This window comes from Bidens hawaiensis, unplaced genomic scaffold (assembly GCF_021521415.1).
Source record: "Bidens hawaiensis isolate Kalapana, Puna unplaced genomic scaffold, B.hawaiensis_p1.1 tig00026063_1, whole genome shotgun sequence".
Classification (NCBI taxonomy): domain Eukaryota; kingdom Viridiplantae; phylum Streptophyta; class Magnoliopsida; order Asterales; family Asteraceae; genus Bidens; species Bidens hawaiensis.
The window spans coordinates 1-72,089 of record NW_027505063.1 but is presented as its reverse complement, the minus strand read 5'-3'; the positions used below and the strand labels follow the sequence as shown (position 1 = coordinate 72,089).

General features: G+C 34.0%; 5 protein-coding genes and 1 pseudogene across 5 annotated transcripts; 3 read left to right on the top strand and 3 right to left on the bottom strand.

The window, feature by feature from the left end:
• The first annotated feature begins 15,531 nt into the window (after nt 1-15,531).
• Nucleotides 15,532-17,761, top strand: LOC143610396 (uncharacterized). Its single transcript, XM_077084888.1, has 4 exons — nt 15,532-15,865; nt 15,959-16,438; nt 16,760-16,909; nt 17,601-17,761. The coding sequence occupies exons 1-4, from the start codon at nt 15,532-15,534 to the stop codon at nt 17,759-17,761; spliced, it is 1,125 nt and encodes a 374-aa protein (XP_076941003.1).
• A 1,500-nt stretch (nt 17,762-19,261) lies between these two features.
• LOC143610391 (uncharacterized) lies at nt 19,262-20,603 on the top strand. The gene is made up of 2 exons (XM_077084885.1): nt 19,262-19,694; nt 19,847-20,603. The coding sequence occupies exons 1-2, from the start codon at nt 19,347-19,349 to the stop codon at nt 20,597-20,599; spliced, it is 1,101 nt and encodes a 366-aa protein (XP_076941000.1). The 5' UTR covers nt 19,262-19,346; the 3' UTR covers nt 20,600-20,603.
• A 13,437-nt stretch (nt 20,604-34,040) lies between these two features.
• Nucleotides 34,041-35,580, bottom strand: LOC143610384 (protein ROH1D-like; annotated as a pseudogene).
• An 8,870-nt stretch (nt 35,581-44,450) lies between these two features.
• On the bottom strand, nt 44,451-49,593 carry LOC143610394 (uncharacterized). Its single transcript, XM_077084887.1, has 2 exons — nt 48,569-49,593; nt 44,451-44,562 (listed from the first exon to the last, which is right to left on the bottom strand). The coding sequence occupies exons 1-2, from the start codon at nt 49,591-49,593 to the stop codon at nt 44,451-44,453; spliced, it is 1,137 nt and encodes a 378-aa protein (XP_076941002.1).
• Nucleotides 49,594-55,239: 5,646 nt separating this feature from the next.
• Nucleotides 55,240-59,085, bottom strand: LOC143610393 (vacuolar iron transporter homolog 2-like). Its single transcript, XM_077084886.1, has 3 exons — nt 58,612-59,085; nt 56,058-56,067; nt 55,240-55,379 (listed from the first exon to the last, which is right to left on the bottom strand). The coding sequence occupies exons 1-3, from the start codon at nt 59,083-59,085 to the stop codon at nt 55,240-55,242; spliced, it is 624 nt and encodes a 207-aa protein (XP_076941001.1).
• A 12,446-nt stretch (nt 59,086-71,531) lies between these two features.
• LOC143610389 (transcription factor VIP1-like) lies at nt 71,532-72,085 on the top strand (the record flags this gene model as incomplete). The annotated part of the gene is made up of 1 exon (XM_077084883.1): nt 71,532-72,085. A coding segment is annotated over exon 1 (483 nt), but the record flags the coding sequence as incomplete, so codon positions are not given.
• Between the last annotated feature and the right edge of the window lie 4 nt (nt 72,086-72,089).

Here is a 72,089-nt window from a genome sequence, read left to right as displayed (position 1 = left end):
AAGTTAATATTTGCTATTTCTCTCTTGTTTTTTTATAAATTATTTTGGTACGGACGTCTAGGGGCGGACCTATTCCCACAAAATAAGGGGCAACTGCCCTACATAATTTTTCTAATGTTATGTATACTTGAAAATCCTAATCGTCTATTTGTCCCCATAAAATTATGATTAATCATCCCAATCACCTCTCATTAAATGAAATATTGAGTTTGCCACTGCGTATGACAGTTTTGTTTGCTTTTTTTTTCTTTTTAAATTTTGAATGAATAGCAAAAATACGTAAGCGAATGTAAATTATTTTTCTAGGTCGCAAAAAAAGGTATATAATACTCGCAATATATAAAAATAATATGTGATCATTATATATTTTTTAACTGACATATTAATCTAACTAGGGGAAAGTTAATGTATGTGTTAATTATGAGAATCAAGTATAATAATTATATAATTACATCGTAGAGTAATTATGTAATTACTCTACTTGTATATATAATTACTCTCACTGATTCTCACAATTAATACGTTAATTTCATTTGTGTTTGATCCAAACCCAATCTAACTAATTAACCGGACATGCATATATTTTTTGAGTTTTTTTTTTAACCCATTGCAGCGTGTAGATTTAGAAATTACATATGCTAGTCTTTGCCTATGTCGTATCTTAAAATTAAAGCATTAATGCACAATTACTGAAATAGTGCATTAACTTATTATCTTGTAATACAACTAACAAGTTTATTTTTTTGTCAATAGTTTATGAATATAAAGTTTTTCTTTTGTTTATTTCGTTTGCTACCTTCTCTCTCTTGAATATTTAATATAGAGAGGAACACACGTACGAGAAAACACTCATATATATGCTTTCGTGTTTCTCATGAATTCTATTTCAAATGTTGAATTACACTCAGATTTGTTATTTTCATTAGACAGCAAGATATATTTCGAATTTTTGATTCACTCAACCACGTTTCGTAATTGTTGCAAACCACATGCGAAAAAATCTAATACTGGTTAAACTAGCATATACAGCATCATCTCTACTTTAGAAACAACTTTTTGACAAGCATATGGAGCCCCTTTGTATAATACGGTGTGATAACTCTAATAAACTAGACATCAGAATGGACGAAGTACCTCTGGGGTGGATCGAGATAGGTTTAGCCCCGCCGGCCCTGTAGAATTTTCGTCCCAAACAAGGTAGCTTCCCTCTTATATTAAACATCTCATTATATTAAAAATGAATCTCGTAAAATATGTGATATGAAATCCTATAAAATAGGGATATACTAAAAATTAATATCCTATTTTATTTTAAAAAAAGATATTATTTATAATTAAGAAATAATTTTATAATAAAGAAAATAAACAGGTAACGAGTATCACCAAACCCAGATAGCTTTTAAACTGGATTATAACATATCATGTATTTGTGAAACCATTTTATCATCAAAACTCAAGTATATTAATTATTAACTTTCTTACAATAAATAAAATTAAAATCCATATATACATATATTAATATTAAAAACGAATAATGTAAAACAACCGCCGTGGGGGATAAAATCTAGTGTGTGTGTGTGTATGTATACATACATACATACATACATATATATGTATGTGTGTATGAGAGTGAAAAACATGATGGCTCCACCAAAACCCCCCTCCCGCCCCTGTTAATGCCCATAGCGTGTAGTCTAACATAACTTTCCTTGTCCAAATAATGATGACAAAACATAATCTTGTATAGTTATTTTTTTTAACGGTATTTTGGATTACTGACGGGCACACCTGATCATCTCTATTTATCGAGTACGGAATCGTGTGGTGCTAGGTCAGTACGTCCCTCAATATAAGCATGCACATTAGTCCGCTCTATCAGTAGACATCCCAGAAGAAAACTTATCATAGGTCAGAAATGTCATTACCCAACCTAGACGGCTGAACACCTATTTTATAACACGTGGGCTCTAACTTGGCAATCATCCATGCCTAAACTATAAATCACTTTTGAGTAATGTTGTGAACGTGGGTTACAAAAGCTTGATTCGAAACTAACCAAATTCACTAATATACACTTTAGAGTGAGAGCCTTCCTCCTACCTTCATACATAAACCAACTAAACATTTAGTTTTAATTTTTCTTCACAATAAATGAAACTATCTTCTTAAATTTGTATATGAAGCCTTTTAATTTTAAGCATACACTCATCACCTGCTTCATGCATGGACTAAAATGTGGAATCAAAACAAATTAAATTAGATTTCTCTCTGTGATATATATATATATAAAGCTCTCTCTTTAAATTTGCGTAGTAAGCAACATTTTACAAAGGGTTTCCAGGGCGGAGATTCATTGGCCATCCGGTCATCGAAATTCGTCTATTTTTTATACATCAAAACCAGATTTAATTAAGTAAAACATTGTAACAACCTTCTGACTAAGATGTTTAGGTTCCGTCACTAGTTTCTCCTCCTTGCCCTTATTTATATGAATGTGGGGTGAGAAAATTATAATTCCCGCTCGTTTCACTCAACTTTTGGTATCGTTGTGGTTATCTCCCGTGACGTTAAAGTTGTTCAAATAGCTCATTAGTCGAAGCTCGCTCAAAAAGAGATCGAGCAAGACCGGATTAAATTCCGAGTAGTCTGGAGTAGAGTTAGAACCAAGATAAGCTTGATGATAACTCTTGAATAATTTTAATTTTAGTTTTGTTTTAATGTAGCCTAAATATTAAAAACCCAATATCCACATGATCTCGGAAAATCTGCTTGACCCAAAACGTCTACCGCGTATTTTGTAGCATATACTTATATTTCAAATTGGAAAATGAGACGTTTTCTATATCCTTTTGGGCCTTATCTTTCCTTTCACATTCATTTATCTATTAATTAGTTTAATATTTACGGTAGATATATCTTGAACATTGACCACCCATTTCACTACTTGTATTCTTTAGCTTGTGCTTCGTGGTGGGTTGTAAAAGGAATTGACGATGATCTATTTATTATCAGGTATATCAATTAATCAATGTTGAATATCTTGCTTTTAATGTAAATAAATTATGCAAGCTATACAATTGACTAAACATGTCTAGAGTTAAAAGTTGGTTTTAATCATAAAAGCTAAAAAAAAAAAATTAATAAAATCAAACATATAAAAAAATTAAAAAAACAGTTATATAATAAGAAAAAATATTTAATAAACTAATAACTTTATTAAAGTTTATGGTATAAATTGAAGTTGTTTAAAGAAAAAAAATTATTAAAGTTTAGAAGACGTATGATAGCTCTATTAAATTTTAGGAAAAAACGTACATTTAAAAGAGAAAGAAAGAGATCCAATCTCAAGACGCCACATGGCGTTATCATAATTTAGAACTATTCACCATTTGAATTGTTATAGAGTTATCGTACTAGAAAATATTTGACGAAAACAACAATAATTTGCAAAAATATTAATATAAGATTAGGAATACGTTTATTACACGGGTTAAATAACTAAAATATTAGGCTCTATGCAGAGGCATGCTCTCTTACACACCCTAAACCTGGTTTGAATTCTAGAAAGTACAAGAATATATTTTATTTTATCTTAATAATAAAAATCTTAAACGATAGTAATGAATATTTAGAAGTTACAAAATGATATCTATATCTATATCTATATCTTACATATAAAGCATACTAGGATGACAAAATGGTAATTGATCACTTTTTTTTCTTTTTCTGGAGACGCTGTTAAAATTGAATATTGTTCCCTGTCTCCGCCGTTGTCATCGACTTTCTGACAACTACCACTGGAACTGCCCTTATCCCTTCGCAACGCACTCTCGCATTAACGACACGATCTTTCGTTTACCATTGACATTCATTCACAAGTGACCGCCTTGGCTACAAGATTCTAATTATAAACAAACGCTGAGATTGATTATAACCCAACCAATCGTCAATCACCGGCTCCAAAATTGCTGACACAAGGGCCACCCCCAGTTACCGCTTTATCATCACCAATAGCTTTACGGATTTACATCCTTCAATTGAAAGACCCCCGTTTGAGAAACGTCTGCGGTCTGCGTTTCTCAAACCCTAATCAGATCACTCCCATTCAAACCACCGTAGCCCCCACCCTCCGGCAGCGTCAAGAACCACATTCAAATTCATCATTCACGTTAACCTAGGTGTGTAATTTTGTCATTTAATGTATAATCTTATGATTATGGGGTTGATTATAGGTCTAGAGTTTTTGGCTTTAAGTTATTGATCAAAGATATTTTTGTGAAATTTGGGCACCGATGATGAGTATGATGGTTTCAATAGTTTTTAGTTTTAGGTTGCATTAATCTTATATAGCACATGTATGCACAAATGTGATATTTATTGCCAAATAATTTACAATGATATTATAAATTAGTATAATTGAGAACTTTGGTGTCACAAAGGTTTTTAAGGCTATGACTTTGACTATTTATATAATTACTTTCAAGATTTATTCAAGTTGTTGAGTTGGTTTGATGGTTAATGGAATACTTCATAATTCTTGATTTACTGACCCCTTAGGGGTGTTTTTATAATTTAGAGAGTGATTCAGGGTGTTGTGAGTGAAGAGTGTTTATATTTTAGAAAAAGTAGTGATTTTTCTGTGTATTTGAAAAGTTACTGTTCATCCCCTATAATTTTTTAATATTTTGAAAGTGGTTGTGAGTGAAGAAAAGAGAAAAGGTAATGATAAAAGATATAAAAAGTATTATTTAATTGAAATGGAAAGAGAAAATAAAATGAGTTTTAGTATAATTTTTAGTTTGGAGATAGAGGATGGGATAAGAACGCTCTAACCAACCCAAGTTAAAGTCCCTATTGTAGCAACTTTTTTTTTCCATCAATGTATTGCTTTTTGTATTATGTTCTCTTAAATTATGTTTTATTTGTTTATTTCTTTTAAATATGACGAAATTATTTTTTAGGTTTAGTTCTCGTACATGTAATAAACCTAATTGATATTGATATAATTTATATCGAGTCGACATAACGCCAATGTTTTTGTTTTAATGATGTTAACTTTAGGGAACTAATTTTTGGATTTAGTTCCGAAACGTAGCAAACATAGCTACCGACCAAGCTAAATGCAACGACTGTGTTTTATAGATTGAATAAACCGTAGTTTTAAGTATGTAAAAAATTTTTATCATATGCTATACAAGTATTAATATTGTTCTAGGTGTTTACTAATTTGTGTTTTCGGTTTAATATATGTATGGGTACAAACCTAGCTAATACCAATAGAATTCGTGTCCATTGCCGGAACGTAGCGGGTTATTCCCTAGTTTACATGTAAATGACAAGCTAAAGCCAAAATAATTCGTAAATTTTATATGTTGTCGGATTTTTTTATACATCGATTGTTGTGCAAACGCCATAGTATGCCACTAAATGCACGTTCCTGTTGTGGATCGATTGAAAATTCAAATGGCCTAAGAAAAATAGAGAGAACGATAGAACAAGTATAAACTTGAATAAAACTTCTACTTAAATTAATAAAGAAATAAAGCCCATTAAATAGGCAATAGATGCAACAAATCCAACTAACTCTTAGTGAGGAACATGGGATAAAACTAAACAACATGGATAGGAAGCATCCCCACTATCCTTTATTATCGCACACAATTAAACAAATAAAACAAACATAAAACGGCTTTACGACCCAGCAACCATGCATGCCGACCTGCATGCCCGACCCGGCCCATATCAGTTCCCCAATATATCCTATTATCATTTATAAATAGATGATTGGAAACTATTGTTGGTTTTGTAATTGGACTTGTTTTAAGTGTGTATATGAAGATTCAAAGGTGACAATGTGGCTGGTCGTAATGTTTTATTGAACAAATAAATATTTATTTGTACACTATAGGGTTCCAATGATCTTCATACACACCCTAATCACCTTACCATCCCACTAAAATAAGAATGATATTTATATTTTCTTGTTAATAAGCTCTAACACTAATTAGAATTTACATATCTTGTACTATAATTATATTATAATTATATAATTCCTAACAAGTGAGACGGATAGCAATATTAAAAGAATTGCGTTGGTTGTGGCCAGTAAATATAGATAGGTTACTTTGACTGAATCAAGTAAATCTTTCATGTTCATTCTCGTGTTTATTTTCTTTTAATTGATCGTGTGTGTGTTTGATAATCGAATCCCTAACAACTATAGATATTAAGAATTTTAAAAATTACACTTTAAACACGTTAATATGGATAATGTGCATGGAATCAAAGTAACAAATTTATACTAAACTCTTCAAAAATTGAATGGACGTGCTTGCAATATGTGCGTACTCAAGTAACTAAATACCTATACACGGCATTACACATACATGTTCATGTTAAAAAAAGCTAGTAATGTCGGCATATGCAATCATGCACACTTATAACCGAGAGGTTGAGCATTCGATCATATCATTATAACCTTGTTTGTTACACAAAAATGTTCTTTTGTAAAATTCATTTTCCATTGTGCCTAGTAACTACGTGCTAGTGTGCTACTACCAAAGCTGCCAAATAATGCATATTCGTTGTTGAAACTATACGCAACCAGGGTTTATAAAAACTAATTCCAATTATAAAGTACATCATAGATTCAAAAAATTTGTTGGTAGATATATCCTTTCTCATGGACAAAACAAACAATTCTCAGTGTCTTTTATTCATTGTTCATGTTTTGAAGGAGACATCCTTATGGTTAAACGGTGTATCTCACAACAAAAAGGATTGAGGGTTCAAATCATGCCCTATACTTCTATAACCAGCTAGTTAAGTTGTGTACCTTATAACCAAAAGAATAGGGTTCAAATTTTGCAAGTCTTAAGTCATGATGTATCTATTCTTGAAAATCTAAAAGAATTGTTTGAATATATATTTGTCTCGTAATTATGACTGAAATAATATCTATTTTATTTTTTATTGATTAATTGAAATAAAGCATACCTGAAACGTCACATTGAATATGAATCCATTGAATCCAACAAATAGCTACATGACAATATATATAAATAAAAACATTATTATATGGCTAGATGGCATAGTCTCATATTCTCACCGGTCCATTTCACAACTATTAATAAGTCATTTATTGTTTCTAGATGAGATGTTTAAGTTTGATTTTATTTGTTATGTGAACTAACATAACTTTCCTTGTTCAAACACAAATATAATGTATTCGTATATGTAGGTCCTCTAGATGGATTTCAAGACTTGACTTGGATCAATCTGTGTTGTTGGTTAGCGGAAATCACCAATGACACTCTGATCTTAGATCTTAGTTTGTTTATGTAAAAGAGAGAAAAAGAGAAGTGAAGAGAGAAACTACATTTATTTCCAAAAGTTGTGTTGAATGAAAGGGTTGTGTTGTTGGAGTTGAGTTGAAGTTGAGTTATGGAGAAATGGGTAAGTGACTCTTTATATAGGGTCCCCATTTCTCCAAAGTTTACATAATAAACCTACGAAATAAATGTACCGAGTACGTAATACACCGACTAAAAGCAAATTAGAACGACATACACAATCCTAAAAACAATATAGAATATTGGCCCTATAATCTCCCTCTAGGATTGAGTATGTCAAGGAACATTCGTCAAGTTCTTTGCTTCGTCTTTATTTCTTGAAACTAGTACTTGTCTTGATCCAGGATCTTGAACCAGATTGGATCTTGGACAAATCTTTATTTTCCATTGTTATCTTATTTTCTGGGAAGGATAGGCAACATCAAATTTTAGAAACGTCAGATGCGGGAGGCTCGACATCTAATTTTGTCTTGTTGACTTTCTTGAGCCGACTGGTTTCTTTCCTTGTCTTAAGATACAATCAGTTCATTTTTAGATTCAACCACCAACTTTCACGTTCTCGTTTTCTTTTAAGCATTTCAGCATATGCAACTCCAAGCATACTTGATCTTGATCCACCTGTCCATGTATAACTGCACAAAACTTAGAACGAATAAGATTCGTTCATAGACCCCCTAAAGGGTCAAGGAAGAATTCGTTCACAGGCCCTCCCAATTTCAGTCCCTCAACTTGTAAGTGGTTTATTTAAGTCCTAGGTTTCCAACAAACTTTGCATGAACGACCTTAACAACAAAACACATGATTTTGACTAAAACAAAGTTTAATAAAATATGTACGAACATAATAAAAACTTAAAATCTTTTTGGCATTTTCGTACTTAAAATATATATACATAATATTTTGAAGTTGAAACTAAAATAAAACAGAAGAAAATAAAAATAAAAGATAGGAGTAAAGATAAAATTAATATTATATATCAATAATATTTACAAAATTTTCTAACGATATTAATATTTTTGTGAGAAAGATCACAACATGGAATCACATTATCTGTTAACGTTCTAGATCACACTTCTATTTTGACATTATTATGCCAAGAACCCAAAGTCAATTGTAGATATAATTTGTCCACTTTAAACTTAACAAGTATTTGGGTGTCAATTTGATATGTTAAGGTATGTGTTAGGCACAATGCTTGTGTGGTCCCCATTTAATCTGACATGTTACAGACTCCATACCTCGGGCTTAATTTGCTTTCACATGTCACCTCAACTTGACTTAAACCTTTCTTATTTGATCACAGTACAATTATTACACTTTGGACACTTTTTCTTTATACACTTGACTTTTTGTACAATTGACTCGATCTAGAAAGATTAAAATAAAGCAGAAGTTCAGGCCATAATAATCAGGTCGGGTAATACCATATTATCGCGCAGAGAAAGTCCAAGGCTTGAACAAAATAAAGAAAATAAAACAAAGTAGAAGATTCAGGGCCTTAACATTCAGGTCGGATAATACTATATTATCGCGCAGGAGAAAGTCCAAGGCTTGAATCAAAATAAATGAAGAAATAAAGCAGAAGTTAAAATTCCTATAACTGACTTTCCTTGACTCTTTTTCTTGATTTTTCTTTTTCTTTTTTGACTCCTTTTGTTTTCCTTTTCTTTTCTTATCTTTTTCTTTTGTACAATTGACTCGATCTAGAAAGATTAAAATAAAGCAGAAGTTCAGGCCATAACAATCAGGTCGGGTAATACCATATTATCGCGCAGAGAAAGTCCAAGGCTTGAACAAAATAAAGAAAATAAAACAAAGCAGAAGATTCAGGGCCTTAACATTCAGGTCGGATAATACTATATTATCGCGCAGGAGAAAGTCCAGTTGGCCATTTACTTTTATAGAATATTTGATTAATAACCTTACTATATATTGTCCAGTCAAGACAAATCATGGGTTGAAAATGCCATCTCTATATACAATAATAGCTGATGGTTATCCTTTCTGTCCAAAATGCAGACTTGTCTCTTAAATCATTGTTTACAACACCAGGCACTTCCAAAACAAGTCACATAAATGACAATAAGAGCGATGCAGTCAATTCCACATTCTCTGACAGTAGGGGTAATGAAGATATCGGGTCAAGCAGAACTGCAGCACATCAGTTTAATCACCAGTGGGATAATAGCCAGTCAAAAGATTTTGATGGTTTGTTCCTCACCTATTGTTATTATTTGATTTGATATCCATTTGAGCTGCTAAACAGGTTATAAGTATAACCCGTATGTAGGTGAAACACAAGGCCATTCTGTACGAGGTACAGGCTTTGAAGATTATTCAGATTTTTTTGAAGATGAAGAAGTAGGAGGCCCATTCGAGCCCAAACAACCTGAATTTTCAAATGAAGCAGCAGAAACGAGTCATCATGATCATCCTTCTGGTTTGAAAGACAACACAACCTGCCAGTTTGAAAAGGAAGTTACTCGATTGAAGGTGTCAAAAGCTGATGACGATTTCGATACAGGTAATGAGAATTCGTAACCGAAGTTCCTGTTCATAGATTTTTATAACCGAACAATAACCAAACTGTCACTTTTTAATGGGTTCGGGTATTTTTCTACTTATGGTTTGGGAATGATCATCTATTTTACTCTTTCCTAAATATATAATAATAATAATAATAATAATAATAATAATAATAATAATAATCAAGAAGTTAATGTATTCTAACATAATATTTAGGTGATGTATTCAAATTGTAAATGTAGGGCATGCATGATTACAGAGGCAATACTCAATGTTCTAGCAAGTGATGTGACCAGCACATAGATTATGTTGAAGTAGATAGGGAATTTGTGTCTAGCCGAAAATGTCAAATAACTGTTTGATTTGTATATTTGACTATATGTAGCAAAAACTGACCCTATATTTCCTAGTTTGTACTGTTAGGGCACATTTTGAGTTGCCTTACTTTTAAACTATGGTTTTTTATTATGAACAGCGAAATGAGTTAGTCAGGTTGGGTTGTGTACTGGCCTGGACAAAACGACCAGCTTTACATAGCTTGTCAAAACAAGTTGGGTCAGACCTGGTTCTCTGATTTGATTTTACTCGAGTCTCTACCAACATTTGACATGTGGTTAAAATGGGTTTCTATATTAGTATGTGGGTTTTAAACAGCAATGGTTTTGACGGTCACTGATCATTCGTGATGGTTTTACCGTTCATGAATGCCTACTAAACTCATGACATGATGGTCACGCCATATTATACAACCATATATGTGTTCATATGTTCATACATTTGATGTTCATGGCATACATGTATTATTAAACAAAATATATTTATATTTACTATTACTAATGAACGGATATTAAATAATGAAATGAAGAAGTTACTTTTACCAATATTTAACAAATCAAGGATTCCAACTAATTGCTACAAAACATGCATATTGTTGTCAGACATGTTAAGCAGCACTGAAAGCATAACTTACACCTAAAGCGTAACTATCTTCAGACGTGTAACTCTTCAGACGTGTAACTATCTTCAGACGTGTTACCGGCATGGCGGCACGTGCCACGTTTGAAGTTGGTTAATGCGTTCGATACTGGTAAAAATATTTTAGTAAATATTATCTTCATCATCATCATTGTACTTAGTATATTCCACCAATAGCAAAGCTATGGTAGGGTCTGAGGAGGGTAAGATGTAGGCAGCCTTACCTCTACCCCATAGGGATAGAGAGGCTGCTTCCGGTGAAACCCCCGGCTCGATAGTAGTTTTGCATCAAGCCTTGGACATAAGGCATATAGCACTCAATCATCGGGACACCGGCTGATCGGTGCATGTACCCTTATCTTTCTGCTATCAACGCCACTACATGATGCCTGATTAACCGTCCGTCACTTTTAACGTTATTTTCACGAGATTAGTAAAATAACGTCAAAATTAGTGCAATTTCACTTTTGCCCACCCGAGGGTTCACACATATATACATCATATGTGCGCACCGCAAGCAGGTCTAAAATATTTTAGTAAACAAAGTGTAAAATATTAATTCAGTAAACAAAGTATAAAATATTAATTTAATAAGTTAATTTTAAAGAAATAAATAAATATGTATATATGTTTTAGAAGGGAAATATGTAAAGAAAAATAAAATTGTAAGGATATCAGAATAAGCTAATAGCTTTTTAATCTTTTGGGTTTCTTTCATTAAATCAGCCATTAATTTCTTGATAACTAATTAATTTTAGTCATTTACTTGGGAAGGTTCTATTGCTAGTTTAAACACCATCAGTAGTTACTCTTTCTTTAAATCTTTTGGGTTTCTTTCATTAAATCATCCATCAGTTTTATGTAAATTAATAAGCATTATTCATTTACTAGATGCTCTATATATACATAATACATACCATGCACATAGTGTCACATGTAATTCACTAAACCGTACATATTACAACCATGGTTTCAATTAGGGTTCTTCCCACCACACTACTTCTACTAACAAGCCTTGTTACTCTCCAAGTCTGTTCAACGGCTCGTAAAATGCATCACGATGAAGGCCTTGTTGATAGGCTTCAAGGCGAAAAAGATAGTGTCGGGCAAGTGGATTGTTGGGATGCATTGCTAGAGGTGAAATCATGCACGAATGAGATTATACTTTTCTTTGTCAATGGAGAGAGTTACTTGTCGATCGATTGTTGTAGAGCCATTCGCACAGTAACTTACGGGTGCTAGCCTTCGATGCTTACTTCTCTTGGTTTCACTTCTGAGGAAGGTGATATTCTTCAAGGTTATTGTGGCGGTGAACCTTTGCCACAACCGGTCATGATCGAGGGTTCTAGTGCTTGACAATATGCAAAAACATGAGTTTTGATGCTAAAAGTTAATAAAGAAATTCAAGCTTTTAAATTATGAAATGTTAAATTTCGTTTTCTTGTTGAGTTTTTACTTTTAGATATTAAAAATGCGGTAACAAGCCGGTCACAATTTGGTTGCAAACAAATATTGGTTGCAAAACAACTGATTTGTTACTGATATTCTTGTAGTGCATGCTAAAAGAACCGTTATCATATATCACTACAAGTCAACACCTTAAAGATTTATAGCAGTTTCTTCGTTATCAAATCTTCCCTTTTAAGTGTTGTGGCTGTAAAAACTTCCTTTTACTAAAAGATAATATACCTAAATGCATTAGCTTCTATTTATGATTTTTAAACTACTTTATAAGCCAATCAAGTGTGCGTCTCACATCTTTTGTATAAAGTTAAATAAAAATGTCTAAAAAGATAATTAACTTCAAAATTATGAAATTACAAATACTTTTTGGATTGATATATCTGGCAACATGACTCGTGAAAAAGTAAGGTCGTCCTTTTAAGATATCACATGTTTTTATTAGATATGGTGTAAGTTATAACATTTCTGAGATGCATCATTTAATAATTTTGAAGTTGGTACAACCGTAAAATATGGTGTTCATGACAAATGGCATGCGAGTGGTACTCATATAATTATCAAAGATTTACGCTTGGAGATTAGTATATTACCCGAAAATGAGTGAAAGATGGTATAAAATTTCATTTTTGTGACTTTTTCTTCTTTAAAAGTACGTTTGCCCGTATTGCTTATGTGTTGGCTCGATAAGTATGGACAACAAGAATGATCTCAACGGGGAGAACTCACTACTAGAAAACTGATTGGGTTGTGACGCCGAATTGCGTCGGAAAAGCGTGAGAAACGACCGATTCCGATGCAGTTATGACGCGAAGTGCGTGTCAGAAAAACCCTCGTCGGAAATTCCTTTATGACACGTTTCCGACACAAATTAAGACACATTTGACGCATAATTGTGTCGCAATATTCCGACACTTTTTAACAACTTTTATTAATTATAATTACTGTATTTTTAATACCTTTTAGTAATTATAATTACCGTATATGTATAAATACGGTATTAATTTTTAATTTTCCTACGCAATTCTGACGCGTATAAAAATTGATTTTCGACTCAATTCCGACACCACTTTAAATTATTCTCCGACACAAATCCGACGCAAGTATAAAATTCATTCTGACGCAAGTTTGATACACGCATAATTTGTTTTTCGACAGAATTCCGACACACATAAATTGCATTTTGATCCATTTATTATGCCAAAAATACATAAAAACCCATAATACCTGTAAAAATGACCACAATTTCACATGCAAAACAACTTTTACCATTTTAAAATGCAAAATACAGTCAAAGTCATAGTCATAAACATTCATAAGCAAACCACAAAACCAGTTTAAACGACCACCAATCCACTACAAATTGAAATGTTTAAAATACTAGATATAAAACTACTATTGAGGATCGGAAGGTTGCCAGTTTCCGATGGCCTCTGCTACACCTCTTTGTATCGCTTCGTCCATTTTTTGTTGCATTTCTTGTCGCAATTTTTCTTCCATCTCTTCCCGTGTTTTCCTTTCAACTTTCATTTGAACTTCCATATTATGAATTTACATATTTTTAAATAATGTATAATAATTAGTAAACAACACATAATTATAAAAATAATGATAACAGTAATAACAACATACCTTTTCTTGTAATTATTGCTCGGTAGATGATAGTACTATAGGTATTGACAGTGGTGGATCCAGAAGTTTTTGTCAGTAGGGGAAAAATTATGTTAGTTAAGATGCATAGGTCAAAATAAGTCTGGTTATTAGGGTTCGGGTATAAACAATTCATTTATTTACTTAATGATATTCCAAATTATTAATACCTATTACCTAATGATATGATGGATTTATGACATTTCCTATCAAACTTAAACGTGCATAAATTTTTTATCATCACAACAATAACCACAAACATGAAGAAAAAAAAAAACACTTATAAACAAAGAAAAATAGAAAACACTTGTAAACCATAAATATGATGAAAAAACACTTCCGAACAAAAGAAATTAGCAAATAAAGAACACGATCAAGTATTCCAATAACATTATATATTATCTCCTTAATGTAATTTACTTATGAATTACCATTATATCTAACATGGAAGGTTAAATTACTAAGTTGTTTAAATCTCAAATCAATACAAGGTCTATTTTGTTCTTTTAGTTGAACAAAAAGAGGTTATTTAAACCTTGTATTTAATCTTTAAATGACCATGTGTTTTTATTTCCCAATGCAATGTCATCTTCTCCAACCATTTCTTCAGAGCTTTCATGGCTTCTTTGCAAAACAAAACCACTCAGTCTCTTTTTATTTTTTTCTCTTTTTATTGGTTTCCTTCTCATATAAGGTGCCTCGTAGATATTTGAGAAGGGGTCTGCTAAAAAATATAAAAAATTTTCTACTGTTGAGACGAATCTCTGTGGGGTCTATACCCCCTGAACAACACTTAAATCCGCCACTGGGTATTAATAAGTTGTACTAATAAACCATTCATTAAGCATTGTATCTTTTATTGCTTCTTGCTCATACTATTAACGTGTGCCACATGCATGTGTTATCCATCACATAAAGAAATTATAGAAAAAATTAAAGAATCTTCATGCTTATAAACAAGAGCCTATTATAATATGATATATAATAAGAATGACTTGGAACAAAGGTTAAAGAAACTTTCTTTTGTCTTCGTGAATGCTTTACACTGATTTTATAAATTTTGTATTCCTGCTTGAAAACTATTATCAAAGCGGACGTTAAGAATACATTGTAAGTTTGTTCTTCCTATTTTTGTTGATTGTTAGCTTTTATATGATATTAATTATAGTTCTTAATATACTTATGAAAGCCATACATGACAATGTCATGCTTCTTTATATTAGATTTTAATAATTCAAACTACATGACTTCGATGATAAATAATAATCCATTCTGACTCTTATAACTTTCAGTTTCGTTACCATTAGCAATCTCACTCACATATTAATAATAATGGATTTACACTTGGCTTCAACTCAATTTCGTTCACATGGATGATTATGAGCGAATTAATTAAGTGTAAATCTTTGATATGCATACGAGTATGACACACATTAACAACAAAAGTTAAAGTTGTCCCATCGTTTAAGTTGCCGATATAAATTTCTATCTGCCAACATGTCATAGTTTGAATTATTAAAACGATTGTTATTTTTATGATAAAAACTTAATCAGAGAAAAGTATAGTATGGCTATGATTGGGATTGTACCAGAAGTATACACAGAAGAAAACTATGAGTTTTGGAAAATATGTTTAAAAAGTTATCTAGTTGGCCAAGGCCTATGGGAAGTGGTATCTAGAGAAGCTGCATCTGAGGAGGAAGAGGAATCACCGGATTGGAAAAGGAAGAACGCTCAGGCGTTGCACGCTATTCAACTCGCTTGCGGATCACAGGCTTACTCCAAGTACAAGAAGAACACGCACGTGTCAGCTAAATTTGCATGGGATCATTTGGCCGAAATGGGAGCTAGCTCATCACAACATTCAGAGGTTAAACACGATGATCAACGGGATGCAACTGGTGCGGTACTAATTTGGTGTTTTTGTTTAAGTTTTATGTATTGATGTGGATTCGGTTCGGTTGATAATTAATCTATTCATGTCATGTTCACAGGGGATCAAGAGCACCTACCATATGAAAGCCTCTACAATGCTATAGAAGAATATGAGATTGAACTAGTGAAAGATATCCTTAAGAAAGACCTCAAAGCCACAACAGCCTTTATATCTTCACATAAAGATACACCTCTTCATATTGCAATCCTCTCAGGAAAAGTGAAGATTGCATTAGTATTAGTCAACGAAATGCTTCCAGAAGGATTAGAAATTAGTAACCAGTTTGGTGCTACCCCTCTATCTCTTGCGGCGATAACCGATGACATAACATTGGCTAAAGCCATGGTGGAAAAGAACCACAAGTTGGTTACTATCAAAAGAGGAAACAGTGATCAGAACTCTCTTCCTGTGATCGTGGCATCGATGTATGGGAGAAAGCGAATGGTTCATTATCTCTACACTAAGACTCCAAAAGAGCTGCTGGACGGGTCGGATGGTGTGCTGCTTCTGAATAATCTGATCACCGCAGAATTCTACGGTTAGTGAGTTGAATATGTTTTGTCCAGGGCTGGTTAAACCGCTTGCAACTCGCTTGAAAAAAACTTGCTTAATAAGTGAGCTGGGCCGACTGCTTAACAAGCCCATCTCGAGTTCAACATTTCAAAATCGTTTAAATAAACAAGCCAAGCTGGCTCGTTTAACTTAAAGCCCGAGCCTAACATGGGTTGGCTCGGCTCGCTTAGAGGCCTAGTTTTGTTCACGTCTTTTATTCGTACAACCTGAAAAGTTAGTAATATAATATATTATTTCAAGAATCACACTAATTGGTAAAAATAATGTTGTACTTTAAATGTTGTAGATATTGCTTCCATGCTACTCCACCATTTTCCAAAGCTAGGCATCATGGCAGATCACCATGGTGAATATGCTCTTCATAAATTGGCACACAATCCTTCTGCATTTGCAAGTGGAAGCACATTTTCATTTTGGAAACATTGGATCTATAAATGTGAGTGATTACACCTTAATTTCTTTGCTCAACAAGGATCACATCCTCAGAATTTTATCAAAATCTAGAATCATCATCATCATCATCATAATAATAATAATAACAATAACAATAATAATAATAATTTGATTATCCTTCATTTTTCTCAATAAAAAGAATAAAACTAGCAAAATATAGGGAGAATGAATGACCAAAATGTCCATAATTTACCAGTTAAACAAATATCCATTTAACAAGCTTTTCTCAATAATTTCCACCTTCAACCTCGTCGGGTCGGCCCGCACACTTTTTAATCATCAATCGACGATATTTTCAACCAACAAGAATCTGCCATGCGTTATAAAAATATTCTGCGGAAACAAAAAAAAATCTAGTCGGAAGATGAAAAAAATCTCATCGGAAGACCAAAAAATCTCCTCGGAAGACAAAAAGAATCTCTTCAAAATAGACATGTATAAGAGTTAAGAGAGAGAGAGAGAGATGTAATATATTGGTTATCTTCAAGTTCTTTCTATCAATATTTACATACTTTATAAGTATCAAGTTTTTCATCACCATTCCATCCCATACACTTATTTTGACATCCATAATGGCCCTAGTTGATTACCAAAGTTTTTTTTTTTTTTTAATTACTTATGGATGTTGTGCGAATTAACGTGTCTTTGATGCTTGTATACATGATTCCAAATAGGTGTGCGTATACATTCTCCATGGGATATTGACACCACACCAAATGCTTCTCAATCTGATGAAGAAGAATTCTTCAACCGGCCAGCTAGCTTACGACATTGGCTAGGTTGGATATTGCTACGCTTTCTCGGTATGGAAAATGGACTTTGCACAAATACATAGTATGGAAAATGGACTTTGCACAAATACATAAGGGTATAAATGTGCTGAGCTGAGCCGAGCCCTGAGCTAATTAATTGTCAACGTTTGAGCTCGGCTCATTTAACTTACGAGAGTGAGAGTGAGAGTGAGAGTGAGAGTTAGCGCTTGGCTCGTGAGTAGCTTTTTAACTACTTGGCATGTGAGTAGTTAAGTTTTTCAAGCTCGAGCTTGGCTCGTTTATCATTTATTAACTAATTTATATACTTTTATAAGTATTTTTACATATAATATAATATATATGTTATTTAGCATTTTTATCATAGTTTTATATATAAATAAACAAACAAATCTCTCCGGTTTGGAAAGATATGGAATGAAGGAAATAAGCTAAATTTTCCTTTCATTGCTCTCATTTTTTCATTAAAAAAATTGTGGAACACGATTTTTCGTGACATCCTTTCTAATTAGGGCTGTAAACGAACCAACCGAATACGAACAAGGCCTTGTTCATGTTCGTTCGTTAAGAAAATAATGTGTTCACGAACACTAACGAGATTTTATCTTCGTGTTCGTTCATTAAGGAAATTAATGTGTTCACGAACACAAACGAATACAAATAAAATCGGCATAGCCTAGAGATTAAGACCAATGTATTCATTATCAACGTGAATAATGAAAGCCTGTAAACGAATCGAATGAACATGAACAAGGGCATGCTCGTGTTCATTCATTTAACTTTATAAGAACACGAAAAGTTAATCGAACAAATATTTATTTTAATGTTCGTTTATTTAAAAATGAACATTTGTGTTCGTTTGTTTAAAATCTAAACGAACATAACTGAACAAATAAAACAAACATGTATAAACAAATGTAAATGAACACAAATATAAACAAACTTAAATGAAAACACTTAAATGAACACAAATTAACAAATATAAAACCTTTAAGCAGTTAACCTATCCAGATAATATTTAATTATTTCCTATTAATACATAAGCGGACATAAACGAACATTCATGAACATAAATGAACGAACGGAACATGTGTTCATGTTCGTTCATATAATTAAATGAACATAAACGAACTTCCCGCCGAACAGTTCATGAATAGTTCACCGAACGTTCGGTTCGTTTACATGCCTATTTCTAATCATTTCTTTTCCCTCGTTAAATGAGATTCTGGAACACAACGTAAGAGATAGAGAGTCAACTCCCACCTCGTAATTTTATATTTCTATTTTAAATAAAAAAGTGTATAATACATGCTTGTTTAGATTCACGAGTATACTCGAATTCAATAAGTGAAGCATGATATTGTTTATTAAACGGGCTTGTTTTAGAGCTCGAGCTCGTTTAAGCCTGACTCGATTTAACCTTTCAGCAAGCCAATCTTGAATAGCTCATGAGCAACTCTGACTCGTTTACACCCCCACAAATACGCTTCTCTTCATGAAAATATACGCGACAGAAAGTGATCAATGTAAATATGTGTGCTTATAAACATTTTACTTGCAGTACCCGATATCAAGAATTTGCATGACAGAAAGCTGGTAAATGATGAAGCAAGTAAGCTCCTGCACTGCATTTTTAAGGAAGTAAAAGTCATGAAGCACTCAGAGCTTGAAACAATGGAAATTGACAAAGCTGTGCATAATGCAATTAAGTATGGCATCGTTGAGTTCGTCGAGGAACTACTAAACTACAATCCGGACTTCATATGGAGGAAAGACAAAAGAGGAAGAACAATCTTTTCACATGCGATTATTCTTCGCCAAGAAAAAATATTCAACCTTTTCTATAGATTGGGAACGAAGAAAAGCATAGTCGCAAGTCGACACGATATATTTCAGAATAATTTCCTACATCTCGCAGCCAAACTCTCTCCTCCGGCTCAACTTGAGCGTGTTTCAGGGCCCGCATTACAAATGCAGAGGGAACTGCAGTGGTATAAGGTACAACAAAATTTATCACCTAGCACTAAAAAGCGACTATTAGTAACTAAGGCATCAGGGACTGATATATCAGTCTTGAATACATAGTATCAGGGGTTGGTTTATTAATTGTTTAAATTGCGTTTATTCATTTAACCGAACGTACATTTTAGGAGGTGGAAAGCTTGGTACAACCCAAGTACAAAGATCAAGCGAACGAAAACCATAGAAAGCCTGGCGCTTTATTCACTCAAGAACACAAAGAACTCGCAAAAGAAGGCGAAAAGTGGATGAAGAACACCGCAGGATCAAGCATGATAGTAGGAACTCTTATTGCTGCAGTTATGTTCACAACTGCCTTCACTGTACCCGGTGGCAATGATGATACCAATGGCCTGCCTGTAATGTTAAACAGCACGGGCATAATTAACAAACACGCGTTCATGATATTTATGATATCGAATGGACTTTCTCTCTTCACATCCTCAACTTCTGTGTTGATGTTCTTAGGAATTCTGACTGCGCGTTACGCAGAGGAGGATTTTCTTGTTTCCTTGCCAACCAAATTGATCTTTGGAATTGCATGCTTGTTCTTCTCTATAGTTACCATGATGATATCATTTGCAGCTGCAATGTTTCTTATGCTCCATGATACATTATCTTGGGTATCCATACCTCTTATTATTCTATCTAGTTTTCCGGTTGTTCTCTTCTCTGCGCTTCAGTTTCCGCTCCTGATTGAAATGGTCTTTCGTACGTATGGATCAACGATTTTCGACAAAGGGGATAAGCATGAGTCAGTCATCAAGAAGCCTTTGAAATACCTCACATTACAAAGTAAAAGGTTTTTAGGGAGGGATGTATCCGACAATGATCTCTCGGTGAAGGTGGAAGCCGAGGGTGATCCGTCAGGGGAAATGGTGTAGGTAACGAATTCGCTCATGGATCGGAAGCTTCAGTTACGGAGAAAAGGTGTGTTTCACTTAGACTTCATTGAAGGTAAGGTGATAATGATTTTCATAATGGCAGAGTACGTTTGCTCATTTTAGTTTTTGCTCATTGTAATTCTATCAAGATTTATTGAATAATTCAAATATTAAAAGGCAATTACACACCAATGTAATTTCTTGACATGAATCGATCTATGATCATTAACAATTTTGATGCAATGATCATTAATTTAAATAATTGTGAACCAGCTATGATGGTCTCGTGGCACGAAACATGACGTTTTTAGAAAACGGGTTTCTACTATGTTTGCCTAGTGTACATGCTTTGCAAACGTGCTCACCATGCAAAGCTTGAATATCTCCACGTGTCATATTTTTAGACTTCATATTAGCTAATGTTTCAAAATTAATAAGACCAAGTCTAGCTTGCCATAGCCATCCTTGGTCTTTCATGGAAGCTAAAAGAAATGCCGAGATTCCAATTTGAGCTCGATCTTGTAAACACAATTGGGACTTCTTGGAACTCTCATTCGCAAGCGATATACTTCCTAGTATAGCCCACAAGTGTTCATTGGCTATCCAAATCAATATGTTGCTACGTAAGTCGAGTATGTACTAAACATCATTCATAACCTGCTATTCACCGTTCTTGTAATAAAAAATAGTAATGCCTCTTCCTTTAATATATACTTTGAACCCGTCTCAAAATTTAACCAAACCGCTCACTCGGTCATCAACTTAGCTGAAGCGGGCTTCACATCCGGTCATGTGATTAGACGCCCCATTATCTAAATACCAAATCGAATCGCTTACTGAGTCGTTTGCATAACGGGTTGGATGAGCCTTCTCCTCGTTTAACATAACATGTTCTTAATCAATTTCAACCGAGGCCATCTTAAAAATTGATGGCTTAGCCTTAGTTTGATTCAGATTCGCTTCTCGAGTCGGTGGTTCGGACATTCCCACGCAAAGTGCCTAACATGTTACAATTATACCACCGAACGCCACTTTTGTCACCTGATTTTGATTGTTTTGGTAATTTTGATTATTACCTTGATTTCCGTCCCTGTCTTGGTTGTTCGTGTTTGGTTGGTCACCGTCTCTTTGGTTGTCATAGTTCTGATTGAACCGACACCGTCTTTTACTCGAACCTCGACCAGGACCTCTTGCACAGCCCCGCTGGTCATAACCCGAGGAGCCACGAACCCGAGCATATTGTTTCCTGTCATGATCGGTGTCCGTCTTCCTTGGTTATCGTTTTCGGCATGCAATAATTTTCCCATCTCGGCTGATGATTCCTTGGCTTTGATTCTCTCTTCAAAAGCCTTTAACCTTGCTATAAAATCTTCAAAAACCATCGTATCAAGATCAACCCATTGTTCAATGGTTTCTAGTATAGCAATAACCCGTTCATCAAGAAAACGATGGGGTAGAGAGAATTGTAGGTCAAGAAAACGATGGGGTAGAGAGAATTGTAGATCATGATATTATTTTTATAATAATTTACCAAACAATACAATCAAATATGTAGAAAACTTAGACGACTAAACAAGGAAAGGGATAAAATTAGGAATAAAATAATAGGTGAAGATATTCATAAAATATATTCTATATTCCCCCTCAAGATGGAGCATGGAGATCCGTAATGCCCATTTTGCCAAGTAAGAATTGAAGTTGATGCGCCCCGAGGCCCTTCGTTAACAAATCTGCAACTTGCATTTTGCTATCAATGTGCATAGGCACGATATCTTTGGATTCTACTCTCTCTTGAACAAAAAAACAGTCCATCTCTACATGCTATGTTCTCTCATGGAAAATTGGATTTTTAGCGATGTGGCGGGCTGCCTGATTATCACAAAACAAAGCCGTTGGAGAGGTGATGATGACTCTCAAATCAGTTAGCAACCATATGACCCATAAGACTTCACTAATCGTAGAAGCCATGGCCCTGTATTCGGCTTCTGCTGAAGAACGGGAAACAACCGATTGCTTCTTTGTTTTCCATGAAATACGAGCACCTCCTAACATAAGCAAGTATCTTGTTCCGGAGCGTCTAGTGAAAGGGCAACCGAGCCAATCGGAATCACAAAAGGCGGTTAAGACCGGTTCGCCGATACGAGGGAGAAGAATACCTTGTCCCGGTGTCCCTTTCAGGTAACATAACACCCGATTCGTGGCTTCCATGTGATTATGTCGTGGGTCAGCAACAAACTGGCTTAACACGTTAACAGCATATGTAATATCAGGGCGAGTAGCTTGAAGATAAAGGAGCTAACCAACCAAACGATGATATTTGCTAGCATCAACCTGAGCCTCACCTTCTCCTTTGTCCAATTTTAGATTATGTTCAATGGGAAACGAGCTCGGTCAACATCCTAGCATGCCACTATCTGTCAAAATATCCAAGATATACTTCCTTTGACTTAGAACCAAGCCATCGGAAGTCTTGGCTACTTTAATACCAAGAAAATACTTCAATGAGCCAAGGTCTTTGATGCTGAAAGCTTTATCAAGTTGCGCTTTAGTTTGTTGGATCTTTGCAGAATTATTGCCAACAATGATTACATCATCCACATAGATTAAAATGGCAACATACGAATCCCCTTTCACATGTATGAATAAAGAATGATCGGTTTTGGATTGTCGAAATTGTAGGTTTAAAAGGAAGGTGGTGAACTTTTGGTACCAATTACGCGAGGCTTGTTTCAAACCGTAGAGCGACCTTTTTAAACGACACACACGAGATTCGTTTTCTTTGGAGAAACCTTGAGGAATTTTCATGCATACTTCCTCATCCAAATCACCATGTAGGAATGCATTATTTACATCGAGTTGGTGAATAACCCAATTTTTCTTTACTGCTATGGCTAGGAGAGTTCGAACGGTGACAAGTTTTGCAACGGGTGCAAATGTATCGTGGTAGTCTACCCCTTCCAATTGTGGGAATCCCTTAGCAACAAGTCTGGCCTTGTAACGTTCAACTTCACCATTGGGTTTATATTTTATCTTATAGACCCATTTGGAGTCTATGGCCTGTTTCCCTTTCGGTAAATCGGTTAGGACCCAAGTCCCGTTTCTTTCAAGTGCGCTTATTTCTTGTTGCATGGCTTCCTTCCAACGATCATCCTATGCAGCTTGTTTGAAATATTTCGGCTCATTGTTCAAATTAATGGCCGTTAAAAAAGCTTTGTGATTGTCAGAAAATTTTTCATATGAAATAAAATTAGAGATAGGGTGTATCGTCGAAGCTTCTTCATCAGAGACGGGTTGTGTGTGATCGACCGAAGGAGGGAGCTTCACAATATAATCATTAAGGAACTTTGGTTGAGATTTGTGTCGCTTGCTTCTGATATCGGTTTAGACTTGAAGCTCAACATTTTGAACATTTTCACCCATAGAATTAGTTGGTACAACAGGTGAGCCAATTTCATCATTGTTATGCCCAACAGATTGTATGTCATCTTCATTTGAAGATTCTGGACTCACCAAATTACTGGGTTCAATATGTGGACCAGATTTATTGAACTCAGATTCAACATGAATTTCATTAACTTCATTGTGAGCTTGTTGTCTGGCTGGGTCCATATCGGTCTGTTCTTCATTGTGAGTGGTATCAATGGTATGAATAGGATGATGTTTTTCATGACAAGAGCACTCTTGGAATTTAACAGGTTCTCCTCCGTCTTCACATGTAACATATGAAAATTTTGAAACACTAAAATAATAAAAGTAATAAACGTCGAATTATTGAGTCGGTTAGTAGAAGTGTTATCTCGTTAAACCGATAGGACATTAATGAGGAAGAAATCGAGCGTTTTAGATATGATTACTAGCCTACTAGCTGAACACCATGATAATGATAATAATAATAATAATAATAATAGTTATTATTAGTGAAGGGATGCTAAATTAAATACTAAACATGGAGGTTTAAAGTGCAAAATCTGAAATTTATTTAAAAGTTTAGAGGTCAATATTGCCATATGATGAAACTTAATTTGAAAAGCCTGTATCTTCATCTTCTACACGATTTTTGTGGAAAAGAAATAAATAAATAAATAAATAAACTTTGATTTGAAATTCAAGATCTAATTCTAATCCCAAACGCTTGTAATGAAACTTGAGGTGCAAGATTCGTTTAATTATATAATCTTTGTCACAAACGTGCATCCATATGATATTCACCATCACCGCCGCCCTGCAACTCGTCGCCGGAAACCAGCGACCTCCGCCACCCTCCTCACCGTTTGTTGTCGCCACTGTAATTAATCACAACTGTTGCTATCTCACCTCTGGTTCAATTCTGTTCAACTATCGAACACACAACGCCACCGCTAGCCCGCTATCGGTTGTTTTTTTTTCGGAGCAAGCCACCACCGGTTGCTAAGACCGCCACCGCTTCGTCTCGGCTTACTGCCATCGCTGCGCACTACGTCACTCGTTTCCAGTTCCACACTACCGGCGTGACAACTGTTTTGTTTATTCGGCTACTGAGGTGCTAAGACAACCTACAGGACTTTGTTTACGGTTTTCTTTGCATATTTATCTAAGATACGGTTTCTGTTTTTGTTTCCTTTTAGTATTATTTAAACTCCGTTACTTTGTGGTACTGTTTTTGTTTTCGTTCACTTTTAGTATTGACTCTTATCGTTACTTTGTAGTATGGTTTCTGTTTTCGCTTACTCGTAGTATAAATTATATTCCATTTTATATTCGGTGTTCGTCACTTTGTAATGCGGATTTTTCAGTTTGAGTTCGGTTTACTTATTTGGTATGTTTTATATTTATTTTTGTAGCATGCAATAGATTATATATTTTGTACTCGTTATTGCATGTTCCGTTAGTAGCATTTTTGTTGCATATTTATATGAAATTAGCTTTTGTACTCTGTCAGCCGAGCATGTCTGAAATGTCGTATGGGCGTCAACGGCATGCACTTATCGTGACAGTGCGTAATAAAAGTTCACGGCGTCTCTAGCTTGGCCCCTAGAGGCGTATAGATCGATCTTAGCTCTGAGTTTGCGTTTGTTGTGTGGAGATGGAATAATGGGTGTACGCCACGCTCACCGTCTCATAGGTGCATGGACTAGCTAGATGTGTACCAGTCTGTTCTGTTTAGGCTTGTTGGTGCTTCTGTTTCACGTGACTTTGAGTTTTTGATATGTGTAGTCACGTGGTTTGATATGTGTATATATTCTGATATGTTTCTGTATGCGTTTGATTTTGTTACGACCAAGCATCGGATTATGCGTCAGTTTATGTTTAGTATTTTGGTAAGTAAAAAGTTGGTTTCGAGTTTGAATCAAAGTTCTTAGACTTACTTTTCCTTCGTCAGTCCTTACCTATACTATTGTTCTTTCCGTTACTGGGCAATTTTTGGCTCAGCCGTGTTTTCTTTGTTGTGTTTTTCTTATTTGTTCACAGGTAATCCGGGATTCGGGGGAATTAGTGATGAGAGAAACTAATGAAGTTCAACATTTTAAAAGACTATTCATTTTTGGTTATTTGATTAAATTTAATTTGACATAGGCTTTTATGAGTTATGTTTTAATATCTGTAAAGGTGACACGTCAGCCCGTTCCGGGTTGGGGTGTTACATTACAAATGTCAGTGATTTTGACATCCCTGAAAGGAAAAGTTCGCTCACAAAATAAAACGTTTCTATTAACGACAATTTTTTTACTTTCAATGTCGTAGATTTTGTACCCTTTGGTACCTTGAGGGTAGCCTAAAAATATACCCGGTTTCCCCCTTTCTTCAAATTTGTCTCCCTTCGTGTTGGTGTTTTTGAAGTAGGCGAGACAACCAAAAACTTTCATATGATCGTACTCGGGTTTTTGGTTCCACACCATTTCATAAAGGGTTTTATTTTTAATTACTTTCGAAGGGAGACGATTAATTATGTACGCAGCGGTAAGAATGCATTCTCCCTAAAATCTCTTTGGAAGATTGGCCTCAAATCTTAGTGCACGGGCCGTTTCAAGCAAGTGTCGATGTTTCCTTTCCACAACCCCATTTTGTTGGGGGGTATGTGGGCAAGTTGTCTCTAGTAACATTCCATTTTTATTGTAGAGTTTGAGCATAGTATTAGATGTGAACTCCCCACCATTATCACATCTAATTTTCTTGATTAATTTTCCAAATTGAACTTCTACCATTTTGTGAAAATATATGAGGCATTTGCTTGCATCGCTCTTGTGTTTAATAAGAAAGACCCATACCGATCTACTAAAGTCATCAACAATAGTAAGGAAGAAGTTTGCCCGTGTGTAGGATGGTATACGATAACCGCCCTAAATATCACAGTGAATTAACTCAGAAGTAGCATTGGTTTAGTCATACTTATAGGAAAAGGTGTTCGAGTATGTTTTGCCTTTGCACAAGAATCGCAAACTTTATTACTAAGTTCAACAATATTATTTTTAAAGAAATCAACTCTAGAAAGCTTTCCTTTTGAGGCGTGACCCAATCTTTTGTGCCAGGTGTCAACCATAGTCACCATAGCTTTTCTCTCTTTGATCATCCCCATTCGATACAACCCACCTTTGGCATCTACCCGTCCCAATCAAGTTCCTCGTTCGTAACCCCCGCATGACACAAAAATCAGGAAAAAAGGTTACCGCACATTGAAGATCTTGACATACACGGCTAACGGAAAGGAGATTGCATTTAAAGTTTGGAACACAAAGAACCCCGTTCACTCTAACTCCCCCTGGAAGGTCTTCCCTTTACTGGTATGGCTTCACCGTTAGGTATAACAACTGGGGATTCAAAAAGAGTTGTTTTCTTATTTTCGAGGAGATCGGGTAGGTGAGTTATATGTTCGGTGCAACCCGAGTCAATGATCTACTCACCTTCCATCACTCCTTTGCCTGCCCTGTTAGCAATGTGTTCCGCTCCCTTGTTCCCTGCTTCATTGAAGTGTTCCATGAATAACTTGTATTGTATGTTGGTTAGGCCTGGTATAGGGTTGGAAAGTTCTTGGGTTTTTGTTTGGTTTACTTCATCATCTTTTGCCATTTTTCTTTTTTTATGATCAAACATAGGCTGGATCTAGGGTTTAGGAAAACTGCTCTGATGCCATCAAGAAAACGATGGGGTAGAGAGAATTGTAGATCTTGATATTATTTTTATAATAATTTACCAAACAATACAATCAAATATGTAGAAAACTTAGACGACTAAACAAGGAAAGGGATAAAATCAGGAGCAAAATAATAGGTGAAGATATTCATAAAATATATTCTATAGTTCAGGAACGCCATCGAGCAACTTTTTTACTAGTTCATCTTCATCCATTGACCGGGCAGCCAAGACTATCAAATTGTGAGGCGGCATGTTCAGTTATTTTCCCGGAATAGTCTTCAACGGATTCATCCATTTAATTTAAGTTTATTTTATCTTTATCTTTTATTTTTATTAGCCTCCTAGTTCAAGTCAAGTTAGGTTTGTTTTGAGCTACTTACAAATACTTTTTGTTTTATTTGAGTTTGAAATATTAAGTTTGAAGTTGAAGTTTAATACATTTTGTTCTTTTCGAGTTCAAATATTAAAACCATCACGGCACCTAGTTCTTTGACATTCTTTGTTTTTTTTATCCAACAATTGATATCAGAACATAGGCGTTCTATAATCTTTGGAAGTTCAATATGCTGATAGTATCATGCATATTGAGTAGATTCATATGGAGATGTGATGATGCCCATGGAATTGTAGTTGTCTAGTCGTGTATTTTTGTTAGTTTGATCTTGTTATTTCTTATATATCTATGTTTTTAACTTTCAATGGTTTACTTGCTTTAATCATGTTTTGAACATAATATATTGGATGACGGATTACTATACTATGGACTTTTGGATTCCTTATTCATGTTGGTTTGCAACTGGCAACTAGTGATCGCAGGGAAATATGTATGTTAGGTTAAAACAAACCAATGACTAAGTGAGTATCAATTTTTTTTGCAATAATTGAGTTCATGGTTAGCCATTTGCAATATCTACTCCTGTCTGGAATCTTGGTCATGAAGACTGGTCTAACTTTGAACAAACCATGAAAAACTGCGTATAATATTTTAAAATTATTTGTTAGTTTAGAAAGTATAATATTGCATTTCCAACACATATATAAGTTGTAAGTTTAAATTTAATTTATTTTCTTAATGATATAACCATAAACTCCTCCACTTCGTTTTCGTTTAAAACATCAGCTTCCATTAGTCTAATTGAGATGAATGTCGATCATGGTGATATGGGAGCCTCACTCCGAAGCTCAATGAATCAATGACCGGATTGCTTACTCTCAACTCTCAAGCACTCGTATCACATAGTCATTTTGGGTTGTAGAGGTTCCAAAAACTAACAAAACGGTAAGTCAAAAATGAAGTTATCATGTTAAAAGAATAAAAACAAAATGATAAACAATATTTTTTGCCTTATTGGATTGAATTTTTTAAGAAAGAAGCTTAACACCAAGTCAACTATAGTTGGAAAGAGCAACACGAAAGCTTTTGAAAGATGTAAGTATTAAACGTCAAACTAGTCAAAGTTTGAAGTAAAAGTATAATCGTACCCTAGAATTATCATATGATAACTTGAGTACCACGTTTCTTGCTTTAGATAAAACTACTGTAGATAAGTGTTTAAGAATTGTTTTTGAAATAAGTATTTTCAAAATATATTATTGACTTCCGGGTATGTTTCTTAAAACATTTTTACAAATGAATCACTTGCTAAACGCATTTAGAGTGGTGGTTCATTGGAAAAGATAAAGTCAGTTTATAACATCTGGGTTAAAAAAAAGCAAGGATTTAAGTTCAAGTCTTACAAAAAAACATGGATTTAAAAGAAATTCGCTGCTAAAAAACTTACTAAAAGCATTCTCATGTTAGAATCTTCATCTTTATTTTCTTTTTTTAAATATATATTTTCCTTAAATTTTGTATGTTTTAATTATCGAGGTCTCACTCTCTAACTCTATATTTTCTTTTGTAATTAATTTCTTTTTCTCATGCTTGACGTGCAATATTTAAATTTTGAAGACGTAAATAGTGAATTTCTATATATATAGACTTACTATTGCAAAATCTTTCTATTTTAGATATAAGAAAAGAAAAAACGTTGAAATCTCTATAATTTGTGGAGAAGTAAACGTAGACTCTAATGTGAGAGGTTTAATGTGTTCCTGAGTTTCACTTATGAAGAGGAAGAAAATGAACTAAGGGAAAGAAAAAGAAATGAGTTTAGTTTTTTTATGAAGAGAAAGGAAAGGAAATTGTATGCCCCCTACTTTTATTTAAGGCGCGTTCGTTTTACATAATGGAAGTGAAATTAAAATTTGCATAGGATTTTAAATTGAATTTTGAATCTAAACATTTCAATAGAATATAGGAATTGGAAGAAATTGAAATCCAATTCCATTCTTGATGTGTTTGTTTAACAAATTAATTGTAATTTATTACCACAAAAAAATTGAAATATTTTTTAACGAGGATAACGGCGGAAACATTTTAGTTTTTTTAAATTTTTTTGTTTTTTATTTATACTTTGCGTTATGATTTTTTTTTTCGAACTTTTGTAGAGGTTTTCTATCAAGTTTAAAAATCCCTAAACAATATTCAAAATAATAATAAAAAATTCATAACTTAAAATATAAATCAAATACAAAAAAAAATAAAAAAACTAAAATGTTTTATTTGTTGTCCTCATAAAAAAATCTCGAGAAAAGATTCATATGAATTTACTTGAATTCCTTCAAATTTTGGAAGGATTTGGAATTCCTTTATTTAAATGAATTTGAAGGAATGGAAATCCAATTCTAATTCTTTGAATCAAACACACCAAAATGTAATTAAGATTCCAATTCCTTTAAATTTTCACAAATTATATAAAACGAACGCGCCCTTAGAGAAGAAAAAACGGGAAAGTGGGAGGGGGGGGGGGTTAAAGAGTAATTAGGGGGAAAGAGAATGAAAAGAAAGAAAAAGGAAAGGATTATGGTTGTTCATAATTTAATTCGAATTCGAAACATTCAGAATTTGATTTAATTCGAATTCAATTATTAAGATTTGAGTTCGGTTTTAAGAAATTCGATTCGTATTCGATATAGTAATCAAATACGAATCGAGTACGAACTTATGATTTTTATTCGATTCAAATTCAAATTTTGTATGTATATAGTTTTTTAGTTTGGGCAAAATTTAAAAATATAAATATCTATTAGAAAATATATGTACCCAATAGCCCATACTATTTTCTTAATTTTGCCCGTATTCCTCAAAGGCCCAAACGCTTTATTTTTTTAAAAATCGCATTTTATATTACTCAACCGTAACTTATAATTTAGAATATTCTTAGCTCAAAATATTATTTCTTAATTTGCCCATATTCCCTAAACCATTTTTTTGTGTGTATACAAATTTGATTATGGTTTTGAAGTTTTTAATATGCATGTACATGAATCTAATCGAGTTTATTCGAATTCGAGTTTCAAATACGAATCGAATCGATTTTCGATTATGGCATATAAAACGAATACGAATTCGAATCAATTAATTCAACTTTTAATCGAATTGTCCGATTCGCTTAATTCAAAAATTCGTTATTCGATTCGATGAACACCCATAGAAAATATTCCTCCTTTCTTTAGTTTAATGAACCCGGGAACTCAAACCATTTAAATGTAATATCTAATATGTAGGGATGAGAATTTTTTTTCCCAAATACCCGTACTTGTACCCGTACGTACGTATTGGGTATAGGTTCGGGTACTAGTACAGATATTGTGGGTACTGGTACCCGTTTAGAATATGTAGGGGCTTTTATTAGGTTTCCAACACTCGTGACTTAACTTTCAAGCGAGATTTTCAAAACCTAAAATATATCAGTTGAATCAGTTCCTTCTCGATCTATATGTGTATATTCATATATTGTATTGTGTATTCATATATTTTTATTTCATGTATGTGTAATTGTATATATAATTAAATAACATGTATTAACTTTCTCTCTTGTTTTTCAATAGAAATTGAGGAAGAAATAAACAAAGAAAAGGAAAATGGAAAGATAACTAGCGAAGATTAAACGGATGTTGACTTTCTTTGCATAATTTAATTTTGTTTTAAACATTTATTTTTGGGAGACTTTGTATGTTTTGGAATTCATTACTTGATTATGAATAGATTTTATATTATGGTTTATTTCATTTTTAGTTTTAGTATTATGTTTTGATTGTGTTATTATGGTTTTGGTTGTGGTATTATAGATAATTGTTTGTCGGTACTGTACGGTATCGATGCCAAGTTTAGTAGAGATTTTTTTAAAAAAAGAACAAAGTGGTACCAATGTGAGTGCCATAGCCGAAAAACATGTACCCGTACCATAAACTTGAGATAACCAGATTTACTGGTTTTAAGTATAGGTACTTTTGGGTACCCCTTAATATGACACTGACTTTATCTTTCTGTATAAATTTACCCGAAAACCAAGTTGTATTCATAAGAATTTATATCTGATTTTGCGATGCAATTTTTTAATATAACTCGGTCATCAGTATAATTTAAACATAGAGAAAATTACAGAACTTTGTATTTAGATTTTAAAAAATAAATATTATGTTATTAGAGAAAGAATGCTAAATGACAATTAAAATGAAAACAAAAAAGAAAAAATGATATATTTTGTAAGATAATGTGACGGACTTTGAAAAAAATTTCGCAGGGTCAGAGCTGGGTTGTTGTCAAAAATTTGTAAGAATCGATCGGGATTTTAGCATATATTAAAAAAATTCACATGTTCGGCAGACACCTACACTATAAATGTAGGTCCGCCATAGTAAGACACTACGCTTGGTAGGTACAACTACCCATTTATGTAAAACATTTAAATAACTATCGAAGCCAAACATTTATTTTAAATGCATGTCTTTTTAAAATATTTCAAGTATAAAGTATTTAAAGACAAATGACTAAAAAGATAAAAACAGTCATGACATGCAGGACTGTGTTTTTTTAACCGTCCCAAATCTAAACCTGACCTGAAACCACCTAAACCTGAAATAAACAATACTTGAAAAACCTGAATATTTGGTTACCAGGCATTTTTTCTCAACATAAAATTCGAAAACATCCATCTTATATGACTATCAATTTTTTGAACAGAAAAATATAATAACCTAAAACCTCTTGGTTATAGATTCACTATCTTGTGACTTGATAATTATCCTTGAATATATGGATGAATAAAGTCAAAGTCAAAGTCAACTTTATATAAGATTGAATTCATAGGAAGCCTCTTTGAATTGGTCAAAACCGTTGAGTAGATAAGGATTCTGGTCAAAGTTTGAACACTTAAAGATGGGATATAGTTATTTATTCAAACAACCCAACCAATAAATTCCATACCAAATATCTGAAAATACAAAACCTATTTTAAAATCAACTGAATGTGTAATAAGTTTATAAAAAACATATAAATAACAAAATACCCTGTAAAATCTCACATACAACAAAATTGTTGGTAGCGTCCATTGATCTAAGAATGGTCGGATATCATGCTCTACCATAGGTGATAGAAAAACTACTTCGGATAAGACCTCGACTCTAAAAATAATATATGAACATAAAATAAAAAGTATATTTAGTAGCATAACGTGCAGGCATCTAACATGGAACTAAACATAAAAATTGATGTGTATGAAAAGTATAAAAATTTGTAGCCCGCCATAAAGGTCATTAGCCCCAATCTTACGTCTCCATCAAGTCTTATTTTCGACCATGTCCTAAGAGAGGTGAAACACTTCGAGATATTGCTTCCTCCGTATACATTGAGATGTGTGAGCGACTGGGCGTGGTTTATATTGAATAATATGTTCATATCCGCTACCGTCTTTCAGGGCACGACTGCTACATTGTGGAGCTTCAGTTTCTTTGCTCAAGCGTCTTTATTACACATCACCATTGTGACGGTTGCTTCAATGGTTTGACCATGGGTCAGTCGTAATCTTCGTGTTATTTGAATGCAATATGAATGCTTTATATTAAGATATGCAAAATTGTAACTAAAAACATGTTTGTAGGGTTGCCATCAAAATAAGAAACACATTATTAACATGTCACCATGTCTACACTTCAAGTGATAGCGATTTTATTTAACCTTAATTATTGATGTTTTTTTTATAGTGTACGCATTGTTGCATACACTAAACGTATTACACATAATATTTCAATGTATGCAGTAAATGACCACTTACTGCATACGCTACATGGTTCGAGTTGGATCCAATTTTTTTAGTCGATCTTCTGATTTGTAACAACGCTTGAATTTTTAAATCGGTTTTGATTAATTCTCGTTCACTCAACTTGGGATATGGTAATATGTTCAAAACAACAAGAACAAAATTTGAAGTCATCAGCTTTACAAACCATCAAACATTGCTGTTCACCGAAAAACACTCATCCTTCCTATAAATATAAAAACGCCAAAATGTGCCTAATATATGCTGGCTTTAAAGATTTACACCTCCAAGACTCAATCAAGATCATGCATTCTTGATTAAAATACAACAAAACTAAAAGAAAATCAACTATTTGCAACAAGAAAATAACACAAATGGATTGAAGACCTCAAACCATCGATCATTCCCTTCCGTTCACAATCGAATCAAGCCCTGCAGTTCGACTCTTCACAATCCTATGAAACACTTCCCTCACTTGCTTCTCCAACGGATCTAGCCCGTTCTTTAAACCTTCATAAACAAACCTCAACTCGTCTTCTAACCTCTTCTTCCTTATGATCATCTATCGGAAACTGAATTGACTCGGTCAACTCGCTCATAACCCGAGCCGATCTCTCAATCCCATAAATCTCCTTCAAAAGCCCACAACTATTCCTCCTTTCCTTACTCTTCGCCTCATCCAAAATCTTGTCGTGCAACGACAAAATCAGGCCTCCCCAAATGAAAGATTTAGGGATATTGAAATGAGACTGTAACCCGCGGTCTTGGCAGGGGATTGCAGCCACTAAAGCCCACATCACAAACAAGAAAACATAACTCATTGTGTAAACCGCCACCGCAAGCCCGTTAGTGGCAATGATTTCATTACCCTTGGGAGCAACAATGTTGTTCCCAATTGCTTGGAGTTGTTTCGAAGCCGACCACGACCTTGAAACACTCCAAGATAATGATCTAAAATGCTTCAAATTATGTTTTTGAGAATGCGCATCCTTTTGGTACCGCCCAAACGACCGATTTCTATGACCAAGATTCGTGCTTGACTCTTTCTCATCAAGCATCCCGATTGCCAAATCGATCAACGCCTTTTTCGCCCGTCGAATTTGACCTTCTCCAAGACTTTTATTATTATTATTACTACTATTATCCAAAGCACATAACACAATCTCTAACTGCTTTTGCCACTGTCTAATCTGCTCAATCCCATCTCTAATGGCATTACAAACATCCAAACCCTTAACACTTCTTTCATAATAATCAGAAAGCAGTTTATCCATTGGAGGCTTACTCACAACAGACTGGTGATTAAACAATATAGCTTTGAACTCCTCTTGACAACATACGAAAACATCTAGAAGCTTTGAAATCCAATCAACAGACAAGAGTTCATGCGAATCAGCCAATGATAACTCATGAAATCTTTCAGTTACCTGCCGTTGAAAAGCTTCAATATCGGCATATTGATTTACGGTTTCGTGATCAACAGAATGAACGGCTGGATCACGCTTCATACTCAGAATTGAACGCCCAAAATCGGTTCTCATCTTTATAACATCAATTACAAGAAACCCCACTAATTTGGATGGTAAAAATTGAAGCTTTTTTGAATATTATCAAATTTGGGGGTTTTGGAAATTGGAAACAATTTGGGGAAATTGATGAAACCCAGATGATAATTATGATTTTGAACAAAACCCAGAAAGGAAAAGTGGAATTGAGATGGAATTGTGAAACTGATGGATTGGATGGATGCTTGAAACCCTAAAGGGGGGTTTTATATGGTGGAATGAAATGGATTATGACCGCGTATTTTGTGGTGTATTGAAAGGGTAATGTTTTTTATTTTTTTTAATTGGAATTTTATTTTACAAATGGAAAAATGAGACCTTTTCTATATCTTTTGGGGTTTAACTTTTCTTTAAAATTGATTTTATTCCTTTGATATTTTAACATTTATATTTTTATAGTAAATAATAAAGCCCGTGGACATCTAGAGCATTGACCATTTTAGTTTTATTCTTTTTTAAAATCAATTTGCTAGAAAACATTTGAAAATACCATGTTTTGCACAAATACTAATATTTTAAGGGTGGTGGTTTCTTAATACATGTATACTTTGTGATTATACATTTATTGTATGTGAAATTAGATATAAACTAATATCAAACATACTTTTCTGTAATTCTTTACTTGAATTTAAATACCATATTTTAATTATTTTTGTACGAAGAAATACAGCGTTTAATTTTACGTTTAGTTTGTGATCCGAACATCATGCTGTGGTTAACTTTGTTTCCTAAGTTGTGCTAATCACGCACCTTCTCCATGAAATTCATGGTTTGACAATCTCTCACGAACAAGCTATGCATATTAATACCGGCTATCACATTATTTATGAACTTGTTTCCTCCGGCCTATTGTATACAAAATTTGTTCCTGTTAACCTTTAACTAGCAGGCATTTTACAGAAACCTTATGCAACATCTATTAGAAGTCTTATGCTTCAAACTTAATTTAGTCCATCATCTATTCGTTTGACGAGGTATTAGGTATAAACTTAAAAAATAATAAATTTGTATTTATTTTGTTATTTATGTTTATCATAATCTAGGTTGGTGAATTGTCACAAATCCAACAATAATATATTCTATATGTAATTTCAGTTCCCATCATTCATGTCATCTGATTGAGAAAAAAAATATAAAAAATTAGTACCTTACACAAAAAAATTTATATGTAAGAAAAAATTAATTCATTTCCATCCACATAATATATTTATTAAACTAAACATAAATATAAATATATATAAGCAGGTGGGTCATAAGCCAGATGTGTGTAACTGTGTCAGTTGGCTCTTTGATGATCGTTCTCACTCCCGTCACTCGCAACAAGTTGGCCCGGTGCCCACCACTTTAGTCGAACTCAATATGACAAAACATAACATATAAATACAAGCTTTTTAATAATTAATGTAAAATAAATCTGTACAAATATTCTTAATATATTCTATTTATATACATAACGTTGACCGAACTATATATTTTTTCTTATCGGCTACAATATTTATTTATTATACGCTTATACGATATTTTATTATTTTAATAAATAATAAAGCATACGTCACATGATATGTGCATATGGATCCATCGAATCCAACAAATGGCTACACGACAAAGTGTAAACAAATAAATTATATGACTAGACGACATGGTCTCACCGGTCCGTTTAAAACTCACCAAATCATTCATTATTTTAGATATGCTTAACTTGCTAAGGGTGCTTACAATGTCACCGTAGGAAATAGAGCTTCAATACCCTTTTTAACAATGTTCTGCTGTGGTTTAAAACTCATTTGCCGTCACAATCTATAATATACATAAACGAAGCCTCAAAAATCTTATGTGTCGCGATGTGGTCACTCCCTTTTTTTATGGAAGCCATCAGATTGCTTAATTTTTAAATTGAGACCTCTCATTGATTTAACCCAAATTCATGGGTATGGGTTTTACTAAAACCAGATAACTCTTAAACGGGTTATAACATCTCATTAAATTAAAAATTAATCTTACCAATTATATGATATGAAAATACTATAAAATAGGGATATACTAAAATTTAATATCCAATTTAAAAAGAAAAATATATTATTTATAATTAATAAATAATTTTATAGTAAAAAACATAAGCGGGTCATGGGTCACCAAATCCAGATAGTTTTTAAACGGGTTATAACATATCATTTATTTATGAAACTATTTCATCATCAAACCCTAAGTATATTATTAACTTTCTTACAATAAAGAAAATTAAAATCAAAAAAATAAATATTAAAAAACTAAAAATGTAAAACAACAATTCTCTCAAGCCATTAGATTGCTTTATTTGTAAATAAAGGTTTCTCACGCATTTGACCTGAATTCACGGGTAAAGGTCTCACCAAACTCAAATAGCTCTTAAACGGGTTATAACATCTCATTATATTAAAAATGAATCTCGTAAAATATGTGATATGAAATCCTATAAAATAGGGATATACTAAAAATTAATATCCTATTTTATTTTAAAAAAAGATATTATTTATAATTAAGAAATAATTTTATAATAAAGAAAATAAACAGGTAACGAGTATCACCAAACCCAGATAGCTTTTAAACTGGATTATAACATATCATGTATTTGTGAAACCATTTTATCATCAAAACTCAAGTATATTAATTATTAACTTTCTTACAATAAATAAAATTAAAATCCATATATACATATATTAATATTAAAAACGAATAATGTAAAACAACCCCCGTGGGGGATAAAATCTAGTGTGTGTGTGTGTGTATGTATACATACATACATACATACATATATATGTATGTGTGTATGAGAGTGAAAAACATGATGGCTCCACCAAAACCCCCCTCCCGCCCCTGTTAATGCCCATAGCGTGTAGTCTAACATAACTTTCCTTGTCCAAATAATGATGACAAAACATAATCTTGTATAGTTATTTTTTTAACGGTATTTTGGATTACTGACGGGCACACCTGATCATCTCTATTTATCGAGTACGGAATCGTGTGGTGCTAGGTCAGTACGTCCCTCAATATAAGCATGCACATTAGTCCGCTCTATCAGTAGACATCCCAGAAGAAAACTTATCATAGGTCAGAAATGTCATTACCCAACCTAGACGGCTGAACACCTATTTTATAACACGTGGGCTCTAACTTGGCAATCATCCATGCCTAAACTATAAATCACATTTGAGTAATGTTGTGAACGTGGGTTACAAAAGCTTGATTCGAAACTAACCAAATTCACTAATATACACTTTAGAGTGAGAGCCTTCCTCCTACCTTCATACATAAACCAACTAAACATTTAGTTTTAATTTTTCTTCACAATAAATGAAACTATCTTCTTAAACTTGTATATGAAGCCTTTTAATTTTAAGCATACACTCATCACCTGCTTCATGCATGGACTAAAATGTGGAATCAAAACAAATTAAATTAGATTTCTCTCTGTGATATATATATATATAAAGCTCTCTCTTTAAATTTGCGTAGTAAGCAACATTTTACAAAGGGTTTCCAGGGCGGAGATTCATTGGCCATCCGATCATCGAAATTCGTCTATTTTTTATACATCAAAACCAGATTTAATTAAGTAAAACATTGTAACAACCTTCTGACTAAGATGTTTAGGTTCCGTCACTAGTTTCTCCTCCTTGCCCTTATTTATATGAATGTGGGGTGAGAAAATTATAATTCCCGCTCGTTTCACTCAACTTTTGGTATCGTTGTGGTTATCTCCCGTGACGTTAAAGTTGTTCAAATAGCTCATTAGTCGAAGCTCGCTCAAAAAGAGATCGAGCAAGACCGGATTAAATTCCGAGTAGTCTGGAGTAGAGTTAGAACCAAGATAAGCTTGATGATAACTCTTGAATAATTTTAATTTTAGTTTTGTTTTAATGTAGCCTAAATATTAAAAACCCAATATCCACATGATCTCGGAAAATCTGCTTGACCCAAAACGTCTACCGCGTATTTTGTAGCATATACTTATATTTCAAATTGGAAAATGAGACGTTTTCTATATCCTTTTGGGCCTTATCTTTCCTTTCACATTCATTTATCTATTAATTAGTTTAATATTTACGGTAGATATATCTTGAACATTGACCACCCATTTCACTACTTGTATTCTTTAGCTTGTGCTTCGTGGTGGGTTGTAAAAGGAATTGACGATGATCTTTTATTATCAGGTATATCAATGAATCAATGTTGAATATCTTGCTTTTAATGTAAATAAATTATGCAAGCTATACAATTGACTAAACATGTCTAGAGTTAAAAGTTGGTTTTAATCATAAAAGCTAAAAAAAAAAATTAATAAAATCAAACATATAAAAAAATAAAAAAAAACAGTTATATAATAAGAAAAAATATTTAATAAACTAATAACTTTATTAAAGTTTATGGTATAAATTGAAGTTGTTTAAAGAAAAAAATTATTAAAGTTTAGAAGACATATGATAGCTCTATTAAATTTTAGGAAAAAACATACATTTAAAAGAGAAAGAAAGAGATCCAATCTCAAGACGCCACATGGCGTTATCATAATTTAGAACTATTCACCATTTGAATTGTTATAGAGTTATCGTACTAGAAAATATTTGACGAAAACAACAATAATTTGCAAAAATATTAATATAAGATTAGGAATACGTTTATTACACGGGTTAAATAACTAAAATATTAGGCTCTGTGCAGAGGCATGCTCTCTTACACACCCTAAACCTGGTTTGAATTCTAGAAAGTACAAGAATATATTTTATTTTATCTTAATAATAAAAATCTTAAACGATAGTAATGAATATTTAGAAGTTACAAAATGATATCTATATCTATATCTTACATATAAAGCATATTAGGATGACAAAATGGTAATTGGTCACTTTTTTTTCTTTTTCTGGAGACGCTGTTAAAATTGAATATCGTTCCCTATCTCTGCCGTTGTCGACTTTCTGACAACTACCACTGGAACTGCCCTTATCCCTTCGCAACGCACTCTCACATTAACGACACGATCTTTCGTTTACCATTGACATTCATTCACAAGTGACCCCCTTGGCTACAAGATTCTAATTATAAACAAACGCTGAGATTGATTATAACCCAACCAATCATCAATCACCGGCTCCAAAATTGCTGACACAAGGGCCACCCCCAGTTACCGCTTTATCATCACCACTAGCTTTACGGATTTACATCCTTCAATTGAAAGACCCCCGTTTGAGAAACGTCTGCGGTCTGCGTTTCTCAAACCCTAATCAGATCACTCCCATTCAAACCACCGTAGCCCCAACCCTCCGGCAGCGTCAAGAACCACATTCAAATTCATCATTCACGTTAACCTAGGTGTGTAATTTTGTCATTTAATGTATAATCTTATGATTATGGGGTTGATTATTGGTCTAGAGTTTTTGGCTTTAAGTTATTGATCAAAGATATTTTTGTGAAATTTGGGCACCGATGATGAGTATGACGGTTTCAATAGTTTTTAGTTTTAGGTTGCATTAATCTTATATAGCACATGTATGCACAAATGTGATATTTATTGCCAAATAATTTACAACGATATTATAAATTAGTATAATTGAGAACTTTGGTGTCACAAAGGTTTTTAAGGCTATGACTTTGACTATTTATATAATTACTTTCAAGATTTATTCAAGTTGTTGAGTTGGTTTGATGGTTAATGGAATACTTCATAATTCTTGATTTACTGACCCTTTAGGGGTGTTTTTATAATTTAGAGAGTGATTCAGGGTGTTGTGAGTGAAGAGTGTTTATATTTTAGAAAAAGTAGTGATTTTTCTGTGTATTTGAAAAGTTACTATTCATCCCCTATAATTTTTTAATATTTTAAAAGTGGTTGTGAGTGAAGAAAAGAGAAAAGGTAATGATAAAAGATATAAAAAGTATTATTTAATTGAAATGGAAAGAGAAAATAAAATGAGTTTTAATATAATTTTTAGTTTGGAGATAGAGGATGGGATAAGAACGCTCTAACCAACCCAAGTTAAAGTCCCTATTGTAGCAACTTTTTTTTTCCATCAATGTATTGCTTTTTGTATTATGTTCTCTTAAATTATGTTTTATTTGTTTATTTCTTTTAAATATGACGAAATTATTTTTTAGGTTTAGTTCTCGTATATGTAATAAACCTAATTGATATTGATATAATTTATATCGAGTCGTCGTAACGCCAATGTTTTTGTTTTAATGATGTTAACTTTAGGGAACTAATTTTTGGATTTAGTTCCGAAACGTAGCAAACATAGCTACCGACCAAGCTAAATGCAACGACTGTGTTTTATAGATTGAATAAACCGTAGTTTTAAATATGTAAAAAAATTTTATCATATGCTATACAAGTATTAATATTGTTCTAGGTGTTTACTAATTTGTGTTTTCGGTTTAATATATGTATGGGTACAAACCTAGCTAATACCAATAGAATTCGTGTCCATTGCCGGAACGTAGCGGGTTATTCCCTAGTTTACATGTAAATGACAAGCTAAAGCCAAAATAATTCGTAAATTTTATATGTTGTCGGATTTTTTTATACATCGATTGTTGTGCAAACGCCATAGTATGCCACTAAATGCACGTTCCTGTTGTGGATCGATTGAAAATTCAAATGGCCTAAGAAAAATAGAGAGAACGATAGAACAAGTATAAACTTGAATAAAACTTCTACTTAAATTAATAAAAAAATAAAGCCCATTAAATAGGCAATAGATGCAACAAATCCAACTAACTCTTAGTGAGGAACATGGGATAAAACTAAACAACATGGATAGGAAGCATCCCCACTATCCTTTATTATCGCACACAATTAAACAAATAAAACAAACATAAAACGGCTTTACGACCCAGCAACCATGCATACCGACCTGCATGCCCGACCCGGCCCATATCAGTTCCCCAATATATCCTATTATCATTTATAAATAGATGATTGGAAACTATTGTTGGTTTTGTAATTGGACTTGTTTTAAGTGTGTATATGAAGATTCAAAGGTGACAATGTGGCTGGTCGTAATGTTTTATTGAACAAATAAATATTTATTTGTACACTATAGGGTTCCAATGATCTTCATATACACCCTAATCACCTTACCATCCCACTAAAATAAGAATGATATTTATATTTTCTTGTTAATAAGCTCTAACACTAATTAGAATTTACATATCTTGTACTATAATTATATTATAATTATATAATTCCTAACAAGTGAGACGGATAGCAATATTAAAAGAATTGCGTTGGTTGTGGCCAGTAAATATAGATAGGTTACTTTGACTGAATCAAGTAAATCTTTCATGTTCATTCTCGTGTTTATTTTCTTTTAATTGATCGTGTGTGTGTTTGATAATCGAATCCCTAACAACTATAGATATTAAGAATTTTAAAAATTATACTTTAAACACGTTAATATGGATAATGTGCATGGAATCAAAGTAACAAATTTATACTAAACTCTTCAAAAATTGAATGGACGTGCTTGCAATATGTGCGTACTCAAGTAACTAAATACCTATACACGGCATTACACATACATGTTCATGTTAAAAAAAGCTAGTAATGTCGGCATATGCAATCATGCACACTTATAACCGAGAGGTTGAGCATTCGATCATATCATTATAACCTTGTTTGTTACACAAAAATGTTCTTTTGTAAAATTCATTTTCCATTGTGCCTAGTAACTACGTGCTAGTGTGCTACTACCAAAGCTGCCAAATAATGCATATTCGTTGTTGAAACTATACGCAACCAGGGTTTATAAAAACTAATTCCAATTATAAAGTACATCATAGATTCAAAAAATTTGTTGGTAGATATATCCTTTCTCATGGACAAAACAAACAATTCTCAGTGTCTTTTATTCATTGTTCATGTTTTGAAGGAGACATCCTTATGGTTAAACGGTGTATCTCACAACAAAAAGGATTGAGGGTTCAAATCATGCCCTATACTTCTATAACCAGCTAGTTAAGTTGTGTACCTTATAACCAAAAGAATAGGGTTCAAATTTTGCAAGTCTTAAGTCATGATGTATCTATTCTTGAAAATCTAAAAGAATTGTTTGAATATATATTTGTCTCGTAATTATGACTGAAATAATATCTATTTTATTTTTTATTGATTAATTGAAATAAAGCATACCTGAAACGTCACATTGAATATGAATCCATTGAATCCAACAAATAGCTACATGACAATATATATAAATAAAAACATTATTATATGGCTAGATGGCATAGTCTCATATTCTCACCGGTCCATTTCACAACTATTAATAAGTCATTTATTGTTTCTAGATGAGATGTTTAAGTTTGATTTTATTTGTTATGTGAACTAACATAACTTTCCTTGTTCAAACACAAATATAATGTATTCATATATGTAGGTCCTCTAGATGGATCTCAAGACTTGACTTGGATCAATCCGTGTTGTTGGTTAGCGGAAATCACAAATGACACTCTGATCTTAGATCTTAGTTTGTTTATGTAAAAGAGAGAAAAAGAGAAGTGAAGAGAGAAACTACATTTATTTCCAAAAGTTGTGTTGAATGAAAGGGTTGTGTTGTTGGAGTTGAGTTATGGAGAAATGGGTAAGTGACTCTTTATATAGGGTCCCCATTTCTCCAAAGTTTACATAATAAACCTACGAAATAAATGTACCGAGTACGTAATACACCGACTAAAAGCAAACTAGAACGACATACACAATCCTAAAAACAATATAGAATATTGGCCCTATAATCTCCCTCTAGGATTGAGTATGTCAAGGAACATTCGTCAAGTTCTTTGCTTCGTCTTTATTTCTTGAAACTAGTACTTGTCTTGATCCAGGATCTTGAACCAGATTGGATCTTGGACAAATCTTTATTTTCCATTGTTATCTTATTTTCTGGGAAGGATAGGCAACATCAAATTTTAGAAACGTCAGATGCGGGAGGCTCGACATCTAATTTTGTCTTGTTGACTTTTTTGAGCCGACTGGTTTCTTTCCTTGTCTTAAGATACAATCAGTTCATTTTTAGATTCAACCACCAACTTTCACGTTCTCGTTTTCTTTTAAGCATTTCAGCATATGCAACTCCAAGCATACTTGATCTTGATCCACCTGTCCATGTATAACTGCACAAAACTTAGAACGAATAAGATTCGTTCATAGACCCCCTCAAGGGTCAAGGAAGAATTCGTTCACAGGCCCTCCCAATTTCAGTCCCTCAACTTGTAAGTGGTTTATTTAAGTCCTAGGTTTCCAACAAACTTTGCATGAACGACCTTAACAACAAAACACATGATTTTGACTAAAACAAAGTTTAATAAAATATGTACGAACATAATAAAAACTTAAAATCTTTTTGGCATTTTCGTACTTAAAATATATATACATAATATTTTGAAGTTGAAACTAAAATAAAACAGAAGAAAATAAAAATAAAAGATAGGAGTAAAGATAAAATTAATATTATATATCAATAATATTTACAAAATTTTCTAACGATATTAATATTTTTGTGAGAAAGATCACAACATGGAATCACATTATCTGTTAACGTTCTAGATCACACTTCTATTTTGACATTATTATGCCAAGAACCCAAAGTCAATTGTAGATATAATTTGTCCACTTTAAACTTAACAAGTATTTGGGTGTCAATTTGATATGTTAAGGTATGTGTTAGGCACAATGCTTGTGTGGTCCCCATTTAATCTGACATGTTACAGACTCCATACCTCGGGCTTAATTTGCTTTCACATGTCACCTCAACTTGACTTAAACCTTTCTTATTTGATCACAGTACAATTATTACACTTTGGACACTTTTTCTTTATACACTTGACTTTTTGTACAATTGACTCGATCTAGAAAGATTAAAATAAAGCAGAAGTTCAGGCCATAACAATCAGGTCGGGTAATACCATATTATCGCGCAGAGAAAGTCCAAGGCTTGAACAAAAGAAAGAAAATAAAACAAAGCAGAAGATTCAGGGCCTTAACATTCAGGTCGGATTATACCATATTATCGCGCAGGAGAAAGTCCAAGGCTTGAATCAAAATAAATGAAGAAATAAAGCAGAAGTTAAAATTCCTATAACTGACATTCCTTGACTCTTTTTCTTGATTTTTCTTTTTCTTTTCTGACTCCTTTTGTTTTCCTTTTCTTTTCTTTTCTTGACGCTTTTCTTGACTCAATAAAAATTAAAAATTGACACTGGATTTTATAAGACAACTGTGATCGGGTAAAGAGAGGCTTGGGTATGACATGTTTAATTATATTTCGGCCTTCATGGATATGACTTTAACGGAATCATGCAACCGCATCATAACGTGTAACCACTAGCATAGGTATATATTTAAGTTTATATCACTATGACACTTACTCATTTGTCAAGCCTATCTACACATCAAGCAATGATCTTGTTGGCTTTTGATCTACTCTTTTCATGTGCTAGAATCTTTAGAGATAATTTCTTATCATTTTCCAAGGGTCGGATCAATTTCTCAAAATTTGAAAAAAAAAATTAATTATCCGACTCCCTCTAAGCAAGAGCTCCCTCTAAACAGGACAATTCCTTTTAGATTTTCTTAAAAGTAATATATATACTTTTTTTTGGTAAATCAAATGATTTGTTTTTGCTTTTCTTAAGATGAATTGAAAATCTTTTTGGTGAGTTATAAATAATTCCATTTTCTCCCTCTAAAATTGTGACATATTTTAAAAATATTTACAATTTTATATACAAAAAGATAGATAGGTTGTTTTAATCAAAATTGATCATGCCGAACGATTCGACCATAAATTCAAAACGAGCATGATCGATGGTTTTAGTGAAAAGGTCAGCAAAGTTGTTGTCAGGTGGACTATCTTAAGCATGCATTATCACATTGTATAACAAAGTTGAAGAGATTCAAACTGAGATCCAACAGCTGATGCTGGATCCATCACTTGAGAAAAGCAATTGAACGAGGTTAGTTTGAGAAACGCTCGAAAAGTTGTTGTTGAGCCATTTGAACAAGGCTTCCCTTCTTTGACGTTTGTCCTCCCATGTCGCTTATGAAAGACTCAAATCCGCCATCGAATGGTTTAGCATCAAATAGCAAGGGTTCATCTCCCATCATATGTTGGGTGCAATCACTATCTAAGAACCTAATACTATTGATAGTCCTCCTTGATTGACCCTGCATGCACTAAGCGTTTAAATAGACATGGGTTCCCGGGATACTGTTGTCCCGGGAAGATCAGCCGAAAATCGACCAAACTTGATTTTATTTCCTGAAAACCATTTATTTCTTGGTGCATCCTCACTTAATGAAGAATTTCGGACTTTTCTTTTCTTGTTTTTGGTGAATCCTCAGACTTTACAATCTTAGGATCCTTTTTGATTTTATCCTTCTTGGATTTCCAAAAAGGTTTCTTTTTGTGTTTTACTTTATTTACTTTGGATGTTACATCCGTTTCACTAGGTTCACTATCAGCTTGATCAGTCCTTGAATTAGGGCTACTAAAAGCTCCTTTTGGAGACCGACTAAGCCGCCTTTGAATATCAAGCTGTTGCTTGAACCAGTGCTTGCATGTCTTGCAAGGTGAGAAGAGTAACCACACACAAAACAACACTTTCTCCTAGGAGTGCCATAGAACTCGTCTGAACTATAATGTGGTTGGTGTGGTGGGAAAGGTGATGCTTGGAAAGGAACATGATTATAAAACACATTTGTGTAATATGGATCAACAAAATTTTGTTGATAATGACCATAGTAGTTGCTATCATAGAAGTTGGATGGCTGAGGATTTCTAAATTGATTGGTTGTTTGAGAAAATGATCGTTTATTTGGTGGAACATATTTACACGAAGTACTTGCCTTTTCATTTTGAAAAACTTTGCTTTTACCTGAATGTTCACCTCAACAGGCCTACTTTCATTGACACATTTTTCAACAAAAGTTTCGTTACAAACGGTTTCATAATCACAACTCGTGTTCGTTTCCACCGACCCACTTTCTTCTACACAACCAGCTTCAAAAGATACATTGATATTAGATTTATCAGATGATGGGACTGGAACAGCAGTTTGTGACACCGTAGGAACAAATTTCACTGGTTTTGGTATTCTACCAACCCCATATGACATTTCTTCCTCGGGAGAAGTATTATAGCTAAAGTGGGGCAAGCGGGTGTAGTTGTCGTTCAAAGGTGGTGGTACATTAGTATAATCGTACCCCAGCCCCGCTTTTACTTTAGTACTTCTCTGGGCTCCAATAAGATCATCTAATTGCTCAGATGATGTTTCAAATCTTTCAACTAATTTTTCTTCTTTCTTTCTATCAGAAGCATCAAGTTTTAACTTTTCAATTTCATCTTTTAATTCTGAAACTATGTTTTTATAGTAAATTACTTCTTGATCTTTTTGAAAAATTTTAACTCTAAGATTTGCCACATCATCATGGTGAGTTTTAATCCTTTCAACGTAAATCTTGTCAATTTTTACATACTCAGCGTTTAATTCACGAAGTTTTGCATTTTCTTTCAAGACTTCATTCTGATGGTATCTATAATATGTGACCTTGTTAATGCAAGCTTGAGAACATAAATTGCTGTATACCTCATCAGCATGTGATGTGTCGGGAATGATAGGACATGCATGACTGCTTTCACCTGCAGCACTTGTCCCAACTTTATTACTTGTCCCAACTTTATTTTCTTTGGACCGATTGTTTATTCGGAGCTTATCTTCTATTATTTCAAAAGACTTGATGGTAGAAGCCAACTCTGAGAGTGTCATGGTATACAGGCCTGTGGTTCTTTTAATGGTAACCACATTGATGTTCCATTTGTAAGGTAGTGAATTCAACAACTTCATGTTGATCTCAAACAAACCATTGATGATACCGGCACTACTCATTTTGGAGACGAGTGACTCAAATCTGATGATGAGAGAGGCAACCGATTCTCCTTTAATATGTGTAAACATGTCGAATTCTCCTTTTAATATTTTCTTTCGGCTTTCTCCCATATCCAGATTTCCCCCAAGCTCAGGTTCGTAAGATATATATATTTTTTTTTGAAAGAGAAAAAAATTTAAGGTTTTTTTCCTTTTTATTTTTTTTGAAAGAGAAAAAAATTTTAGGTTCTGCTCTTCTAACTGCATTAATCGATGTTTCATCCATTGATCCTGCAAGACGTTCGCTTTCAGCCCTTCTTGATTCATCTCAGTCTGCACAGCTTTCATCTGACACGCCTCGTCTACCTTCACCCTCTTTGAAGACCCCTCACCGACACCATGATGATGATGATGTTGATGGCCATCATCATACTCAACATGGTCATCCATGTAATGATGATCCTGATCATCATCATCAAGTCTTCTTTCATCATTATCATCTCTCGGCCTCAGAGCCAATCTTAGTGACCGTTGTAGCTCAGGGTCAGGTGGAAGATGCAACCGATTCCCGTTATGATACGAACACATTTCTTCATAATACAAGTGCTTTGAGCTTAATATCTTTCTAACTTCTTCCTTTAACTTCTCAGAAACATGATCCATCAACTCCAGAAGCGAAGGGTTTTCCACAACTTCACAAGACGTACCTCTTCCAAGAATCTCGTTAAGCCGCTTGTACCGCTTGTTAAGATCGTTAAACTTATCTTCACATTGTTGAGGTGACACGATATGGCCCCGTTCCGCCATAACTTTAGAAACCAACTTCCACTTACCCTTCTTTTGTAAATTCGAAATCTTTCTTCGCGACCCACTACCATACTCCATAGAAGCATCTTCACCAATGTAAGAAACCGCGGTTATCAATATCCTCACCATTGTATCATTCCATTTCACCCGGTGCCACGGTGACACATTTTTCCCTCGGGCTTCATCATTACTCGGCTCATCTTCATCAGTTAAAGAACACTTTCCCCTTTCACCTTTTGCAAACTCGGCTAAAGATATCGTTTGGTTATGAGGATTACAATCCTGAATCGTTTCTATCCGAAGAGGGAAAGTATTATGAACCGAAGGGTGGATCATGGATCCTTGTGGTATAGCGGATTGATGAAGAGTAAAAGGATTGGTTTGTTGATGATGAATTCTCATCGAACTTTGCAAATCGAAAGCGCCACCGGAACCTGAAATCAAATGCCCAGAAGATAGATTACCTTCCATTTACGATTACAAGCAAACCCTAATTTCGTTCCTTAAAAAGGTCCATCAAATTCACACTCTAAACACCACAATCGGCTTAAAAAACCCAAATTGAGCATTTGCATGTGACTAACCTAATCAATTGCCCAGCTTTCGGTTACAAAATCCATGCTTTTGGATTAATTTAGCAGTTTGAGAAGGAATTGGGCGAAATTGAAACGAAATGAAACCCTAATTGTAATTGAAGAAGCGAATACGATAATTGAAGTGATTGATGATGAAATTCATGGATAAAGACTTACAATGGCGATGGTGATGAACATCGTGATGCAATGAGAAGACGGTGAAGAGAGATGTGTGTAATGCAATGTAATTTAATGTAATGTAACGTATGATGAAATTATTATTATGAGGGGTTTATTGCAGGTTCAGTGGATTTCGGTCGATGGTGGGGTCCACCTCAGAAACCAACACCCCCCAAATACGATAAATGAGTTCATCATCTAATACACGGTGTGATTATAAGATTAACACCAAACAAAAACACGACATACTGTTATTTTTGTTTAAACAAGCACACGAACCTATTCAAAAAGTTGTAATCTATAATATTGAAGTTGGACGATATTCATGGAATGTCGTGAGGGGGTGATCTTGATATTATGTTGTAATTTGTCATTATGTTTTTGGTGACAGTCCAGATTAAGTATCATTGGTGAAGATGTTGTGGTGTACTAGAAAGATGTTAACCTATACTAAGTTATCTTTTTAACTAGGGTTTCACTTACGTGATCGGATGAGACGCTGTTGTACGAAATCAACTGAAAGATATTTAAATTTGATTAACATAAAAGGAAAAATGAAATAAGATAAGTTGTTTGATTTCGCTCCTCGAGTATGACCTACTACTACAAAAAGTATTGCAATGAGAACATCTATAAACTTCATGTATTGATAATCTATTATCTATCTTCAAATATGCAAAGTGTTTAAATAGTTGAAGAGCACTTGTAAACGATTAGTCTAGAGTTTTATAATGTGTAAGATGTTCGTTTAAGCATGAGAATAATGATAGCTTAAATAAAATGAAAGCCGACTTTTCAAAAAAAAAATGACAGCCTAACTCCGACACATTCACAGTTAAGCACTCTTAGGTGTTTATATATGGACTTAACCTTTTTTGTAGCATGAGCATATAAGCAATTAAAGCTTTTACGCTATTTTATAATTCCCCATCAATAATCTATTTGCATGTAATTTATGAAATTGAAAATGAGTAAAATATAGGGTTTTTCAAGCAAACAACCTATCAAAATGACACAATCTAAATTTGTATGAACATAACACAGAAATATTAAATACTACTTTTTAACAAAATATCATTCAAAATACTCTCCCAACAATAATTTCTACAAATTAATAAAACATGTACTACCATTATAAACCAATTCCAAATCAAGAAGTTCAAGGGCACGGCAGTCCTAACGGAGTTCAACGAGTAGAGCCTATGATTGTGTCAGGTCAATTTAAAAAAATTTTATTTTGTTAATAAGTGCTTCATTAAAACTTCATTAGATTATGAATTTTATGATTGCGTCACACATAGACTATAAATATTAATTTGAAGGCAATAATAATTAAATTTAAGTTTCGAAATATCACTGCATAAGGCAGTTTTTACAACCCCTGGCTGTTCATCTGATAAACAGGGCGTTGGTTTCTTTTGGTCACTCATTTCTGATTTGTATCTCTCATGAAAATTCATACCATGTTCTTAATCCCATTTAGAGTTTAATCTGATTAAAGTATTTGAGGAACCATCAAATAACTTTTAATTATAAATCGGTTGTTGCTCAATGGTAGAGCACTCACTTTACTAGTATGGGAGATATGAGGGATGCTTGCCAGGGTTCGAGTCCTGATCTCACCCGGTTTTACCGGTTCATCGTTGTCGTACTGTTTGGCGGGCGTGGGGGTCGGGTTTTATCCGGGGAATCCCTCAATAGGGGAACCGCTAGGGGCTCCGTCCGTCCGGACTTGTGGCCGGCTCGGGCTACCTATAGCCATTGGGGGTCGCGTACGAAGTACCCAGCGTTACTTAGTTGGTCGTTCCAAAAAAAATCAAATAACTTTTAATCTAAAACTTATCATACGACTCTATATAAATCCAAGTCAAAATACTCGAATCCCCAGCACCTCTCCGAAATATGTCCACCACTAGCATAGACTTCACTCTTATTTCAACATCCGGACCTTTTTTTTCGTTAAAAGTGAATATTGTCTTACCAAAGGTCACGCACTTGCTTCTTACAATGTCTTCAAGAAATTGTACCCACTATGTTCTTCCAAGTTTTCAACCGATAATGTCTACCAATCAACCGCATGTACATTCCATTTAAACCTTGCGTAATTTCTTGAAAACTCGCTTGAGATATGAAACTTTGAGTATTCATAGACGATCTTGTTATTCCCAGGCAGCTTGGTAGCTGATTGCTTCTTCCAATGCACGCTTCATTCGTTCGACTCGTAACAATCCAATTAATTTCCAGGTGAAAAAACATTAGACATTTCTAACAATCCATTAGACAGTTCATCTTTTGAAACCAACACTTTTGATGTTATTTGACGTACAATAATTTCTATATGCCTATTTTGTATTTGCATCTGGCTCCTTGGGATCGATAAACCTTTTGGACCTTATAAAGCAAAGAAATACGACTTTGCACTATAGTAACTGTAGTTAGCTTTGGGAGTGGCTACCACAAACAACTCTAACCTTACATGGCTTTTTGGCAGCAGGGCATCTCACCACATCACCAATGATCTTAATGCATTAGCATTCCATACTGCATATAATGGTACCGAAGAACTTGTCATCAACGATGGTTCATCTCTTAGATGTTGATACAATTACGCACACTTTCTTTAATTGTTGGATTAATCAAATTTCAAGTATCCAAGAAAATAAGAATTAAAAAAAGCTGCAATGCGAAAATTAAAGTAACATAAAAATCTTCACCCGTAACATAAATAAAATCCAAATAATAAACCAACATAATATAATTCTTTGAGTTGACCCAACATATTTATCGAACTAAAGGCTGAAAAGAAGGTTCAAAAGCATGTTAGAATGATGCAAGAGACACACGCAAGGCTTAAGGAAGAGGAGGAAATAAAGGAAAGGGAAGAAGAGGAGAGACTTCAAAAGGAATTAGAGGCCCATATGCAACGATTGAAGAACGCAAAAGAATCGAAGAAGAGAATAAACGATTGAAGAAAGAAAGAGAAACAAGAAGGGAAACCTGTAACAGCAAAGCAAAAGAAAAAAGCGCAGCGATTAGAATTAACCAGAAAACAAATTCTTGAAAACAAAACTACAAACCGACCCGCATCAGAAAATGACTTAACACCACACCAGCAAGCGGTTGATAGTGAAACTGAAGACACCAACGAGGAAAGTGAAACGACCCTTCGCCCTTCGGTCACCAATATGATGCATTATGGGCCATGCGCATACTGGGAAAACCAAGTTGCTTGACTGCATTAGGCAGACTAATGTTCAAGAAGGCGAGGCTGGAGGAATCACCCAACAAATAACAATTATCATCCTAGATTATAACTTTTAGTTTTTGAAGAGGTAGGTCCCAGCAGAGACCAGTTGGTCCCGCAAGACTCACCTTGAACAGGGACGTCTGCGCAAAGGCCATCTGCTCCCGCAGGACCCACCATGCTCATAGGATCTTACGCGCAGTACACAAGCTGAACAAGCAGGGAAAGCCTCCCAATGGTGAAGTACCCCGCCTGTTCCCGCAGTTGCGGATACAAGCCATCAGGGAAGGCTACCCGCAGACAGCAGGGCTACACGCACAAGACACTAGCTACTTCAGTAGTCACATGAAGAAATGAGCAAGGCGGGAACAATCCCGCCTAAATGAGTCAGTCTGATTCTGAAAGATCTTTTGTACCATGCCTACCAAGGTATGGACAGGACAGACGATTTGACCAGAACAGCCCATGAGCCAATCACAGGGTGACAGCTCATCGACAACAGGGCGAGGAGGAGCACCCTCTAGTACTGTTTGTCACTATTAGCCGCTGCCTACTCACCAACCCTTACTGAGGAGCATGCGCGGCCTACAGTTGGTGGAATAGTGTTACTGTTGGCCGTAACCTATTCACCAACCAGCATGGCCTGCGTACAATCCACAGTAAGTGGGACGTGCATAAACTACAGTTGGTGGAATAGTGCAGCCGACTTTGTTACTGTTGGCCGTAACCTACCCACCAACCAGTATGGCCTGTGCATAGTCCACTGTTGGTTGAACAGGAATACTATTCAGCCGGCTGTACCTTCTTGGAAACCTACCTTCGGCTATAAATACTCCAATATCTTGGAATGGTAAGAGGATCTGATATCCAGTTATCTAGCAATCTCTTAATATACACTTATATTCAGAGCAACCTAGTCTGATTCTCACGCCGGAGGGTGGTCACAAGGAGGAACTCCCCCCTTCTCAGTGACGAGCTTACGGTGTTTGTTTTGCAGGTCTCCTGAAGAACAGCCTTCTCAGTTAGACCTCATCCGTGGGAAACATTACTTAACCCCCAGATTATCTATAATCTGTACCGGGTCACTTAGTGTTTCTTCATTGGCGCCATCCGTGTATAAAAGCTAGAACTACTTTAGTTTTTTCACAATTTCTGAAGAAATGGTTAACGTTACTCCGGTTCAAAGGCCAGTAACCGACCAAGAAACCCCGGTAACAACCCCAGCAACTGGGGGAAACACCGGCGGTTATACAATCCTTACGAACACTACCCCGACTACCCAAGCCGGGGCAAGTGGAGTTTTGGTACATTGACGGACTGGTTTTAGTTTGGGTCCAAGAAAGGCCTCCAAAAAACAAAAATAAAAATAAAAAAAAAAGTTGTATGTTAGGCCACGGTTTGGAAGTTAAATAGGGCTTAACTTAAGTTAACACGCTTTCGTTGTTCATCAAATTGAACAAGCGTGCATTATTATGCATGTGGAATACAGCATACCGGCACCGAACCGATACCGAACCAAAATTTTCGGTACCGGTACCAAGATATTTTCGATACATGTACGGCTGTACCGTACCGAACTCATCCCTACATATATGCTTTATTAAGAGCAATTATATTTAAAAAGGTACGAGAACCGGAGTAAATCTTCCGCTACAATATATCACAACGTACACGAAATTTTGGGTAAAAAAAGAGAACAAAAGACGAAAGTTGACACCCGTCTAATGTAGTAATGTTACTTTTTATTTGTTTCCGTATGAATTCTCTTTTTTCCGAATAAGTCGTTAAAGTATTTAAATTGTTTATTACTTTTAGATTTCTCACTCCGTTTACGTAAAGTTTTGGTGTTAGTTTATCACTATCCACTATCTCTCTCTCTCTCCCTATAAATATACAATGCTTATCTAATTCTTTACCATCACATTTATTGAATTTGGTAAGAAGATGAACTGTATTCATTATTCATTATTCATTACTTATGTTATTAAGCAAGCATATATAGTCTAAAAGTGCAAATTTATATATATTTTTATATGCTTTTATATTAATATAAAGATGAAAAAGAAAGGAATGAAAATATATTGAAACCATGATATAAAATGGAATGGCCTATATACTTCAATTAATTCCCTTTGAACCAATTAACATTGTTAAACCATATGTAATGCCCATAGCCACCCAACCTCCAACCACCAACCTAATGGTGGGCTTAACCGTCGGTGCCCTCCCCAATACCGCCCCCAACCACCCAAAAACTGCTAGTGTAATATCCGAATTTTTCAGATAATAATTATAATAGCTAAATTTTATGATAATAAAATAAGATGATTATTTAAATGATTATGGTTTAATGGAAATTGTATTGAATTTAGAATTTCGTTGGGAACTCAAATTTGATATGTAATCAAATGGTATTAGAGGTAAGATAATATATATACGTGGGTTAACTTGTTAACGATATATATATATATATATATATACATATATATATATTATCACTTATGATTTGAGTAAAGATACCATTAAGTAGAATTTGAATATTATTATTGTAGTATATCGTTGCAAACTCATATAAATAAACAATTTAAATAAATAGATAGATAATAAGCACACCTAATCCTAAAATTTCAAGATATAATTTTTGAACTAGTCTTATCACCTCCAAGTACATCATTAATTAAAAGTGTTAGTATCTTGTAAATGGGTAGAACGTTAATGAAATATAAGCTAAACTTTTTAACATAAATACTATTTTAACATACACATGAGTAATAATAACCAAAAGTAAAAGGTTACTTAAAACAAACACTAAAGTAAAATGTTTGCTAAGTAAATGTGGAAATAAATTATGAAACAAAGTAGAGGGACCATTATTGCCTTTTCGTGAAAACCAGTTTGAAGAACACATGATCTGCATCTCTTCACAGCCGACTTACGTAAGGCTATCTCAACAAACCATACGGCTATATCGGGATTTGATTTTGTTTCAAATTCGTTAATATAGATACATACGATAACAATTCCAAGGAATGTTCATTGATTAAAAATCCAATAAATCTTAATCTTTCCCTGCCGTCAACACCACCACCGTAATCCCTACAACTCGCCGGAGAAACGTGGGCACCGCAGCCACCTCGAGTTCTCGCTGACTCCGCGGGTAGTCACACACCACCGTTCGCCTCCGCTCTCTGTGTTTCCGCATTAAGCCGCTATGTACCGCCACCGTGAATCCCCCACCTTGAAGGTAACAGCCTACTCTTTGATAAATCGTTCGTTTGGTTGAATATGGTTCTTAAAATTTTGATCGATTAGTTTCCGGCGACTAAGATGTTAAATTGGAACCCGATTCCCGCGTCAAACTCTTCGTTCCGTTTCATTCAGTTACTGAGGTAAGGACTTCCGACTCTCTGCTGCTACGCGTTCCCTAAATAAGCTTGTGTGTGTTTGGTTATTCCGGCGACTAAAACATGATTAATATAGAACTTTGATTTGGAAGAAGATAAGTAGTAAGCTATATTGAATTGATATCTTTAAAAAAAAAAAAAAAAAAAAAAAAAACGACAACTCATGTACGTCTCTGTCATGCAATTTTTGAACTAAAGCTTTTGGGTATGGATATATTATTTCTTTTGATTTGTTCTTTTATCCACACATGTATAGTAGATGCATTATATAATAAACAAAGTATTATGTATTGTTTTTTTTTTTATTACTTCAACACATGAATAAATAAAGTTTAGTAAAATTGTCACCTTCTGGAAACTTAAACGTTCTTGACAATAATTACTAAAAACAAGCATGACAATAAGCTTCTAACAATAAATCATAATTTTAAAAGTCCTCGTCGTCGGAAAAATCAGTTAACCAACTAATTGAACTTTTGTAAGTTAACTGGAAGATAATTTTAATGTAGGTGCTAATTCGTGACGAATTGAGAACTACCCGAATTTGTTTACGTTTGATTTGTTAAGGTACGGATTCTGGTTTCTGTCACTCATAGTATAAATTATATTCCGTTACTTCGTAGTACGGATTCTGGTTTATGTCACTCATAGTATAAATTATATTCCGTTACTTCATTACGGTTTCTGTTTTCGGTTACTTATAGTATTGAATCTATTCCGTTACTTTGTAGTACGGATTCTGTTTCTTGTTACTTCGTAGTACGGTTTCTGTTTTTGTTACTCTTAGTATTAATTATATTCTGTTACTTGGTAGTACGGTTTCCGTCTTTGTTTCCTCTTAGTATTATTTATATTCCGTTACTTTGTAGTACGGTTTCTGTTTTTGTTCACTTTTAGTATTGACTCTATTCCGTTACTTTGTAGTACGGATTTTCGTTACGCGTCGGTTATATTTTGAGTTCAGTTATTTTATATAATATATTTTAGTTATACGACTTTAGTTCAGTACTCTGTTACCCGAGCATTTCTGACTTGTCGTTGGGGCGTCAACGACATGACACTTATCGTGACAGTGCGTAATCAAAGTTCACGGCGTCTCTGAAAGTACTCATGTAGTACCTTGGCCACTTAGAGGCGTATAGATCGATCTTAGCTCCGACTCCTGACTCCTGACATGGCACTTATCGTGACAGTGCGTAATCAAAGTTCACGGCGTCTCTGACAGTACTCATGTAGTACATTGGCCACTTAGAGGCGTATAGATCGATCTTAGCTCCGACTCCTGACTCCTGACTTCTGTTTGAGATGGAACAATGTGTGCACGCCACCCACACCGTCTCCTTGGTGCATGGACTAGCTAGCTGTGTACCCCTCTGTTTCGGCTCTGGGTGCTTCCGTATTACACGACCTATTTATTTTAACATCATCGTCGTGTATTTTAGTAATTATATTTTGTTTCGCTATATTTCTGGTCCGTTTTGATATGTGTATATGCATTTGATTAAATTTGAGTATATTCAGATTACGTCCCGATCGTGTATCGGATTATGTTTCGCATTTAATTATAGTTCAGTTAAATGTTACACGTTATATGTTACACGTCACACATTATATGTTACAAGTTATATGTTTCTGGCTCTGGGTGTTTTTGTTATAGTTCTGATATATTTCCGCATGCGTTTGACCATGTTCTGGCCAAGTGTCGGATCATACATCCGAATTTTATTAAGTATATGTTTAGGTAAAAAGGGTTGGTTTCGAGTTTGAATTGAAGTTCGTATATTTATTCTCTTACGTCTGTCCTTACTTATACTATTGTTCTTTCCGTTACTGGGCAATTTTTGGCTCAGCCGTGTTTTCTTGTTTTGTTTTTCTTATTTTGTTTTCAGGTAATCCGGGATTCTGGGAATTTAGTGATGAGAGATAAAAAATGAAGTTCAAGCTTCTAAAAGTTAATTCATTTTGTTTAATAATATGACGTATGTTGCATTAATTTTTGTTGTATTTTGGATTGTGGCGTTGATTTGATATCTGTAATAGTAACACGTTAGCCCGTTCCAGGTTGGGGTGTTACAGCTAGCATGACTGTCACCACCACCACCACCGCTAAAATCCTCATTCTATAAGGCCTTACAAACGAAACGACTAACAAAGGCACTATAGCCCCCAAAGCAAAAGCTAGGGCCGATGCTGCTGCTGCTTGCCATGGGTTCGGCAGGTTGTTGATCTCGTCCTTGGCAATATCTCTTCGGTTGAAATCTCTTTTCATTTGGGCAACTTCAATATCGAGTTGTGAGTAAACAGAGACAAATTCTCCAATAGCCATACTACAAGCTCCAGCTACTAAGCCAGCAAATCCGGTCAAGATCATGGCTTTCATGTCTTTCTTAACGGCTCCAACACCCATCATTATAGATGCGGTGGACACTAGCCCATCGTTGGCTCCTAGGACCGCAGCTCGTAGCCATTGGGACCGCTTCGAGTAGTCAAACATGTCCTTAGGTTCGAGGTCGAGGGTTGTTTGGTGGTGTGCCATGTCATCGATGGGAATTGATGCCATTTGAAATGAGTGAAAGGGAGTGTGGCCAACACACTCCTACAAGTAAGCTATTTATAAGCAAAAAATTATATAGTTAAATTACAAAAACATCCTTTCTAGCTAACCCATAATCAAAATATTAGAACTTAGAAGTGCATAGTGGAACCTCTTCAATGCTTTCACACAACGCGTATAATATTTTTGAGGTAATATCTATGTAATATTGTTGTGAATAAAGTTAATATTTGCTATTTCTCTCTTGTTTTTTTATAAATTATTTTGGTACGGACGTCTAGGGGCGGACCTATTCCCACAAAATAAGGGGCAACTGCCCTACATAATTTTTCTAATGTTATGTATACTTGAAAATCCTAATCGTCTATTTGTCCCCATAAAATTATGATTAATCATCCCAATCACCTCTCATTAAATGAAATATTGAGTTTGCCACTGCGTATGACAGTTTTGTTTGCTTTTTTTTTTCTTTTTAAATTTTGAATGAATAGCAAAAATACGTAAGCGAATGTAAATTATTTTTCTAGGTCGCAAAAAAAGGTATATAATACTCGCAACATATAAAAATAATATGTGATCATTATATATTTTTTAACTGACATATTAATCTAACTAGGGGAAAGTTAACGTATGTGTTAATTATGAGAATCAAGTATAATAATTATATAATTACATCGTAGAGTAATTATGTAATTACTCTACTTGTATATATAATTACTCTCACTGATTCTCACAATTAATACGTTAATTTCATTTGTGTTTGATCCAAACCCAATCTAACTAATTAACCGGACATGCATATATTTTTTGAGTTTTATTTTTTTTTTAACCCATTGCAGCGTGTAGATTTAGACATTACATATGCTAGTCTTTGCCTATGTCGTATCTTAAAATTAAAGCATTAATGCACAATTACTGAAATAGTGCATTAACTTATTATCTTGTAATACAACTAACAAGTTTATTTTTTTGTCAATAGTTTATGAATATAAAGTTTTTCTTTTGTTTATTTCGTTTGCTACCTTCTCTCTCTTGAATATTTAATATAGAGAGGAACACACGTACGAGAAAACACTCATATATATGCTTTCGTGTTTCTCATGAATTCTATTTCAAATGTTGAATTACACTCAGATTTGTTATTTTCATTAGACAGCAAGATATATTTTGAATTTTTGATTCACTCAACCACGTTTCGTAATTGTTGCAAACCACATGCGAAAAAATCTAATACTGGTTAAACTAGCATAAATTAGCATATACAGCATCATCTCTACTTTAGAAACAACTTTTTGACAAGCATATGGAGCCCCTTTGTATAATACGGTGTGATAACTCTAATAAACTAGACATCAGAATGGACGAAGTACCTCTGGGGTGGATCGAGATAGGTTTAGCCCCGCCGGCCCTGTAGAATTTTCATCCCAAACAAGGTAGCTTCCCTCTTCCGTCCAAGCATTACAACGGTAATATGACCTTCAACTGTCGTTTTTTCTAAATAAATAATTTAATTTAAATATATAAATAAACCCAACTGGTTTTCATGTAGTAGCCAGTAAGGGTGTTCATCATGTTAGTATTCATATTATTTGATTTAATCTAATATAATCGAGTCATTCAAATTTGAAAGTTTTAAAACTGAATCATAATTCAATACGGAAAGGTGTTTCGAGTTTACTTATTGGATCAGGCCTATTTGCATACACACAATTACCAAAAATACAAATAGGCACAAATTCAGACATAAAATTTCAAAAAGGTTTTAAAAAAATAAAATAAAATTATTCAAACCCAAGTTATTTAGTTTGGTTTGGTTCAGGATTCGTAAATTCGATTGCGATTCAGAACACTGAATCAAAATACGGTTTAGATAAAGACTCGATTCGATTCGATTCGAATATTCGAGTTTGATTTAATTTAAATTTCAAATTTGTCAAATTCAAATAATGAGTTTAACCCCGTATACATAGTTAAAAAAATGCGATCAATAATTAATGCATCTATCGAACTAACATTACAACCAAAAAGCACACCAGTCCTTCCAAAAAAAAATTAGTTTCTCTCCCCTTAATTTTAATCCGAGAAACCTAAACACCTTTATTTCCTCCGCCAAACTAGAGATATGGATCGAAGTCCTAGAATGAACTAGCGTGTTTCTCTTCTTCCACAAACACCAAGATGCGATCATACAAGTTGCATGTAGCACTTTAGCTTTCTCCCTCGGAAGAGGTGAGTACTTGTGTAAATCCAACACATAACGGAAGCTAAACATAAATATAAGCGGTAACTTACACCATTGAGCAACCACACTCCGCATGATTTGGGCAACGCCACACGAGACAAGTATGTGTTCAACTGACTCCTCCCCACATATAGGACATTCTCTCGAAATAACCGGAATGTTTCTTTTTACCAACGCATCAAACGTAGGCAAGCAGCCGGGCACCACACCGAGACAAATACGTGTTTTTCTCACTGTTTTGGTGTACTTGGTGTTCTTTGGTGTTAGTTTTTGTTTGATGTTGTTACTAGCTCTTGCTAGTTGGTTAATAAAATGCTTTCGTTGGCCGTTAAAAAAATACTATCAATAGAATATAAATAGGCCCGTTTTTTTATGAATACTCAAAATTCTTTGGGCTTGGAAAATAGGCCCATTTTTTTATGAATACTAAGTAGTGAATAGTACTTTTATGCTTTTAGCCAAATAAATGTAAAACTAAAACAGTAAAAGGGCCATTTGGGCTTATAAGCTTACTGCACATCAAGTGAATAAAAAAAGGTAAGTTAAATGCCATTATTATTAAAATAAAATTAAGCTAATTATGAGATCATATTTTCTAAAACGATTCGTTTAAATACTTAGAAACCCTTAATTCTAAGATATAAACTATCTACGCACTCTCATTTTTCTTTTTTTAGAATTGTAGACAATTGTTTTTACGAATAAGAGAGTTCAATAAATTAAAGTTCGAACTAATCACACGTATATTTGATTCTCTAAGGTCAAAATTTCATAACATGTGAGCGCGATTGGCTCAATGTTTTCTGAGAAGTAGAGTGAACTTATAAATTAACTTGAGTTAGAAATACATGGCTGGATCATTATCTACTTTCATATTGTAGACTGTTAAGTAGCCTATGCGGCTTGAAAATCATTTCTCGCTTGACTTCAATTAGTCAGGCCGAAACCAATGGAACCAAAGAACTTTTATACATGGTTGGATCAAAATCATTTAACAAAGAAGAAAAGCTACTTGTGAAAGGAATTCTCTTTGCTACTTGGTGGGTCATTTCGAAGGCTAGAAACAAAGCAATTTTCAAAGCCAACGACTTGAGGACATTGCTTATATTTGATTATTTTATGGGCTTGTTTCTTTGTATCGTAACTAGAAATAAAAAGAAAAACATAACTTGAATCGAGTGGCTTCAAAACTCGCTACTTTTCATGTAATACCTGTAATTGGTTGCTTGATCAACCTTTTCTAACTAGCACCCTTTTTATATATTACATCTTTATTGTTAAAAAAAGGAACCTTAGCTAGAAATAATTATAAGATTATCGATTATGGATTATGATCATGTGGAAATTTCATATGAAATGTGTCAAATATGCGCTACATCATTTTTCATATAAATCTACACATGGGAACATGGTTTCACATTTCAACGTGTGGAAAGTGTTACGTCATTTTTAATATTTTTTACATTGTAACTAGAAACATTATATAATAATTAAAAAAGAACATCCTAATATATTAAATGACTACTTAAAAGTAGGAAAAAAATCTATAACCAAAGATGTTTAACAAACATAAATGTAAAAAGTTCTAAAGCCAACTTGGTTTACGAAGAAATTTATATCAGAATGTTAAAAAGAAAAAGAAAGATACGTAACAAGTTAGTTTTTTTTTTTTCAAAGTTAATGAATACAAGTTATGACTGAAAAATCAATTGAGGTGCTTAATAGATTAAGCAAATAAAAATCAACTAAAAACGGCTTCCACGCTCACCCCACAGAGTGAAGAATTCCATACTTGACAACCATCCACGCACGCAGGGAGCAATGGGGCAGGCATGGCCTTCTACGGTGTGGCATTGTGCCAAGTCATCCCAAGGCTCATCCTACACATCTACACCCAATAGCGTAACACAAACGCCAGTTCTTTTATACTTCACTTTCCTTGGCTAACATTTTATCAATAAACCACAGCCTAAGATAATTATGCATAGCCTATAAAACAAAAAGAAACTATGACCACTAAAACTTGTCCATGTTGCTAAATATTGACTATAAATATTCCGTTGGATGCATGTTGTCTTTCCAGTTAAATGGACGCATAGAAGTTTCAAAATCTACAAAATATTAATAATTAATTAAAATAATATCTGAGAGTATTTATTAATGTTTAATAATCCAACAATTTGCAAAATTTATGTGAATGGACCCGCACATCGCGGAAGGATTCTAAACTGTTAAAAACTTGATCCTTTCACACGCGTTGTGACATGTTAAAGCCTGAATTAACAAACTTCAGACCTAAACGTAAAACACTAATTTAGGAAAGAATAACCAGGTCGCAACAGTAAAAAAACCCACGTAAAAAAATAAAAACACTAAAAATTTATAACGAGTTGTTCGTCTATGTTTTCGATACTTGAGCATTATTTCGCGCAACTCTGTATTGATTGAAACTTGCATCGAAATGTAGATAAAACTAAGCCTATCGTAATGGTCTATTTGAAATTTTGTAAAATTTTATTTTAAAAGGTATTAAAAAAAACCTCATCAAATTAAAAAAAAATAAAAAAAGAAACCCTTTGAAAAAAGTTGAAGCGGTCATATTTGTTGTTGTAGGAAAAAAGTTTAATAAAAGTTGAAGTGTCGTTCCAGAAAAGAATTAACAAGTGGAAGCGGCCATATTTGTTGTTGTAGAGGGCTATAACATAATATCAAAAGCATGCATTAAATAAATGCATGCAAAAGTGTTTGTTAAAGTTTCACATATTACCTTCCAAACACAAGTTGAGTTTTTTTTTTTTTTTTTTTTTTCACTCATTGTGAGATTCTTTGATCTTAAATCTCAATATACAAGCCATTCATGCAAGCTAGGCTAGAAATCTCATTTATCAATACACCTACCCTTCTATCGCATTGAAGATTTTGAATAATTTCTTAAATATTGTGTAATGAGAAAAAAGTTACAAAAAAAAGGTTCCTATATAAACGTGTACAATATTAATATAAAAAATGTTACAAAATTCTTTTACAAGACCCCCTTTAGCTATTCAGTTAACGAATATGGCTAAGTTATTTTCTTGAATTGATATAGGTAGGTTAAAAGTCTTTTTAAACTATGTCATTTATACATTTTAGAAAATGATAGATGAACACACTTTCACTTTTTGACATTCCACCACATTCTCGTAAGACAGATTCTTAGATGGGAGTTGATACAGGATACCTTTGTTTCAAGTATAATTCCACATTATATCATAATAATAAGATTCTTAGATGGGAGTTGGTTGTGGACATGGTTCTCGATGTGATAAGCAATAGCCAATACAGTCCAATACTTTGCAATCATCATCCACGGTCACATCATCTCCACCCAATCTTTAGTGATTACCATAATAGGATAGCATGAAGCCTATATTAGGTGATACTAGACTCAGTTATTCGGGTTGGTTTAGCCTAAGGGATCCTGGTCAGGTCGGAAGATGGGTCAGAATTGTGGCTAGCCTACCCATGATTCTTTGCCCATATATGAAATTTTAATTTTGAAAAATATATATCTATGGTTTGTGTGATCACATATTCACTTTAACACATTTTTAACTTTTATGGTGTATGCCCAAAATTTCTTATTAAAACTAATATTTGATGATTAGTTGGTAGAAATTTGTAAGACAATGCCATGATGGGAATAAATTGGAAGCGTCTGGCTAAACATGTTGTAGTTTTCCCTAATAATTACCACATTGAAATCTTTTGAAACCAGGACAATAAAAGTGAAAATTTTGAGGAAAAGTATACCCAGAAGTGGATTTCGACTGATCGCTGACAAGGATGGGTGCATATTTTTTATTGCTGAGTGTTTTTTTTATTGTGATTCTATGAGTAAAATTAATAGAGAAGATGCTTGTAACTTTTGTGTTTATATATATTTTACCTCATAAACCGAAGATTTATTCAAAATTAAATATTTTTTGGCATCATAAATTATACAAAGTATGTACTGGCATCAATTTTCGTTTTAAAAGTTTTCGATTGATTTAAAACTTGGCAAGATCCTTTCGTGCACATCACGACTTTAATAAGGCTTATACACTCTATTTAATTATATTTATACATTTTTATAAAAATAAATATTAGCATATTATATTACTATAAATTTCAAAATATATTTGGTGAAATCTAAAAATCAACAAAAAACCATGTTTGCTAAAGATTGAAAAGAATATAATTTCAAATGTTATCACTAATCTATTACACTGTTTATATTGTTGAAGATTGTAAAGAAAAACAAAACTTGCAATGTCTTCGTTTTACAAAGCAATTTTTTAATCATTAATTAAATAATAAATATATACTTAAAATTCGATCCATTTTTCTAAAATCAATCCATCATTTATTATTATTATTATATTATTATTATTTTGTATATTGTCATATAAATTTATAACTTGTAAATATATGCTTTAAATCTATCTATTTATTTTTTCGGTTAATTTAGTAAACTATATATATGTTAAAATGTAAGGATAGAATATACCAAACACTTTCATATATAGCAGAGTTTATCATATTTAATTTCTTAATTATTTTATCAAAGTTTAACATATGATTTTTTTATTATTTTTAAGGGGTTTTTTTGTCGCCACAAATCTTTCTTATTATTCTCATTTTCGTTACCCTTTATGGAATAACTTGACTCTTTGTACATATACATAATTTATGCCGCATTGTGAAAATTCCACCGGCTGCAAATATAGCATTTTAATGTATATATTTGGAAGGCAAGTAAATATATATTCATAAAAAAATAACTAATTAATTCACTAATAATAAACAAGTTGAACGAAATTCAAGCTTTGTTAAATTAGGCAAGGACTGCATTTTGGGTCGAGACATAGAGCCTAAAATATGTCGACTTCATTCAAGGTATCTCCTTTACATTAAACGTACATAACTAAGTTTAGTAATAAGAAATTTATGTTTTCATTAATAAAAAAGGATCCAATTACAATATAGAGACAGGTAAGCGTACAACAAGTTGCATCGTAGCCTCATTTTAAATAGCAAAATAGATCCTACTGAAAACAAAATTATGATTCTTTGACGTTGATAAATTACTTTGCATAACCCGTTAAACTAATTTCAAGAACGTAACAACTTCGGGACAAGTCTAGTTGATCTTGAGCTTAATTTTACTTTACTCATTTACATTAATTAATGGATGGAATTATGTGTTGGTGAAGGGTGGAACGGCCCACTCAATAAACCCACTATTCCCACTTCACACTACAAAAATATAATTTCTTTTGGTTTAGTTTTATTTTATTCTTAGAAGAACCCTTTTCTATTTATATAATAGGTAGCTCAACCTTTAAAAATGTTTGGGTTAATTTAGTTACTAAGGGGGTGTTTGTTTTTTCTTCAAACATCTTCAAGGGAGCTAATGTCTGCACGCGCACAGACATTACCCTTGAAGACTGTTTGTTTTTTTTCTTAAAACAGATCTTAAGTTATCTTCTTTCATCTTAAAAGAAAAGCAAAGAAATCTTGCTTAAAACATATTCGCAAAAAAATCATACTCTTATCCCTTTGAAGCCACCCTCTCATCCACTCCTCCCACCACCGTCCGCCACCACCACCCACCGTACGCCACCACCACCATCCCCCACTGCCACCGTCCACCACCATCCACCGCCAATACCCACCGTCCGCCGCCACTACCAGCATCCACCACCACTACCCATCGTCCGCCACCACCACCACCACCACCATCCATCACAGCCACCACCAATCACCACCGTCCACCACCCACCACAACCGTTCATCACCACCACCACCCACTGTCGGACGCCATCACCGTCAACTACCACCGTCCACCACCCACCAAAACCGTCCATTACCACCACCCACTGTCCACCACCACCATCCATCGCCACTACCCACCGTCCGCCGCCACAATTTTATTATTATATTTTCTATGTAACTTGAATAAATGACTTCTATCTTGTGAGATAAGTTTGACAGTTATGCAGACAGTATCAGCTTATAAAAACAAACAGTCTTATATTTTCAGCTTGCAGATCTTCAGACCACATCTTCAGTTGCAGACATGAAAACAGATGAAATCAGCTTGCAGACAGTTTATGTCTGCAAAAACAAACAGCACCTAAAATGTTTTTATGTAACTGTTTTTTTCCATGTTAATTCATAACTTTGGCGTAAATGATTTTCTTTTATATACAAAACAGGACAACTAGGCTGTGAAATTATAGTTATTGTGGTTTGTATGCATTAATCTTAAAAGTTCTTTTTACTAAGATATAATATAATTTATTTAACCTGACTTAAAAGAGAAACCATGAATGAGTCAATTGTTTACATCTCTCGTAGACCTACGAAAGTATCTATAAGTAAGCAAAGTTTCAAAAGGTTGGGTTTTTTCAATCATGTCTAGTAATTCTTAAATATCTTTTGACATTTTGATTGGTTTGGTGTGGTCTAGATTTCCTATCGACAAGATCTTTGTGATTATATCAAGTTTACAACTTATTGACGTTGGCATGACCTAGAATTGTAATCTCGTTTAATACATATAAAACTGGCAAGAGTTTTAAGACATTTTATGTGATTTTGATATCAATGGACTTCTATAATAAGTTCATATGTTATGGAAGATGTGAGTTGGGCTAGGTGAATGGGGTAAACCACGTCACGTAGGCGTTTAGTTTGCAAAAAGTGCTTTTAACATTTCGGTGCGAGTGAAAGAGCCAAATTAATCATTAGCCAATTGCTCAATTAAGTAATTTTAAAGAAAATGCTCAAAAGAGTCGTTTGACCCATCTCCATATGCCCAAAGTTCCTTTTCCTCCCTTTATCGCCCGTTACCTTTATCGCACTCTACTGCTTGGCTCCCTTTGTGCTTGGCATGTAGTGGTGTTAACCGTCAAAATTTACCAAGGTGGCACGCTTTGGCGCCCCTCTTGATCACCGTAACACATACCTAAGCGTAGGATTTGGAAGTTGTCATTGGGAACATAAGGGAAGATAATCTTCTTGTGCATATGACTTAAGTGATTAATTTTAAAAACAAAGCTAATTTGGGATTTCAAGGTTTAACATCATTTTAGCTTAATATGATATCAACAAAATAATATTGTTTAGCGTTAAGATGAAATTCTCATTTAGACCATGAGTTACTTTCTCTTCAACTTGTTGGTTTCCCTTTTGTCTACTCCTGATATTAACGTTACATCAACAAACAATAGTAATATGATAAAGGTTGAACCAACTCATCTCAAGAAGTTAGGACATCTCTTGTATCCACTCATGAACAATCTAAAGTTGTGTGTTTTGGAGGGCGTTTTATGCCCTTCCATGTCATCGACACGTAGGAAACGACGAAAGCCCCTCTTCATAAAGCCATGCTACAATTTAAAGCTCCTTACCATATATGTATGTATATATGTGTGTATGTGTGTGTTTGAGAGATAAATAGATAGAGAGAGAATGAGAAGCTCATGGTCCCGCCATCCTTTCCCTATGTCGCACTCTATCTCCTCACCAGATCCCCTCTACCCCCCCCCCCCCCCCCCAAAAAAAAACTAGCCCTAACGTGGTGTTTGCCCCGATAAAGCCCCCAAACCCGCCCCCATAACATCTACAACACATAGCGTAAGATGTTTTGCAATGAATCGTTCGTCATCCGCTGTTTTGACTCCAATTTCTTGTTGGAAGCTTATTTTTATAAAATAATTGTATAACCATTTTTGTTTTACTACAGCGTATTACATTCATTTATAAAAAAATCTTTTTCAAAATAACTCTTCTAATGTTGTGAAACTTATTTTAGTATCATTTTTTTATGATTTTAAGACATTTTTAAACTAACTTTTGTATAAACTTTGGTTTATATCATAAAAGATGTGTTTTTAAGCTTTATGGAAAGATAGTCATTCTCAAGTGTCATTTAGCTCAATTAAAACACACATCAGTTACAATTACGTTGACACACATCTTGTATAAGAAGAATTTACAATACATACGACATGTGAACCGCCAATCGACCATAGTTCTTCTCTTCATATGCTTAGTCTTTGAGATTCGGTTAGCTCTTAGCATGGCCAATTGTTTGTTGTTTCAAGCATCGATTGTTTGGCTCTTGTTATTGAGTTCTTTAGATTTTGACCTCGTCTTGAGGTGGTCCATCATTCACAGTCGATTCTTGGCCTATTATGCATCGATTTTACACCTTCTATCTAGCTCCCCATATTGATTGACATTTGTTGTTTAATCATTTGGAAAGACTTCTTGATGAGTGGAGAACTTTATGGTATAAAACCTCAACAAATTTATTTAGAACTTTATTTTTACATTATTATATCAAAATAAGTGGCCATGTATACGTTATTAACAATAATGTACCACCACAAATTAAACTAAGAACCATGAGGATTATTCATCCAATATAAGTGTCATATTGTCCTATTTTCTAAATCTCTATCGTTAATGGAGAAAGACCGGTCGTTAACTAACAAAAGTTACATACCACCTTCCTCAACAAAATGCCCCCCCCCCCCCCCCCCTCTCCCGGGTGTATTTTATTATACCAAAACTCTATCATCGTGACATTTGTTTATACGTTTTTATCCACCTTTTAATTGTCATCTACTACTAGCGCTCAATGATTTCTTGAAACACCCGCTCTATTACTCACACTGTTGATACAACAATGCTCATCATTTCTATTTTCCATTAGTTTCCAATTAAAATTGATACAAAATCGTCTTATGTTGTAATACTACCGCATAGACATCTAAACAATAGGCCAACAACGCCATCATCTTGTCACACTTAATCTCTTTGTTTTTATTACCTATACCCTAAAATATGCTTCTTCTTTTTTTTGTAAAACACTAACCTATCATTAAACCTAACAATGCCCTAAACCATCAAAAGATGGATATTATTATGGAGTTTGAATATGTTGTTGAAGATTACTAACAATGCATAGTCATCTTCAAAGATTTTTTTGGAGATAAGTAATAAGTTGTCGTTGGAGATAACCGATACACTCGAAAAAGTTATTGTGTATTCTTTATGAATATGTCATTGAAGATGACCAATAACTTGCTGAATGCTTCTGGTTTTTGCTACTACTTTGTATCTTGACATTAAATTGTGCACACAACAAATATACATACATGCCATTTTCTAGATGGGGGCATACACACACATAAAGAGCACGGTTCTAATAAAATGTGTGTGTTGCTTAAAAAATGTAGGAAACCATAAGAAAGGGTTAAGTTATTCTATAAAAACGAACAAAAATGAGAAGAATGAGAAGGATTTGTAGCAAAAAAAAAATCCCCTCACAAAAATACTAAAAAATTAATTAAAAATAAATCATAATTCAAAATTTAATGAAAAAACACAAAAATGTTTCCACCGTCTTTCTCGTTCTCAAGAAAAAAAAATGTCTAGTGAAAAACATCATTGTGTCTTTGTGTTTATCATTGCATTTTGTGTTTATTTTCATCATTGATTATGTCTTTTTTCTTAACATTGTGTCTTTTTTTTCTTGATATTGTGTTATATTTTGTTCGGCATTGTGTTATATTTTGTTCGGCATTGTGTTATATTTTGCGATCTGTTGTATCTTTTTTTAGTTATAATTGTGTATTTTGTTCATTTTCGTCGTTTTGTCTTTGATCTCACCATCGTGTCTTTTCGTCAGTTTTTTTTTAACGGGAATGACGGAGGAAACATTTTAGTTTTTTAATTTTTTTATTTTCTATTTACATTTTGAGTTTGATTTTTTTATTAACTTTTTTGAATTTATTTTTAAAAAATTTTTGTATGATTACATTCTCACACTTCTTGTTTTTGTCTTCCTATATATTCTAACCTTACTCCCACAAGGAAACGACACATGTATGATGTTAGTTCTATAAGCAACACTTTTTACATCAATTTAATAACCACATAGTTTATAAGGGTGAATCACACAACGTTAAAAAAATAATCACATAATGTTATCGTGTAATGTAAAAGCGATGAACCGCACATTAAAACAATAACATGATGTTACCTATGATGAGAGTATAATGTTGACTAAACTATACCTTAATTATCGTTTTTATTAAATAAAAACTTATCTTTGTAGCTAGCGGTTATAAATATCAAGGCAGGTAATGAATTAGGGCCCCAATTGGTAAACCGTAAACCCTTTCACCGGCCGGCAATCAACTCCGGCGGAATCACACTCACTCTCACCGCCGCCGGCAGCTCATGATGGACCCAAACTTCTCCGGAAAACCAATACCCATCTCCCAATACTACCCCACCGGCCGGAAAGACCTCGATCAGATGCCGGAAACCCCCAGCCGGAGTGCCACCCACCGCCGCACCCAATCGGAAACCTTCTTCCCGTTCCCAGACGAAGAAACCATCCTCGACGACGTCGTTGCGGACTTCAATTTCACCAATTTCACAAGCATCGACCTTCCGTCACTTTCCGGCGAAGCTCCGGCTTCCGGAGATGTGTTAACGAAGCCGGAGAGTAACTCTCCGGCGAGGAAGTCAACTGGGTATGGTACCCATCTTCGGAGTCTGTCTGTGGACTCTGATTTCTTTGAGGAGTTGGGGTTGAGTGGGGCCGGAGATGGTGGGTTACGGCACCGGCATAGTAATTCGATGGATGGGTCGTCGATTGAGGGTGATTCTGTGTTGATGTTGCTTGATAACTCGAAGAAAGCACTTGCGCCTGATAAGTTGG

Bases quoted from the DNA above. Each gene is read 5' to 3' on its own strand.
- LOC143610396 (XM_077084888.1), top strand. From the start codon at position 15,532: ATGGCTATGATTGGGATTGTACCAGAAGTATACACAGAAGAAAACTAT. The intron at 15,866-15,958 runs GTGCGGTACTAA...TCATGTTCACAG, and splicing joins TGATCAACGGGATGCAACTG to GGGATCAAGAGCACCTACCA. The intron at 16,910-17,600 runs GTGAGTGATTAC...GATTCCAAATAG, and splicing joins GAAACATTGGATCTATAAAT to GTGTGCGTATACATTCTCCA.
- LOC143610391 (XM_077084885.1), top strand. From the start codon at position 19,347: ATGAAGCACTCAGAGCTTGAAACAATGGAAATTGACAAAGCTGTGCAT. The intron at 19,695-19,846 runs GTACAACAAAAT...CGTACATTTTAG, and splicing joins GGGAACTGCAGTGGTATAAG to GAGGTGGAAAGCTTGGTACA.
- LOC143610394 (XM_077084887.1), bottom strand. From the start codon at position 49,593: ATGGAAGGTAATCTATCTTCTGGGCATTTGATTTCAGGTTCCGGTGGC. The intron at 44,563-48,568 runs GCAGAACCTAAA...AGTTTTGTGCAG, and splicing joins CGATTAATGCAGTTAGAAGA to TTATACATGGACAGGTGGAT.
- LOC143610393 (XM_077084886.1), bottom strand. From the start codon at position 59,085: ATGGCATCAATTCCCATCGATGACATGGCACACCACCAAACAACCCTC.